At 32.2% G+C, this 61,614-nt stretch overlaps 4 protein-coding genes across 7 annotated transcripts in view; 2 read left to right on the top strand and 2 right to left on the bottom strand.

Moving 5' to 3' along the window:
• Positions 1-4,881, bottom strand: part of LOC134683383 (syntaxin-7-like) — an 11,690-nt gene extending 6,809 nt beyond the window's left edge. Inside the window, exons 1-5 of one of the 2 annotated variants that reach the window (XM_063542663.1) lie at positions 4,734-4,881; positions 2,936-3,018; positions 1,647-1,709; positions 1,311-1,380; positions 118-205 (exon numbers count right to left, since the gene is read on the bottom strand). In XM_063542663.1, the coding sequence (XP_063398733.1) occupies positions 118-205; positions 1,311-1,380; positions 1,647-1,709; positions 2,936-3,008 (294 nt within the window). In that variant the 5' untranslated portion in view covers positions 3,009-3,018; positions 4,734-4,881. Of the gene's footprint in view, positions 1-117; positions 206-1,310; positions 1,381-1,646; positions 1,710-2,487; positions 2,606-2,935; positions 3,019-4,733 lie in introns of those variants that run through there. The other variant, XM_063542662.1, reaches the window with a different exon arrangement.
• A 150-nt stretch (positions 4,882-5,031) lies between these two features.
• On the top strand, positions 5,032-15,325 carry LOC134683385 (lipopolysaccharide-induced tumor necrosis factor-alpha factor homolog). The gene is made up of 4 exons (XM_063542664.1): positions 5,032-5,135; positions 9,997-10,114; positions 12,155-12,341; positions 13,557-15,325. The coding sequence occupies exons 2-4, from the start codon at positions 10,012-10,014 to the stop codon at positions 13,666-13,668; spliced, it is 402 nt and encodes a 133-aa protein (XP_063398734.1). The 5' UTR covers positions 5,032-5,135; positions 9,997-10,011; the 3' UTR covers positions 13,669-15,325.
• Positions 15,326-18,524: 3,199 nt separating this feature from the next.
• LOC134683386 (F-box only protein 47-like) lies at positions 18,525-38,263 on the bottom strand. 3 transcript variants are annotated; one of them, XM_063542667.1, is made up of 10 exons: positions 38,013-38,263; positions 32,081-32,284; positions 29,911-30,084; positions 28,089-28,165; positions 25,859-26,045; positions 24,759-24,929; positions 21,916-22,074; positions 21,136-21,278; positions 20,483-20,642; positions 18,525-19,452 (listed from the first exon to the last, which is right to left on the bottom strand). In XM_063542667.1, the coding sequence occupies exons 1-10, from the start codon at positions 38,032-38,034 to the stop codon at positions 19,352-19,354; spliced, it is 1,398 nt and encodes a 465-aa protein (XP_063398737.1). In that variant the 5' UTR covers positions 38,035-38,263; the 3' UTR covers positions 18,525-19,351. The 3 variants fall into 3 exon arrangements, with proteins under 3 accessions (XP_063398737.1, XP_063398736.1, XP_063398735.1); XM_063542666.1 differs by having other exon boundaries at positions 18,525-19,449; positions 38,004-38,087; XM_063542665.1 differs by having other exon boundaries at positions 38,004-38,086.
• An 80-nt stretch (positions 38,264-38,343) lies between these two features.
• Positions 38,344-50,295, top strand: LOC134683387 (elongator complex protein 4-like). The gene is made up of 10 exons (XM_063542669.1): positions 38,344-38,624; positions 40,401-40,436; positions 41,099-41,220; positions 42,051-42,164; positions 42,577-42,692; positions 43,476-43,597; positions 45,373-45,530; positions 46,271-46,370; positions 47,193-47,299; positions 49,885-50,295. Exons 1-10 carry the CDS (start codon positions 38,498-38,500, stop codon positions 49,999-50,001), a joined length of 1,119 nt encoding a protein of 372 aa, XP_063398739.1. The 5' UTR covers positions 38,344-38,497; the 3' UTR covers positions 50,002-50,295.
• Positions 50,296-61,614: the final 11,319 nt, after the last annotated feature.

Raw genomic sequence — 61,614 nt, forward strand, 5'->3', positions numbered from 1 at the left:
TCCTCGTTTTTCCCTATTGAGTTTACACCACTTTTTGAGATAATCTCTTTTCTTCCAAGCATAATTTGCACTCATTGCTCAGTTTGTAAATTAAATATTGAATGAAATAATTATTACCCTATCAAGACCTTTAATGCCAGCCACTTTTTTCATTAACTTTGTTGTGTCGACTACAATTCTGTTTGTACTCTGTGACGTGTCATGGCTAGATAAGAAAATAATATATTAACAGTCAATTATCAAATGTTATAAGTAAAAAGAATGGGATAATTTTCAGCACATGTATGCCTAATATTTATTTAGAAATTTAATAAGCATACATATTAATTTCAAAGGAAAGTAATAAATATTTCAGACCAGGGAAATATTTGAAACTTTCTTAAAAGTCTAAGACTTTGTTGAATATCCTGCTAGAGTGGGGCGCCCATATTCGCCGGGGACACAATTTCGCCATTTTATGATTTAGAGGTGTAAAAACTTCAAAGGATGGCTGAAATGGAAGACACATACTGGTAAATGATATTATATAACAAATATGATTATTTTTTAAAACTGAGACAAAATTGAACCTACTGAATAGGACCGAAAAACAAACAATTTCGGCCAATTTCCTGAAAAAAAACACGAATTCAAAGCAGTATTTCTAAGTAGTTCTTAGACTGAATGCCCTAAATTTCAGTTCTTAACACCTTTGAAATGTCTGCTATTCATCTAGAATGAAATTGATTTGATTAATGTTGTTTAAAGCTGCGGTTATTTGGTTTTAAATAGATGTGAAAAAAATCAGGAAATTTCAAACACCCTTTAACCGATCTTTTCAGATGATTAGATTCAAACAAACACGTTTTCAAGCTTAAGAATATTTTGCATTTGAAGTTATCTTCATATAGAAATATCAGTATACTTCAAAAACATTAAGGCTTGAACATAAACTGTAGAAAACATGAAAAGATGTGGCGAAAATGAGCATCCCACTCTACATGTAATATCAACCTTATTTAATTAATATGTATTCAAAGTCTGTTTATAAAAATTTGTAATTCACCATGAATCCAACGATAACAATAAATCCACAGTATGTTTACAAATTATCCTCCTATCTTAAAGAAATAAGTATTCTGGATTGATTGTTTTTTGTTGAATACCAACTTTTGTGGATTTTGTGAATACCTAGGAACCACGAATTTCAATGTTCAACGAAATAAAAATTTGTCATAGTTTTTTATGCCTACTTTGCAAAAAATTCAAGTGTACATGAAAATAATGTTGTTCCTCAATCCACAAAAATGACTGAATCCAAATTAACTTACATTCTATCTCTTATCTGCGGACTATCCCTCTCTGTATTTATAATTTTCATTGCACGATCCAATGCATTTGCTACAAGTAAAAAAAATAGAAAATAATAGCTCCTTCATGAGAACACAACATAAAGTACACAAAATTGAATTCAGGATCAACCTAATTTCCTTAATGCTAAATCAAATACTGGTAAATAAAAAGTTTTTGAAATCACTGTTTCTATAAAATATTGATTGAAACTTTATAAGCATAAAACACCAATCACATTGGCAATTGTGACTGCTGCTTTAAAATGGTGTAGTATGGTAATAAAATTACATCATACAAATGTATATCATACTAACCTCCATTATTTATTGTACTGATGTTTCCACTAATCTCTCTACACAGGTCACTAAATCTTCCCTCTATAACAGATGAAATATGTGTAAATTATCCACATCTATATAATTGGCAAATATAATTTTTAACAAAAATAAAACATAATGTAAAATAAGAAAATCTTCTTTGATCTATAAAATTGAAGTTACAACTGTCCAGTCAATCTCCATACAAGTAAGGATATTTTATTTTAACTGGAGTAGAAACAGACATGCACATGCAAAATTGTGAATTAAATTGATACATGTACAATTATACATGTATATGAGGACAACATATGAAACTATCATCTTGTCTACTTGATGTATTAAATCATATTTTTCACTATCAATGTTAAACTCTCTGCATTAAAAATTCTTCTGCACTTATTTCTATTATACATTATAACCATTTTCACATGTTTTGGAAAAGAAAAAGAGAATAATTCACAATGGAAATATTGACTCAAATTTTAGGAGAAAAGTATTGCAATTTACTGGCCTTAGTGTTTGAATGCTTATCAGTACATCATTTTCCAGCATGTAAAAGTTAAATTCGCAAAAGAAATTTTTGATGTCAATGGCTGTTGCATATTGTTTTAATTTTTCTATTTTTTCTGCTCAATCATAGAAATAAAAGTTTTACAGATTCATGTTTCAAAGAAACCCCTTACAAATAAGGAGACCTTAAGATGATGCCCAGGCTTCAGCAAGGAGAAAACAACTGATGTACAATGGAGATCAATGCATTTGGTTATTGGCTAACAGACAGCAACCATCCTAAGACAACACGACAAGAACATGAACACAAATTATGACAGGTTACCTTGCTTTCCATCTTTATATGGTGCATAGCCTGGATCATCTCGATATTCTCTTGTAGAACTTACCTTGCTTTCCATCTTTATATGGTGCATAGCCTGGATCATCTCGATATTCTCTTGTAGAACTTACCTTGCTTTCCATCTTTATATGGTGCATAGCCTGGATCATCTCGATATTCTCTTGTAGAACTTACCTTGCTTTCCATCTTTATATGGTGCATAGCCTGGATCATCTCGATATTCTCTTGTAGAACTTACCTTGCTTTCCATCTTTATATGGTGCATAGCCTGGATCATCTCGATATTCTCTTGTAGAACTTACCTTGCTTTCCATCTTTATATGGTGCATAGCCTGGATCATCTCGATATTCTCTTGTAGAACTTACCTTGCTTTCCATCTTTATATGGTGCATAGCCTGGATCATCTCGATATTCTCTTGTAGAACTTACCTTGCTTTCCATCTTTATATGGTGCATAGCCTGGATCATCTCGATATTCTCTTGTAGCTCCATAGTTAGACATGATGTTTTATCTATAAAATAAAGTTAATTCATAATTCTATACATGAAATTGAATCAAACAAGAGATCCCAATAAAATGTTTGTATGCTTCTGATTGAGATGTTTCCTACAAAAATAAATATACAATGTATGATGAGGTTGATAAAAAAAAATGTGTGTTTATGTCACTTGTTGGCTTATTTCAGGTGACACTAGAAAACTTGAATCAACTATCTGGTTGACCATTATGGAATATCAGTTACACACATGCGACCTACATGTTCCAAACGCAAATATCGTAACCGCAATCCTGTCCTCTTTTCTCAAATGTTATCTACTGAATTAGACTTATCTCCCAGTTTGTACTTATATGAGCATCAAGATGGGGGCGCCCCATTAAAAGTAGTATTTGCTTACCCTTCCCAAGCACTCAGGTTTTTTTAAGGGGTTAAAGTTTTTATCGCATAGGGTATAGTTTTTTTTGTTGTGTTTTTAAATTTTTTATAATTTGTTTTGCTTTAAATCTTTTCTTGTTTTTTACCATGGCATTGACATTTTATTTTAACTTTTGAGTTAAAATGTCCCTTTGACATGTTTGGTTTCTTTTGTCTTTTTTTCTGACAAAATAAATTTGCAATTTTTATATTGACCAGGATCAAATGGTCCTGGTTAAGTGACAGGCTAATGTGGTATAAGCACCTAATTTTCAAATCTGTACAATACATACATTGACATAGCAAATCGCCAAATAGAGATTTATAATTCACACATGTGTTAAATGACATTCATGAATTAGTTTTACAAACATTTGTTTCTTTATAAAAAAATCATGTAGTATATTTTGTATTTAAATAGACAATAGACAATAGACCATTAAAATGCATGGTTATGGCATACAGTATTAAGACAATAAACTGACAATAGTTAAATTGATTATAAATTATATATAAGAGTGATAGTGGTATTCATTTCAAAGAAATAATCGACTACAAATATGTGTGTATCAACAGTTAACACATTATTAATGTTCATAAACAAACAAAAAAGAACACAAACAAAAATTAGGTTGCATATTTTAAGAAACACAAGTTAAACAGATGTAAAGTAAAATTCACTGAAATTGACAATTGGCATCTTTTCAGGAGAAAATCTTACAAATAATATTGACCATAAGATATATACTGAAATGTTTATGACTTTTGAGTATTTTTTGTCGCAGGATATTTCATGAAATGAGCAACAGATTTTTGTTAACATGAACAGGTGTCTGTCATGAGCATAGTTATACTTAGTACAAATAATTATTACATTGTGCAAGGCTATTTAAAATTTTCTCTGGGATGCCTTTTTTAAAAAAATACTAAGCCTTGTAAGACGTCATAATTATTTGGACTACATTTTTTTTGTAAGTTACTTTAATAAATAATAAGAGTTCTATAGCTGCAGAACTGTTACTAAGCTCTTAGCCTAGGTCCTAATGATATTTTTTTACTATTAGCGGATTCTCAAAAAATATCATAAGAACTGGAGAGCTACGGTTATGCAGCTATGTTAGAGTGTAATCACCTAAAAGAATTGGCAGCTATTTAAAAAGAGATGGGATATAAATATGAAGATAATTTTGGGTAATGATTATCATGACTATGTTGTGAATCATCTCAAATAATAACAATATCATTTGATGCATTAGAAAATAAAACAGATGTTTAACATTGTTAACATGTGTCAAATATCAGTATAAGATTACCGGGAAATATATACTTCTTCCTGAAAATCGTCTCCCAAAATCTGAGTAACTATTTTTTGTTATCACATGACAAATGGGTAGAGTTATGTCCCATGGCAAAAATACTGAACTGCAAATCACACGAAATTCCATAATTACAACTAAAAAACTGTGAATTGTCCTGCACATTATTAAAAAAAATAAAGAAAAAATAGAATATTTATGATTTTAAAATAGAACATCAGATAAGTAATGATTTTTCGCTAATAACTAAATAAGAAGTTTACTTGCATTAATATTGATATCTTTTCCTTCCCACGCTACGTTGTGGTTATTGGATGTTTACAAACCGAACGGTATCGTGTGATTCTTCGTCAAAACTTTGAAAAGTTGAATTTATTTTAAGACATTACACACTGACAGGTAATTGACATTCTTTAAGAATATTTAAGAAGATTTATATATACACAAAAACGCACAAAAATTGTAAGTGTTGTTAGTTGCAGGTAAAACTGCAAGAAGATTTTCTGACAGGGAAATAACAAATTTCATCGACATCGATAATATTGATGAAATTTGCTCGACATATGAACTTTTTAATTCAACCAATCACATTCCAAATATTTGTTCCTTAGGGTTGACACATTTGTCTTGCGATATATTCTAAAGGGGGATTACGATCCCAGATACTGCTTACTGTTTTCTCAGATTCCTGCATCCCGCTTACACTTATGTACGTAAGCAATAAACATATTTACACTTTTGGTATTTAGCTGTATTCTGCCTCCGAATGACCTTATATCACCTCCGAATAACCTTTTGACGTCAAGCAACAATCACTTTTTAGTTGTGACGTCATATGTTTTGAATTATGAAGTCAAAGTTTACGGGTCCCTGTGTGATGTTATGTAATGGCAGACAAATTTGCATACAAGTGTAAATACGTCTATTCTCATTTGTTGTCATTTCCTGGGTCCCGCAAGACCTCATTTCCCGTTTTCACGACACAATGATTGGACTTTTTGTCACGCTTACAAAAAATAGGCAATCCCGCGTCACGCTGAGAGTACCCCAATGAGACCCACTCTGAAGAAGCGCATATTTTATTCTCATATATCGTGTAGTCATCTGTTCTCAATACACCTTATCGCTATTTGTCTGCAATTACCAGGCAGGGGTGGATCCAGGATTTGCAGTTAGGGGGGCGCACATTTTTATAAATCGCCCAGCAGAGCGAGGTGAAAAATTTTTGGAGTTTTTTTAAGGTAAAATCATTGAAATATTCTTCTAAAGGGGTGAAATGTAGATATCTCGAACTATAATGTGGTAAAATAAGTGAAAAAATTAAAGTTTCAAGCTGAAACCGCCTTAGTCCACACATGACAACAATCTAGACGGGCGGACAGACGGACGCAAAGTGAGACGAGACAGATCACAATTGCTCACCTAACCAAAATATTTTTCAAACGAAAAATTTCTACTTTTACCAGCAATTTTTAATTGTCCTTTCATACTATCTGGTTTTTTTTACTTTTTGACTACTGGAGGTCGTGCCAGACTTTACTGTGTTCGCCACAAACAACTTACATTAGAATGGGATGCATGCATTTACGCAGTTATATTTATTTTCTTGGGATCTCAAGCATACAGTAAAACTGTACATAATTCGGCTAAATATTTAGGTTGCAAGTGAGAAATAAATATAGACACAGAGATACAAATTAATAAACTAACCTTTCTCTTGAAACAGTTTTTCTATCTTTCATTACAGATATTATAAAAGAATATCACCTGCCAACTGTTTTCTTGACCGTGTCAGCATGAAATTGTGAAAGTGAGTAAGGGATGTTTTGGAACTTCGATTATCAAACAAATTGATTATAAAAACCGCAAATACAATGTAACATTTGTTTTTACTTTAACTGCTTAAAACCTATTATATTTGTCATCAAACGCAGCTCTGCGTTTGACACCTTCCTTTGAAATTATTTATAGAACTTTAATAAAGCGTAGAGGGTCAGTTGATTAGTTATCACGTTGATTCTGTTAAACTGACTGTTTTATATACCTTTGATACTTTGAATGTTAAAAAAGATTGAATTGTCTCTTCTGATTCTTAAATATGTTGAAGTCAACCCATGCTTTGCTAATTTTAGGGGGGCGCACGCCCGCCACGCCCCCGCCTAAATCTGCCCCTGATTACTGGATATCACACAGGTTCCTGTAAAATTTTGACGTCATAAAACAAAATATCTGACGCCACAATGGAAAAGTGATTGTTGTTTGCATCAAAAGTTCAAGCAGCCAGGTCAGTTGGGATTAGCGATAAGGTGTATAGTAATCAGTTCTCAATTGCAATGTGCGTGGTTAAAATAAAAGTAGTTCGTGAATCGCACATGTTTTCTACTTGTCGGTATTTCAAGGACATATTTATAAAAACTCCCATCAAGCAATTAAGCATTAATTAATTTCAACTTTTCAAGTTTTTAAGGCAGTAAAAATAATATTTTCTGATTTAAGCCTACTGTTCCTTATTCTCAAAAAACACATTGATAGCTATAGTAAAAAAATAAATGTCAGAACAGTAAATAGAAATAGTAAATTATTCCCCCCCTCCCCCTTAAACAGGTCAAGTCTACATACATTATACACAATTGTAAGATGTGGTGTGACGTGGCTATGGAAAAAATTTATGGAACGCAGTTTGGGCCATATCTTATCAACTATAAAATTTAATTTAATTCAGTTAATCGGAAAGTAATGCCCTTAAATTTTGTTACTGTGACCATGGTGACAGAAAAATGTTAATAACAGCTGTGACAACATTTTATAACTTACAACATGTACATTGATGTACAAGAATTGGTTCAATATCTTTCACTAAAGGATCTTAAAGATTAGTTTGTCCTTTTATACCATGATGTCTGCAAGTATTTTTAAAACATTGTAAAGGATCAAAAGATATGTATTCTGTACTGACAAGAAATGATGTTATTCCTACTGGACATCTTAAGTGGGTTAAAATTTTAATTTAGGTGAAGAGAATGTGAACTGGAAATGAAAGCTGTAAAAATAAAGAGATAGCTGAATTTGACAATGTATGGAATGTTTTTGAAAAACTTTTATTGAATACCAGCCAATGTCTTTTTTTTGTTACAATTACTTATGACGGAGGGTATAATGTTTTTGATCTGTCAGTCCGTCCTTCAGTCCTATTTCTTGTCATCGCATCTCCTCTCAAACCACACATCAGAATTTTATGAAACCTTTTTAGATAAAAAAAGACATATTATGTAGTTGTGCATATCCATAGGAAATTACGATTCATTTTTTTTCTAGGAGTTACGATCCTTTGAACTTTTTTACTTTCATGTACTACTGCAACAGCTTGTCATCGCAACTACTCTGAAACTACACAACAGAATTTCATGAAACCTTTTCAGATAATAAGGACGTAATATGTAGATGTGCATGTCAACAGGAAATTACGATTCATTTTTTTCTAGGAGTTGTAAACACCCCTTTAATAGAACTTATTTGCTTTAAGGTATTACTTAAACAGTTTGTCATATCAACTCCTCTCAAACCACACAACAGAATTTCATGAAACTTTGCAGATGATAAGAACATACTACAGAGATGTGCATATCGACAGAAAATTGTGATTTATTTTTTTCTAGGAGTTACACTGCTTTGAACTAATTTGCTTCAATGTACTTCTGCAACAGTTATTCATCTTGTAGATAAGAAGAACATACAATGCAGATGTGCATATTGACAGGAAATTATTATTCAATATTTTTTCTTATACAATTTTTTTTTGTTTCACTTATTTAGTTTCTCCAATGACAATGTGGGAACGTCGGGTATGTGAGCATGCTCTCTAAGGTTCTTTAATTATAATCTATTTTAAAGAAAGTATTATTGTCATGTTAACGTGATTTGTCAAAACCAGTCAATTTTTTATCGTCTTAAGACAGTATACATGTACATTTTCTTGTCATTCACCAAAATTAACCATTAACGTCATTTGGCAAGAATGTCTATGTACAGTTATTATACCCCACGCAACAGGTTGCGGAGGGTATAATGTTTTTGACCCGTCTGTCTGTCAGTCTGTCAGTCCGTCAGTCCTGTTTCTTGTCATCGCAACTCCTCTCAAACCACACAACAGAATTTCACGAAACCTTTTCAGATAATAAGGACATACTATGTAGATGTGCACATCAACGGGAAATTGAGATTCATTTTTTTTCTAGGAGTTACGCCCCTTTGAACTTATTTACTTTAATGTACTACTGCAACAGTTTGTCATCGCAATTCCTCTCAAACCACACAACAGAATTTCACGAAACCTTTTCAGATAATAAGGACATACTATGTAGTTGTGCATATCGACTGCGATTCAATTTTTTTTCTAGGAGTTACGCCCCTTTGAACTTATTTGCCTCAATATACTGTTGACTCCTCTTGCTTGGTATTTAAATTCCCCAAAAATACTGAACAGTAGTTTGTCATCGCAGCTCCTTTGAATCATTTGATTGTGTTCATTTTACTTGCGAAGTGAGATTTTTGTTTCTCCAGTGACAATATGAAGATGTGGGGTATGTGAGCGTGCTCTCAAAGGTTCTTTAATTTGTGATGAAGGTACCTCCATTACAACCCTCATTCATGTGGCGATGTTTTCTTTACGATCTGGACTATAATTTGGACTAATCTCACACATTTATTTGTTTCATGTTAACTTGACAGGACTCACAACGCTGCAGCAATTTCTTCTGTTTAGACTTTGAGAGAGAACTTTTAGAGGAAATTTGGAATGAAATCTTCATTGACGACTAAGGATTTTTGCATTCAAGATTTTTAATTTCTGTCAGCTCTTGCGCCCATAAGCTGAATGTATCAAAGTTTTAAGGTGTGGCAGCTTTTATGATAATCTGATTATTACAAGTTGATAATGGTATAGCATACAAATTTGCATTAATTCATGGAATGGGTTTTCCTCATTGTTTTATATTGCTATACAGTAATACTGCATTTGTACAACATTCATGTAACAAATTATAATTATTTATATTTTACAAGATTCTATATCTTATAAAATATCACTGTTTTCCTCAAATCATATCATCCCATAATTATGAAATTTGTAACCCTGTCTATTCAAATACAATGTAGCACTATTGTAAAAAAATAGCACTTGTGAATGACAAAATGTTAGGGTATTGGAAGAATACAGTTTCTAAATATAAAGTTATAATATATATATATCTTCTGATTTTAGTGTAACAGTTTGAAGATGTCATACAACAAGTTAAATGAAAACCATCCCCCGTCTTACCAAGCAACAGCTCCACCTCAAGAGCCTCCTCCAAAGTATGAGTCAGCATATCCACCACAGGGTAAGAATCTTGTTAAAATAGTCCCCTCCTCTCCAAAGTATGAGTCAGCATATCCACCACAGGGTAAGAATCTTGTTAAAGTAGTCCCCTCCCCACCAAAGTATGAGTCAGCATACCCACCACAAGGTAAGAATCTTGTTAAAGTAGTCCCCTCCCCACCAAAGTATGAGTCAGCATACCCACCACAGGGTAAGAATCTTGTTAAAGTATTCCCCTCCCCACCAAAGTATGAGTCAGCATACCCACCACAGGGTAAGAATCTTGTTAAAGTAGTCCCCTCCCCTCCAAAGTATGAGTCAGCATATCCAACACAGGGTAAGAATCTTGTTAAAGTAGTCCCCTCCCCTCCAAAGTATGAGTCAGCATATCCACCACAGGGTAAGAATCTTGTTAAAGTAGTCCCCTCCCCACCAAAGTATGAGTCAGCATACCAACCACAGGGTAAGAATCTTGTTAAAGTAGTCCCCTCCCCTCCAAAGTATGAGTCAGCATATCCACCACAGGGTAAGAATCTTGTTAAAGTAGTCCCCTCCCCACCAAAGTATGAGTCAGCATACCAACCACAGGGTAAGAATCTTGTTAAAGTAGTCCCCTCCCCACCAAAGTATGAGTCAGCATACCCACCACAGGGTAAGAATCTTGTTAAAGTATTCCCCTCCCCACCAAAGTATGAGTCAGCATACCCACCACAGGGTAAGAATCTTGTTAAAGTAGTCCCCTCCCCTCCAAAGTATGAGTCAGCATATCCACCACAGGGTAAGAATCTTGTTAAAGTAGTCCCCTCCCCACCAAAGTATGAGTCAGCATACCCACCACAGGGTAAGAATCTTGTTAAAGTAGTCCCCTCCCCTCCAAAGTATGAGTCAGCATATCCACCACAGGGTAAGAATCTTGTTAAAGTAGTTCCCTCCCCTCCAAAGTATGAGTCAGCATATCCACCACAGGGTAAGAATCTTATTAAAGTAGTCCCCTCCCCTCCAAAGTATGAGTCAGCATATCCACCACAGGGTAAGAATCCTACATTCCGTTTACAAGGTAAAAACAATCCTTAAGAAACATTCACTAGGGTACATGAAGGCCTGATAATCCAGAGGTAACAACATTTATCTATCAGGAGCAGGACCCTACAACGTAATCACAATCTTCTCTGAAGAATTCATCAAACTTAAGGTACATGTAGGTCTGACAATCCGGAGGTAACAACATTCCTCTATCTTGAGCAGGAACATGACCTAGGTAATAACACTCTTCTCTGGAATGCAACGTTTGTTATAAAATTCTTTTTATTTGCTTAGTTGATTCAACATTTTTCTGTCTTGATGCAGTTTTGGACTCACCAGCTAAATCTGCTCTTATAATATATGATGAAATCATTTAAATGTTTTTCTGCCCATGACATTGAGCAAGAACAATCCAAATTAGAGGTAGTCTGTTGTTATTTATGTATTATTGTCATTTTGTTTATTTTCTTTGGTTACATCTTCTGACATCAGACTCGGACTTCTCTTGAACTGAATTTTAATGTGCGTATTGTTATGCGTTTATTTTTCTACATTGGTTAGAGGTATAGGGGGAGGGTTGAGATCTCACAAACATGTTTAACCCCGCCGCATTTTTGCGCCTGTCCCAAGTCAGGAGCCTCTGGCCTTTGTTAGTCTTGTATTATTTTTATATTAGTTTCTTGTGTACAATTTGGAAATTAGTATGGCGTTCATTATCACTGAACTAGTATATATTTGTTTAGGGGCCAGCTGAAGGACGCCTCCGGGTGTGGGAATTTCTCGCTACATTGAAGACCTGTTGGTGACCTTCTGCTGTTGTTTTTTATTTTGGTCGGGTTGTTGTCTCTTTGACACATTCCCCATTTCCATTCTCAATTTTATTTACTTAAAAGTTTGGTAATTTACAGGTATCTTTTTTAATTAGTCTTTTAACACAATTTTAACAGATCTTAGCAAAATTAAATAAAATATATAAGCAATATTGATACGCATTGATGTTTCTACAGTAACTGTATTTTTGTATTATATTTTTTGTCAGGTGACTATGGACAGCCACACACTACAACAGTAATAACCAACCAACCGGTGATTGTGGTCCAAAGTGGATTTGGACCATACTCAAAAGTCCTGACCTGTCCTAACTGTAGATCCTCAGTCTCCACCAGTGTGAGTCACGAGGCGGGCGTACTAACATGGTTGGCATCAGGACTCATTTGTTTATTTGGGTAAGATATTCAAATTGAAGGAAGAATTTTGGTGGCCTAGTAGTGTATTTTAAAAAAGAAATAAGATGTGGTACGATTGCCAATGAGACAACTTCATCTACTGTATCACTAGACTGTCAACAGTGAGATTGTTAGGTCATATGGAGCAGGATCTGCTACCCTTCCAGGGCACCTGGGATCACATCCAGTTTTTGGTGGGGTTATATGGCTTGGTTTTTGGTTTTCTATGTTGTGTCCTGTGTAATGTTGTTTGTCCTTTGTCTTATTCTTTTTTAGCCATGGCGTTGTCATTTTTTTTTGGATCTATGAGTTTGACTGTCCCTCTGGTATCTTTTGCCCTTCTTTTTGGTCCTAACCTGCACTTCACAGATACATTCCACTTCAATATTACTTGTCAGACTGGATTTACCAGATTTCCAGCTAAAGTTGTTGGTTCTCCCTGTAAAGGATCTCCAGGTTAATAACCGGCCTTTGAAATATGAAAATGGAACTTGAAGTGGTGTTTAAAACCAAACATCAATTAAGCCAAAATATGAAATGATTAGAACTTTACTAATAACTTATAAATATGTCTTGTCTTCTGCAATGTATATTTTAAAATGTATTGCCGTGAAGTAATATATTGAATTAAGATGTGTGTTGATTGCCCATAAGACAACTATTCACATGAAAACGAAGAAGCAAGTTTGAGACATGGCTATCAATAATGAGCAGATCACTATTGTATAGTATGCTATAAAAACAGTATGAAGAAAGTTTAATAATCTAAGGGAAAAAACAAATACATGTAATTGCAACACAATAGAAAATAAATTAACAGGATAGATAGCTAACAGCAAGCACTAAATTACAGGCTCCTGACTTTGGACAGGCTGTTTCAGAATACAGCAGAGTGTAACATTTTTGCAGGTTTTGAAACCTCCCCATACAAATTAAAATGGTGTAACTTACATGTACTTGGATTTTACACAATTTATCAGATTAAATCAGCACTTTTGACTTTTTGCTGACTGTCGATTTTGTATTGGTTTCGGAAGGTCAAATAAGTGTAAGAACGGCATATTTTATGAAAGTAGACTGAATAGAGCTTCATTGACTGCAAACAAACTGTTGAACAGGAAGAACATTATATTACCTTTTTGATATAATTACTAATTCAGTTGAAAATTGTATTTGATAATGATTGATCTTCAATTTATAATTGTGTCTTTTCAGTTGTTGGTTTGGTTGCTGCTTGATCCCTTTCTGTGTCGACGACCTTCAGGATTGTAAACACATTTGTCCAAGCTGTGGCCATTACTTGGGAATATACAGAAGAATAAGTTAATTAAGGAAATCCATTAATCAGGGGAGATAATGCATATGCAAGGGGAGACAATTAACTAAAATCAGATATAATTTATATATTTATAATATATTTTTGTATGTAAATAGTTAGTTTATTACATAAATAGGAAACAGGTGCTTGAATATATTATACCGGTAATTGTAAAAAACAATCAATATTTTTATTATGCAAATTATTAAAGACTCTTTGCAGCTATTTTTTGTGAATCTCTAATACAATAAAAATTATGCTTCTTTCAAAGGTTTATAGAATAGTTGTGGTTATGTTTGGGAGATTTGGAAATTCCATGTGTATAGAATATTAATATGTGGTTTATATGTATATATATATTTTCACATTATTAAGGTGGTATGGGTGTCTTCCTCCATCTTGGATTGTAAAAAACAGAGAACCAAAGGTCAAGATTTTTTATCAAGTCAGCAAAATTTGATGCAGGAATGCAGATATTTAATGTGAATTTTCAGTTGAAAGAACCAATTTATAAGAATATAACTTATAAATATTTTTTTTTTTGCAAATGTTGATTAATTTTGGTTGTTTTTTTTTTTTTTTTTTAAATTGGCATTTTAAGGGGAGGTAACTCAAACCAGTGTATTTTCTGAAGGAATCTACAAGGAATTTTCCTCTTTTGTATTTTAGCCGGGAAAAACATATGGTGACCCTATCTTTTCTTTTGTTATTCTCAAAGCATTGTCTGAAAGCCATCTTTTCCTTAAGTATTTAACAATTCTATCATTTTATTTTAGACTCCCATACCACCTTTTATATAATTATATAGATTTATTTGTTTGTATTATTTATTGTTGTGTTATGCTGTTAAATTTTTATCATATTATTTTCATTTGTAATGAACATGATTTGTACTAAAAGATTTAAATTGTTAAAACCATGATAAGTCAGAAATGTTTTTCATAATGAGTCTGCAGAGCAAACAACAATCAATCAATCAATCAATTTGAAACAAAAAATACTGAAGGGAACATTTTATTTGTCTCAAATCCAGTATAAAGGGGGATAAAGTTTAAAATTATTATTCCTTTTGTCTTTAAAGATTCTTAAGATGACATTAAGGCATGAATTTGTAATCCTCATATGAACTAAACTGAGTAGATAATGTTACCTTATTTACCTTATTTTGTATGAAGTTCTTATAAACCCTGCAGTTCAATTGTAAATTTCTGTATTTATTCTGATTTTACACACTTTTACACAAACTACTTCCCTTTGTCAATTATAGACAAAATTAGCTTCAGCCCACACAAAGCATTATTAGTTTAAAGTGATTTAAGGAATTACTGTAATATTTTTTATCATTATGAAGAAATAACATCAAAAATGTGGTGCACACTGAATAACATGTTTAATGGGTTATTTTAAAGTGTGCACCACATTTTTGTGTTATTTTTAATAGACAGAAAAAATATTACAGTCATTCCTTATAATTTATTCTAAATTCCAGTTTAAGCCGGAGTAAATCATGAAAAAAAGTCGATAATTTTTGTAACACTTTCAATTAATATTACCTTATAATGCCTTGATTGTTATGATACTATTGATTGCCTATTGTTAAGTTTTCTTTATAAAGGTTGAAAATGTACTATGCATCTTTTGTTAATAAAAAAATGTTTTCAGTCTATTTACTTCTTTAAAAAAAATAATTGTAAAAACACTGTTGCCAAAGTAGTCCAGAAAACATACATAGAAAACAGCATCAAATGCTTTTGAAATTCCAAATTCTGTTTCAATAGAGGAGCTGAGTGGTCTATGTCATTCATCTACTGTATAACAAGCCTGTCAGACTCCTGGGAAGTGCATTTGGATCTAGTTTAGATACATTATACTCTCTGGCCAACCATTCTTTGCACTTATTCCTTACAACTTATTGGCAAATGACCATACAAACATGCTATTACTGGTCTGCTTAATTCTGCAGGACATATCTTGGAATTATTAAACAACTGCAAAGTTTTTGTGGTTGCATAATGGTATGATGTTGTCGTCATCCTCCAAAGACATTTCATTTACAGACAATAACTTGAGTATAAGAGAATAGATATCTATAAAATTTTACAGCAAGGACAGTTCCGTACCTCAAAAAGAAGATTGTAATGGGTCTTCAATGCAGCAAGAAGCTTGAATGTTTGTGTCCATACTTGCCCCACCTGTTCAGGTTTTGACCTCTGTAAGCTTCAAGCTAAGCGTTTTATTAAACTCTATTTTATCAGTTATCGAAGTTTATGAGAGTTCCTGTAAAACTACCACCTGTAAGGTCAATACTCAAAAATTCAAAAGATGTATCTCCTTCTTGTGATTTGTATAATAAAATGGAGAATGAAAACAGGGAATGTATCAAAGACCACAATTCAACCAAAGAGCAGAAAAAAAGACCAAGGCCACAAATGGGTCTTCAGCACAGCAAGAAAATCCCACACCTGTAGGGCTGCATCTGGCCTAAACAAGAATGTGTACTTTTTCACCCTTTACACAAGCATTCCTTAAAAGTAAAATAACCAACATACTGAACTTGGAGCAAAATTCAAAACAGAAAGTCCCTAAACAAATGGCAAAATTGAAAGCTTAACACATTAAACAAATGTTTAACAACGGTTATATTCCTGACTTGGTACTGACATTTCCTATGTAGAAAATTAAAGAAAACATATAAGAATGAAAAGCTTACTTGACCAGTTAAATTGAGGTTAATTCACTCAATTGATGATGTTCTCTCAATGAATAGTTCAGAGTTAGGTGACAGTTGTTTATATTTGCTATAGAACATGAAATGAAGGATGCTATAGATTCAGTTAAAGTCTTCTTCATATCTGGACCTACTTTCAGAAATTGACAATTAGAGTTAGTTTTGAACATAAATTTTACCCCCAAAAGATTTCAATTCTCCTATTGTGAACTTTCCTTTTCTGTAAAGCAAAAAACAATGCCACAGTGCCTGCAAATTATTATAATATAGTATTTGTTTCCTTTGTAGTGAGATGTAGAGCAGAATTTCCTTACCTCTTGGAGCAACCTGAAATCATACCCTGTCTTTCGTGAGGTTTTTGTTACTCTGTCTATTTTTTCTATGGTTTGCTTTGTGTACTAGTCTTTTGTCTTTGTTTTTTGCTATGATGTTGGCAGTTTGTTTTTAACTTTTCAGTTTAAATTCTCTTTGGTATGTTTTTCTTCTCTTGATGCTTACAAATTTGCTATTGAACTGATGGTTACAAATGATAAAGTTGAAGTCATTTATTCGAAAATTTAAAGAATGCAGTCATGATTTGGTTGACTGTTGTTGAATTGGTGTCGGATGATTCACATACTGTAGCCAAAATCCTGTCTTTTACCTCTAGTTGTGAATGGTAACTGACATTTTGGCTTCTTTAAGTAACACAATAAGTACAATTGGTTTAGCCGGAACAACTTACTCTTTTGGAGCACCTATTGTTTACCCGAAGTTTTTGGTGGGGTTAGTGTAGTAGGTCACCATCAGTTGCCATCTACTAATTATTTTTTAACCATCATTAAAATTGAAAATAAAAATGGGGAATGTGTCAAAGAGACAACAACCGGACCAAAGAGCAAATAACAGCTGAAAGGCCACCAATGGGTCAACGTAAAAGACTGTATGTGAATATTTTTCTGAATCCAATTTTAGGCCAAAAACATATTAACATAACATAAGGTTATGTGGACTATGCAGAAATTTCAATGTGTTTTCAATTTATAACACAAGCGTAAGATAGGCAAAGGGGGAAATTGTGCTCCCATAAAGATGTAACTGGTGTGCCTGTTCCATGTCAGGCTTACTGAATCACTTATTGGTAGATGTTGTTTGTACATCTAATAGTTAAGAGGAGTTAGGACTGTCAAATATTAATGTGGTCTGCTAGCAAGGGCTTTTATAACATGGCAAAATACAAAAAGTACAAATCTTTATTAAACAAAAATAAAAATAATTTTTATGAGCATCACATTATTCAATCAAATAATATCAAGAAATAAAGCAACAAGGTACCAAAAAATATAACACTGCATTATTTACTCAATTAAGAAAGGAAATAAGGCAATATGAATTTGATAAATAGTTTTGTGTGCATTTTTTGCATAAGGTAGCACTCCACAGTTAGGAGTGTAGTTTCGCATTTTGGCCCCTGTGGATTTTTAAAATATGAGAGCTTTTGTGAAATAAAATTCATTTTTGGATAGCTGAGTACTAAAATAGCCTTCGTTTGGGTTTATATTAACATCAAGATTATGTAATGCATGTAATATAGGCTGTTTTCTGTATGGCAGTCCGTATTTGCATGCCCATACCATACATTGGTCCGGCAATTATTGTAATGTTTTTTTCCAACTTTTAGTGGCACGAACTTTGTGATTAGATTTTATGAAAAAATGAGGCGAAAGACACCCATTTTTTATTTGATCATTAGGAAGATCTATGCAAACAGTTTCTAAAAAGGTATCACTCAAAGGCATTGAAATTCTAGTTTGATCCAAATTATGTGACATGTTTACCCCCCTTTTTGCAATATTTTATTGTAAATAAATTCAGAATGTTGCCATGGACACACATAAAAGGAATTATTTTTCACCCTTTTAACTTTGAAAAATCAATTCTATGGAAGATACTGATTACATACATATGCACATGTACAACACAAACAGTAAGGTTAATGTATTAGAAATCCAGGAATAGGAGATGATAAAACATTTTGTGGCTCATTTTTAATTTTATTTTCTAACTGTGGAGTGCTACCTAAACTATCTTTTACAAGTGAAACAATGCAAATCATAGTCTAACTTTAGAAATAGGAAGAAGAGAAGAGTTGAACACATTTTGAAGTTAGAGCTGGTTTAAAAGGGGAAAATGTACCTGTTCAAGTCATCAGGGACGGCTCATTAAAGAAATAAACATAAATATAATATAACTGCTCATTAAAAACAATAACAACTACTGGTATGTTAGCATTAACAATTATATATTAACATTAACAATCCTATTTTAACATTAACAATTCTATATTTACAAAGTCTTATCACAGATATCTTTGACATTATCACATTTAATAAAAATATCAACAGTGTGAACACAAATATCAACTTAATTAAAATACAGACTAGATATCACTCATTTGACTTAGAATGTCCGTAAATAAACCCAATTAAAAAGACATGATGTTCAAAAAGCTTTTTTTCCATTCCGTACTTTAACTTCTGTCCAAAACAAAAGTAACAAACATATAATACTATTAAATTTTTACACATCCAACATAAAGGACCATTCCTTTCACCATTTACTTTCCAATCCTTATTCAGCATCACACTACATTTCATCAATAACTTTTGTCTATTCTTTTTTCCAGCAAACAAAAAAGGCAGTTGTCTTTGATTAAGGGAAAAGCCATTCTATTTCCCATGCCTCTTTTTACACAAACTCTTTAGAGTAGATAATATTCACTAATACTCTTAGTTGTATGTTTAGCACTCTATATATTTCCATTTTCAGTTCAAAATGAATAACACTGCTTGGTTTCCAGTTCAAGATCGATTTCAATGACTAAACCTCTTCTAAATTCCTGTAAAGAAATCTTTCTACAACTTGGCTTGTTAAAGAAACTGTTTCAATTCTTTACCCACTATTTTTGTTTCTTGACCTCCTTTATCACAATGTGATGGAATTTTTGTAAGCTAGCTGAATTATTTTCTTTGTAAATTCTGCCAAGGCCGTCACCATATAGTACATGTCATTACCATGTGTATCTTCTGAAGAAAAAGAAGAAACATCATTACACTGTCAGAACAATGTCCACTCCAATTGTTTCTGTGCATAAAAAGGCAAATTAGTATACTAGTCCCAGGCTTCAATTCTTCCAAAGTCTTTAATAAAAAAAAATCATTATTTCAAAATCCAGTAAAATTAGAAAATTTCTTTTGATTTTGGCACTGTTTTCAACAAATAGAATTTCCATGTTTATATTTTCATCTGGGGCGAGACAGAGTTTAAATGTCCCTGGTTTTCATGTTTATTATCCAAGGTACAAGGGCAATACCTATAAAAATCTTTGTTCTTTTAAAACTTTTTATTAATATCTTAGAGAAATGATGACTTGAAAGCAAATGTAATGTGATTTCAATTATATTAAATCAACATTTTCAAGGGGCATAGCTCATTAAACAGCACTTTTTTCAAAAGTATCAAAGACATTGCCGATATGAAACCTGTAACAGAAGTTTTATAAAATTCTAGCAGTAATTGTACACACCAAAGTGCTAACAATTGCAATTTTCCATATATTTAATGTTTGCAAGGGAAGTAACTCTTTTAAGAATACTATTTTTTTTAAAAGTTGATAGGCCACCATTATAAAACTTGTTAAATATGACTGATATTAACCTTTAGTATAAGTGTATAAAAAAACTTGCAAGAATTGTACCTGTGAGAGTGCTTACAAGACTGTACCGATGGACGCTCTGTATTTCTATGCCCCCCTACAAAAGCATGAGCGGAGGACAATAACTTTTGTTGGCAATGTTTAACAGCAGGAAAGATACAAAATGTAAACAAGGACTCCAGCTGTCTAAGGCTTAAATACAAATTAAACCAAGATTCATCAGCAAAAGGGTTGAATGACTTTACTGTGGTTTTGAAAAAAGTTTTTAATCCGCTGAGTTGAACAGTTTGGTTTATCAAAAGAATTGCAATTGGGTCAGATTTTTAAATGAACTGCAAAAACTTAGCTGGAGTGCAACACTTCAGTGAAGTCACAATTATTCTATTATATGAATCCCATACCTGGATCAGAAAATTCATGCATGTCTAAAATGAGTTCTCTGAACATATCCATCACACTGTTGAAGAACTGTAACCTCTTCTTGCCATTGTCCATGGCATCCAAGATATTTTGAATCATTGTCATAACATATGAAAGACTAAAACTGTTCTTCACACATACCTAGAAAATATTACAAACATACAAGATAAACAAAATTCATCAAATGAAAACTTGGTATTCTTATAAAGCTTCTGATTTTGTTTTGTGGTAGGGGCTACATCAAAATACTTGTGCAATAAAAAGCAAAAACATAGATCTATGACTCAAAAATATATAATTTTCATAAAATGTATCATTATATCTTATGGAATGTTACATATCTTTTTATTTTTTAAAACCTTTAATGACATTAGAATTTTTCAAAATGAGAACATTACTAATAATTCAAAGCCTTCCTTCCATACTGGTATGTTATTTTTTGACAAATATGCATTCTGAACTGAAAACTTGTCACAAAGAATAGGATTACCAGATGAAGCTTGATAACAAATGATATGGCTTGTAATCTTTGAAAAAATTGCAACAGAAATGTGTTATGGACAGAGACAGACAGTAATGTATGTTCCTTTCTTTGTATACAAAATATACATCGGCAGCATTAGCAGGTACCTACCACACAGAAAGATGTTGTTATGCTGGACAGTTCCATTATTCTACCATTAATTGCTTTACTAATCAACATTTTTGACGTTATGACATCACCACACAATATCAGCAAGTGTGCAACATTCTCTGCAAGCCACTCATCAGGTGAACCTGAAAAAGAACAATATCTGTTTTTATTTTAGGAATAAATCATATAAAATATTCATTACAGGAATACTCTGAATGTTTTCATTATTACTGTTACTATCCGTTGAAATTATTCCTATAAATTGTATGGTTCAAATTTCTTGCAGTTTTTATATTTTTATTAACAGATCAAATAAAATATTTTTGCATTATTTTATGATAATTAAATGAGCCAAATGTTTTTCAGTCAGTATTGTTAAAAAAATAACCCCATTATTAATGAAGTATTGCAATCAATGAATATTACTACAATTACAATAAATTATATTAAAAAGTAATAAATTATCTCCCTTTGTCATATTTTTGCAATTTATTGTAATAATTATATGGAGTTAATGACAATTTGTGTTTCTTGATTTTTTGGCCTTTTTCAGTTGATATTTCAGATGTATTACTGAAAAGCAATTATCTAATTGAATGTATCAAATCTTACTGATTGTTTCCTCAAACGAGAAATTAAGTTTTCTCTACATAATTGATTTCAATGTATTTTAACTAAAAAACAAGGTCAAAGACCCCAGTTTTTATATTGAAATATGAAAGTTTGTCTCCATACATTTAGACACACCAACTTTGAAGCTACCTTAACACATAGACTCACTTGTGAGTTCATCAAGAACACTGATTATATTGTCTTCTGACCATTCTTTTGGGTAACAATGTAAGATCTGTAAGGCATTAGCTAGCTCTCCAAAATGTTTGGCTGACTGTTCTGAATCAATGGGTGTATTCTCACACAACTCATACCATAAAATTTCCTCTGAAATTAAAATATATCATCAATTAAAATTCATTTAAGGTGTAATACCACCAAATCATGGTACGTCACATCCGGTTGCATACGAAAGTAGGTCTAAAAAAATATTCCCTTGAATTTGACCGTTGTAGGTAATTAATCCTACATTTTATTGCAGTAAAACTATTTCTGTGTCATAAACATATGTCTTGGGTATTTCAAAACACCATTAATTTTTATTTGTGATTTCTATAGAAAATTTTGTAATCTTGAGGTTACATGGTGACTAAACCTTGTACACAGATAAAATAAGGGGAGAAATTTGATTGGTTAACTTCCAATGATGGTTATTTTCTTATATGCAATGAAATGTTATGTGAAACTTTTTCTATAAACTGGCCTTGAAGGTATAAAACTTTGCTCAGTGCTCGGAGCACAAAAATCATGCTCGAAACATGAAATCCAGCAATTTGATTGGTTGATTTTCGAGTCCGAGTACAAAAATCATGCTCGAAAGTTTTATGACCGTGAGGCCTGGACAGGATAAAACTTTACTCATGCCAAGTATTTCTTTATTTGAAACAAAGATAAATTCTGCACATTTTTTTGAAAAGTGCAAATTTAACAAAGACTAATAGGGGAAAATTAATGGTGGTATTACACCTAATATGGGAAGCTGTACATGCACCTATGGCCTTGTGAGTAATCTCATGTGTTAAAATTTCTTGCTATTTAAGTGAAATAATACAAAAAAGGAAATATTCTGAGTGGATTGAGTCTTCAAAACACATTTTATGAGAAAATTGTCCTGAAATAGGACTGTACCATGAATATTCAGTAGACAGAACAAGCCATACTAAGTGCATATATTTATTTTTTTGGATGGGGGTGGGCTTTTTCTCCTTATTTCTTATATTTTGCTATGATATAACATTTTCCTAGGTAATACTTAAATAAATATAAAGTTATAAGTAGATGAAATTACTTTTAATGTTGTAACGACAAGTTATTCACTTAAAGAGAAGCCTTCTATGTCCCTCTTTGGAACGTGACGTAAATTTAATTTTTACGTAAGGACTTATTGAAACCTCCTTGGAGACAGTACACTTTTATATGGATTGTTCATTCTGCTAAAATGCTTCAATTACTAGTTTCTTATAACATTTCTACCATAAATGAGTGAAAGTTACCCCAATATTTTTATTTATTGGCCTGAAAAGTTGAAATTTTGAGGAAATGAGAGGTATAAATTCACCCAAAGAGACCTTTATAAAGAAGACAAAGAGGTTTATTAGTGGTATTTTATCTTCCTAAAATCATCTTGTGTATCATTTCCAACTGTTTGCAGGCAGAAAAGATAGATATTTGATCATTTATTGGTCCACACTCTATTCTATCTTGATGCAGCTTGGTTTTGATTTGTCAAAGAAATTTTGCTCGAATCGCTGTAAATGTCGTCTTTCATTATACTAGATTTTTCTCAAACTATTGAACTGATTATGACAAAACTTGACAGAAATGCTTGAAATAACCAGTATTACAAAGGGAAAAAGTCACATTCAGATTATTGAACAAAAAGGTCTTCTTTAGGTGTAATACCACCAAATCATGGTACGTCACATCCGGTTGCATACGAAAGTAGGTCTAAAAAAATATTCCCTTGAATTTGACCGTTGTAGGCAATTAATCCTACATTTTATTGCAGTAAAACTATTTCTGTGTCATAAACATATGTCTTGGGTATTTCAAAACACCATTAATTTCTATAGAAAATTTTGTAATCTTGAGGTTACATGGTGACTAAACCTTGTACACAGATAGAATAAGGGGAGAAATTTGATTGGTTAACTTCCAATGATGGTTATTTTCTTATATGCAATGAAATGTTATGTATAACTTTTTCTATAGAACTGGACAGGATAAAACTTTACTCATGCCAAGTATTTCTTTATTTGAAACAAAGATAAATTCTGCACATTTTTTTGAAAAGTGCAAATTTAACAAAGACTAATAGGGGAAAATCAATGATGGTATTACACCTTAAGGACTACAGATTCATGCTTTTAATTAGTTTGTCTTATATACAAGTTTTAACTGCATTGTAGTATGTTTTCTTTAACAACAGATAATTTTTATCATTTTACTTTATAAATCAACTTTTTGTTACTTTTAAAATTAGCAAACATTTCCACCTATGAAATCAACTTTGATGTAGAACACTTACAGATGAAGAACATTTATATGAATTAAACAAAAAGTTTAACAGAATCACTAACTGACATTCCTCAAGTTTTTATAACCATCCATCCCCAAAAGGAGGAAACAAAACTTCAAATTGAAAGTCTATGTTATTGTGGATTCATTTATTTTCGTGGCTACCAATTTTCATGGATTAGGGAAAACTTGCATGTTCGTGGATATTTAATTTCGTGGTTTTGATGAAGTCTTCATACAACTTACAAGCCTTTAGAAAATTTGTCATTCGTTGAATATTTAATTTCGTGGTTTAACAGTAACCACAAAATCAATGAAAATTGGTAGCCATTGAATAAAGATTTCTATTCTTTATACCAGGCTCAGTTTTGAAGAATATTTATAAAATATTTATGTTCAAAATACTTTCCAAAGGGTTTTATATAAAGTCCCATTAGGAGTCAAAACACTAGTTTTAGTCTATGCAGAGTAATGCCATATAAACTTTGACTAACCTTCTAATGTTGGGCCATACAGGATATACAATAATCTAGACTGGTGAACCATTGGCCAGGGCTTCAAGATTCTTGTCAACCAGAAAGCTCTTTCATTTATAGACTGACAGTGGTCTAAAAATATTCTCCTGAAGTAACATCTGATTTCATACTCACATCTGCTATGTAAACCTGAAAAGAAACACACACATTTTAAATTCAATCTACATATAAAATCATCTTGGTGATGTAGATCAAGTGGCTTTATTGTTTGGTTAAAAATTTAAAAAATAATCTAATGAAATTCTAAATTCAGAAATAATTCTAATTTTAATGTACTTTTTCTCAAACAATTAAAACATAATTAAAACATCACCAGCAATGAATGCAGCATACTTGTCAAAATTCTTTATATATATATATATATATATATCATTAAATTCTAGTTTTTAGTTTAATTTGTTATATCTTAGACATGCATGTTATTGCATTGCAATGTCATTCTTACTTTTACTCGATACAATTAGTTACAGATGCTCAAAATGATAATTTCAATTTTTCGGTCATGAAATGTAGACCATTTATCTTTGGTTGTTCTTTGAGGCTGGGAATAATTATTTTGATACTGGATATTGATATCAACAGTATTGCTAGAAAACTAATTTATCAATATTGTTTTTTTTTTTTTATTATAATAAGAGTGCTATGCACAAGTCCAGTTTAAATAGATACAGACAACAACAATCAGATCTGCAGAAATTGTTAGCCAAAATGACTGAAGGTTAGATCAAAAACTATATATTGCTGCTTTTTTTTAGTATAGCGTAAAACTTAAGAAAGAAGATGTTTCAAATTAAATTGACTGTACCCCTTTCAGATTTTTCCATTTAAAACTATAACCCAAGTAACGAACTTTATAAAAAGAGTAAACTCTCAATAGAAGCAATTTTGGAGATAAGCATTTTAAAATTATATGACCAAGAATATTATACTTTCTACCCACCCATAGAGACAAATTAAATATGCCTTCCCAGGGTCTGATGTATGTTTTTATGGAACAGCCCTCACCATGAGATTTTGACTTTTCATGATAACAATGATAAAAATTATATCATAAATACCTGGTTTTGAGTTGACAATCATTTTAACATTTTTGTTGACAGCAGTATGACTGTTAAGGATGTCAAATGTTCTAACACATTCAGAATCATCCCATCCAGCTATAACAGTGTGTAGGAATTTACCAAAACATGTCAATGATATACAGCGGGACATCTTTTCACATTTACAAGCATTTCCACACATCATCTGAAAAAGAAGAAAAGTAAATACTTAAACATGTTAGCAAAACAAAATATCAAGCATTTATACTATTTATGTGTGAATTCATTTTTACCAAACATGCATTTAAATAAATGAACGGAGCTGAAAGCCTGAAAGCAATTTCAGATATATTGAATATTTCTAAGGGTATAACTCATTCATACCTGCCAACTTTTGAAAATGCCCATGGGGGTTTTAGCACGCGACAACAATTTCAAAGGTTACAATTCTTTGCGACGACTATTTTGCACGTGCTGTTTTGTAGTCTAGGAAAAGTGTCATATTTGTAAGATGAGCTTACAACATCCCTTTCCCAAAGAACTATACATCTTATGATCTATCTGGTATTATATGGTCAACACATGTCCAAGAAATTTGATATTTTCTTGGCCTTGTATCTTCTTTATTATTCAAAATAATTGGACCCTTCATTAAGAAAAGCTGTTCCAAATATAATGATGTCAGAATTTCCCATTTTTAAGTTAATAAATCTACATTTTTTTATTTTATTTTTTACAAGAGTGACCCCTTGACTAAGGGTAGTCCCTCATTTAAGGGATTCCTCAAGTTGATGTGGGGGTGGGGGGGGGGGGGGGTGTTCATGTGAAAAATAATTAATAGTACATTAAATTTATACTTTAAATGATTGAATACATAAATAAAATTATGTTTAATTTGTTACAGCAAGTGTACATCATATGTGATGTCAACAAATTAGTGAATAAACTTCTATTTATTATATTCATGGTAGTACTGCATCATTGAAGTTTGTCAATCAGTCATGCTTTTATTCTTATTCTGTGTAAGAACCTCCTTGCAGTTGAAAAATCATTTGCCATGTTCACGTTTTTACAATTCTGACCAACAAACAGAGGAATACAACACAAGTTCAATATCTAGCATGTTAAAATAATCTTGAGAGAAAACGCTTTTGATTGGCTGATTAATTTGATCATGAGAAACACACAATTTGATTGGCTGAACACGATTTTCCTCCATTGGACACAGTTCAAAATCGGGAACAACAATATTTTTCGTGTAGATTTTCACCAAATCGTGTTTTAGAGGGTTTTTCAGGAACACGATCGTGCAATCGTGACAAAGGGTAAAAATCTTGTAGTACACGCCTAAATCGTGAAAGTTGGCAGGTATGCTCATTAAAAATATTTAATCAGCAATAAATTTCAGAATTGTCTGTTACTGATATTAACTTTGATAAAAATCTGGCAACAGTATGAAAGGGTTTACAATGCAAATTTGATATAATTTATATTTCTAAGGGACATAAATTGTTAAACATAATTGATCAACACTTATTTAACTTGCCTGAGACATAGCTAATACAATTAATGATATTAGTTTCTGGCAAGAATTGTACAAATGTACTTTTTTTCTTTCCGTTATAGGCCTCTCGATCATGATCAATTACAACAATTTACATTTTGAAACAATAATATTACAAAAAATAATTCTATAAACATTAAAAAAATTGCATTATATAAAGATAACAATAGTGTACTGACATGACATTATAACAATATAAGAAGTTGCATATAACAAGGAAATACTCTGCAGAGATTTCATATTTCCCATTTTCTAAGACGGCTCCTTATCATGTCATTTAGTTAAGTAAATATATAAATTTAACAACTTTGGTGGATAGTTGTCTCACTGGCAATCATGCCACATCTCCTTATTTTCATATTGATTGTTTGTTGCTGTGTGAATGCAGAAGATTTGTTCCTGTACTTGTCATGTATGCCCTAATATTTGACATTTATAGGTTTAGCTGTCTACTGATGGTTGTTATTATTTGTTTTTTCTAAAAAAAAAAAAGCTTTTTAGATTAACTTCATTTGAACTTTGGTGGATAGTTGTATCATTGGCTATCATACCACATCTCCTTATTTTTATATGCTATACTATATAATTAATTGTGAATCAAGTTGGTGCACAAGATTTTTATTTTAATGTACCATTAATATACTTATAACAAGTATATGGGAGATAACTCTGTATATTTCTTACCCTTGTTAAATATTCATTAACTATTTTCAGTCTCTCTCTTGTGGCATATAAACAAGTAGTTCTTTTGACCAGAAGTCCTACAATATATAGTAAAATCAGATTATGTTTTAAGTTTTGTTGAAGGGTATATGGTTTCTAATAATTTTTAAAAAAACTGCCTCGGTATTCATGCCCAACTACCTCTCTCAAGTTTTGAAGTTTGTGAGTTCAATCTTCAGCCACATAAAATCTTGAGTTTTATCAACTTAGCACTAAGAATTTAAAAGTAAGACTATGAGTATAGACTGATTGGACTCAGTAATTGTGCCAGTAGATCATGGAGATGCGGTTTTTGTGGACAATATCCTTGTTTGAGACCTGTCTTAGCACAGTCATCCACAATGATGTTGTCTTAAATACATCAGGGTAGAATAAAAATATTTGACAGTAATTTATATGACAAACTCTGTTATTATAGTACTGACCATGATAGATTTTTCCTAAGAATGTGATCATTCTCTTAAATCCATGTTTGTAAAATAGCTATATAGAAAATGCTTCCCTGATACGACTGCAGACAGTTGGGGCTTGACACTGTCTGCATTTGGATTGTGATTAAAATTTTGACAAAATATAGGTTTATTAGTATTACACAAATCAAATGCCAAGATCTTGCAAATCTATTGCACAATACTATGCAATTTTTTTTCTTGGAACTTTTCAAAAATTTGATATTTCGAAAAATTTTGAATAAGAAATTGGAACCCCCTTAAATGTTTTGAATCCTCTCTTGGAGCATTTACCCCCACACTTAATCCCAGCCTTTCCATTGTAGTACCAAATCTTGTAGTACAATTTTAGAAAGATCCATACACTTAAACACAATTTATTGTCTGGAAACTAGAAAAATGCTTGTTTTTGGCCTTTTTTTGGACCCTTATTCCTACATGAATAGGACAATTACCCCCAAACTCATTCCCATTCTTCCTTTTGTGATATTGAGCCTTGTGGTACAATGTCGAAGAGATTCATACACACTTACACACAAGTAATTGTCCAGAAACTACTAAAAATTTAAAAGCTTAGGCCAAAAATAAATATATGTCTGTTTCCTGCTGCCAAGGTAAATAAATCAGGGATTTTTTTTTTTTTAATTTTTCGCACTCCCTGTCCGATTTGCAGTCAGTTAAATGTCATGTTTGGTTAGGGTCCTGTACCCCAAAATGATTTAATCCCTTTAAAAAAGCTTTAATTAAATAATCCTCCCAGTGCCGACATTTTTTAAATCTTAATTGTAGCACATTTGTGCTGGGAGCAGACATTTTATTGTTTGGGCATAGTAAGATACAGATCTGGATCGGACGGGAAACAAATTTTTCCAGACTGGAAACAATTTTTCCCCGGATTTGAATAAAAAAATCTAGGTTCTGGGGGGCTGAGTCAGGGTCGGTCGGGAAACAGGAAACAGACGTATATTTTTTTTTTGCCCCTTTTTGTCCCTTTATTCCTAAACTGTTTTAAACACCATAACCTGCTAATTGAATCCAAAACTTTTACTTACAGTATTCAACATTGTAATACAATTTCAGAGCAATTGGAATCCTTATACACAATTTATTATCCTGAAAGTAGAAAAAGGCTTGTTTTGGGACCCTTATTGTCCCTTATTCCTAAACGGTTGGAGCCATAGAGATCCAATCACTGAAACTAAAGTTATTGTCCAGATACCAATTGTGTCTTCGGACGAAGATGACATTATAGCATTATAGATCCCAAATTTTTTTTTGCAGTATATTTGTAGTATAAAAAGGAGCTTAAAATGGTAAACATATTATATAATTACCCTGTCTGTTAAAAGTCCTGAGAAAATCACCAAGTTTTTCTGTTGGCAGTGGATGAATAGATGCATGCAGCTGTTGTATTACTTTGTTGGACAAACTTGGTGACAAAACTCTGAAACCTTCTACTAAATTCCTCATCGCTTTAGATCCTAATGCTAAGAGGCTTATATCCTCAACTGCAAATATAAACAAAATATAAATAACATTGGTGAAAAATATTCAAATGGTTCTAGTTGTAACTTGTTAAACGTAACAAAGTTGACATAAAAAATAAATTAACACATGTTGAACTTGAAACATATCACTAACAAGTGCACATTTTTGGTTGGGGACCACACAAAGCCCGCCTAAGGTTGAGATGTTCTCGCTGTGTTGAGGCCATTGGAGACCTTGGGCCATTTTTCTGCTATTTGGTCAGGTTGTTGTCTCTTTAATACATTCTCCTTTTTCATTTTCATTGAATTTGAGGATATTCCGGTGGTCTGGATTTTATATTATTGTGTTGCGATGTCAACATAATATATTTATCCCCCCTAAGAGATGTAACTCTGGAAACTTTGTAATAACCAATGCCATATTATCTGTTCCTGTTGGAAGAAATATTTTATCCCTTTATTGTGTTAGAAACAATTACCGAAGAATTCCTCCACTCAGAATTATTTGCTTTATGAAGGAAATTCTAATAGCTGACTAAAAATTTATTAACTTTAGGCGTAAATTGATATAATATTTGTTTTCCCAATCCCGACCTTGCCAAGCCATCTGTGGGTAGGTAGGTAGGGAAATAATTTTATTTTTCCAAAAGCTTGAACAATGTCGTACAATCCAGCAAGCCAGGAAATTGGAAAGGAATAAAATAATATTTGACTTTGTTTTGACAATAAAATTTTATGAGTAGCACTGTTTTTGCAGGGTCGGTCGTGATTGGGGAAACAAACAATAATTTATTTTAGGCCTTAATAGAAAATAACAAACAATTAGTAAGGCCACGGTTTTTTAATTTGTTGGTTTACGGATTTTCTCCATGAAAAAGTCGGGTCGGTCGGTCGGAAAAAAAAAGAAAAAAAAAAAATTTTCAAGACAGAAAACTGATATGCAAAATAAAAATATATTTCACCTTTCTAATAATATGTTTGTCATACTATTTTTTCATCGTTCTTTAATTTTAGTTTAATGAAATATTATTGCTCAGCTGTAAACATCGCATGACATTGTCTAATAATTTCCCGTAAAAAAAGGGGGGTACACTGACAAAGACGAAATTAAATCGTTATTTCACAAACAAGAAAAACAGATTCACGTCAGTTATTTGACTTAGCTTTTAATCAAAACTTGGTGAAAAACAAAAAGCACGAAAACTGATAAAGAAAGAAAAAAGTAAAAACGTCGTACGAAAATAAGTTCCAACACACGTGTCAAAAACGTAATAGACTCGTCCACTGGAAAAACGAGAATATCAGGTTAAATAATCTGTTGTCATGCATTCCCGTTTTTTATCCAAATGGACGATATTTTTTTATTATCTATAAAACAAGAAAATATCAAATGATTTGTTAAAATTCAGTATTTTAACTTGATGTCTTGAACTTCCACCTGTCTACATTTAGACAGGTCTATTTATATGAGAACATGCATCTTACGGACTGGTGACAAATAAGGGAATATTGTGTAATTGGTTTTAAACACAGGTTTCGTTCCGCACAATTATTTGCGCAAACGACATTTCAAGGTCATTAATAATTGATTTGTCTATTTTTAGAAACGTAAACTGAAAGTTTCATTTTTCACAACAGAAAGTCTCATCACTTCTGTTAGTGATTAATGCAAAAGGATATTTTAATTATTTTTCAGGGATAATGCATTTGTTAGGGTCGGCGAGAATAAAAAAAAGCCTGAAAATTCAATTTTATTTTTATTTTGGAAATCGGCAAAATCGGGTCGGCGGATCCGTAAACCAACAAATTAAAAAATCCTGGCCTAAATAAGTAAAAGGTAAATATTTTTTTTCATCTCACATAATATACATGTAAATAACATACAAAACAGCCTTTTCTTTTCTTTTTTCTATTTTTTTCATTTGTTTGACCTTCTGAATGATATAAAAAATAGTATAAAAAATATGTTTCATATAAACATATTATTCATAGTTACAATCAATTCATTTATAAATACCTGTCATATATCTCAATATATAAAATTTAAGTTCCAAAGGAAGCAAATCAAAGTATCCAAGTGCTGCAGACTTCATGCAAACTTTAACATCTGGTGAAGATAACAGGGTGTCTTTTTTAATTTCTGGTGACATTTTATCTTTTCCTTCAAGTCTGTTTGATCTTCTTAGTTTTTTACAGGGTAAGAACTTTTTTATATCCATGTCTGAAAAAAAAGAAGTTTAAAATATCCTTCTCTATAGAATACATTTGGCAGAAGACTGACTAGTAGTGTCTGGCATAACATAACTCATGTTGCGTGGTCTGTTATACCTTAAAATATATCTGCTAATTCATGCATTCTTTGCATGTTTATTTTTTATTTTTTTTCAGGAAACATAATAATATAGTGGATAATGAGCTTCAAGCTGTAGCACAAAAACATGTGAAACAAGAAAGTGTCCTTTATGTACATGGATCATGCAGGCCACTCACACTATCATCTTCTATGTTCAGTGGACCATGAAATTGTTAAAAACTCTAATTTGGCATTACAATTAGAAAGATAATATCATAGGGTGTAGTAAGTTTCAAATAGATTGGACAGAAGAACAAACTGTGTTTAACTGACAAATGGACCCACAGACCAGAAAGTATAATGCTCATAAAAGGTGCATAGTAAAAATTGCAAACAATGTTGCATATACATGTAGCACCAAAATAAACAAGTATAATTTGGTTTCATCTTGTGCCCAGCAAATTGTATCCAAATGGGTAAGAAAATTTTCAATCTGTGAAATTACAAACTATCAAATAGTTTGCATGGTTTGTTGTGAATATTTGTTACCTTTTTACCAAACAGGTCAAAAGTAGGAAACTACATGTCCTAAAAGCCAGAATTGGTTATAAATTTGATACCAAAGTTTATATCAAAGTGTTAAGAGGCGATCAAACTTATGACTTAATGAATTAAATGGTTAAATATACAACTATAAGATGTAAAATATTATTTTGATGTATTTTTTGGACAAATTGTACACATTTCAGAATGAGGCCCTTTGGAAGCCTTGCATTAATTGTCTTCTATAAATTCATGTTTTTGTTAAATACTTTGATTAATGCATTGTGAAGTGAGGTTGGTGAGTATTGTCTGTAGTCTTTAATTTCCACTGACAGACTGTTTTTTTCTGTATTATAAAAATTAACTGATATTTTATTTTTTCGGTACAAAGCTGCAAAGAGCAAGCATATTTCCATTTTGAAATTAACTTTAAATACTACAACTAACCATCTGACAGTCATTTGACTTAAGCCAGACTTTTTTATTATCTGTTTAACGAGAAAAATTGTAAAAAAATAGGGTGGAGGGGACTAAATAAAAAAAAAAAAAAAAAGTGCAAAATTGGTCCAGTCGACACTAAAAATAAAAATAAAACCAATCTAAGTGACCTTTTTTTTTTTAAAGAATTTATCAAAATACAAGTACAATGGAATGAAACAGACCAGTATATTAACCCTTCTATTAATTTGAATATAAAAAACTATGTTTTATTATGCATTTACTCTAATATAGATCCATGGCACCAGGCAAATATTATCAACTTGGCTGCGTATACACTATATATATGTATATACCTGTCACCCAGTCAGGAACCTCTTAGTGTATGTTTAATAAATGTTTTTACTGTATATGATATTTGTTTTATATATATTAATCAGGCTTTTTATAGCCTACTTTTAATATGGTGAGAGCCAAAGTTCTATGTTGAAAGCCACACAATAACAATAATTGCTTTAGACAACTAGAATGAAAAATGACGAGTCCAGAACCAATCCTATATATACTAATACATTCTCTTTGTATTTTCTTTCTATTCTTATTCTGTTTTTTTCAATTTGACTTTTTCTTCTATATACATGTAGATAAATTTTGGATTTTTTTGGGGTGTTTCGGTTAAAGTATAACTACCATGACTTTTCCTCATCAGGTATCCTGAGCCTCTTCAATATGATAATATTTAGTCTAGAAGGAAAGTTCCCAGCATCTATGCGCATAGAATTTAATATCCTGGATATTGGGATACTAAAATAACAAAGACCGACTCGACGTTAAAAATACTTATTTTCACTTATCCACAACTTTAAAGAATTATAATTATTAAACGGCTTTTAAAAGGAATTTATTTGTGTATAAACTGGACCAAGTCACTCACAAACATTTCATAGTGAGTAAATTGGTCCAGTTTATACACCAATAAAATCCTTTAAAAAGGCGTTTAATATTCTATATTAAACCTGTTTATTTACTTTTGACCTTGTGATTTATTCAACACAGAAATAAAATACTGGGCAATCTGACTTTATTCACAAATTATCAAACACAAAACCAATAAAAAAATTGTGTGCCAACATGTAGCAGGGATAATACCTAGCAGGGGCCCAGTCGCCCATGGCCTCTAGATTTTGAGCTGGGCTACTAAAATTTTGATAAAATTTAGTTCAAAATACAGACATCATTAAGGAATAATTTGGTCTGGGCTACCAGCTTGAGTTTCCCAAGTTTTATCCCTGTACAGTAGGGTGCAAACGTGTAATGTAGGGTGTGAAAGTAAAAGGGGGTGAACGTGAATCAAAAAAGTGTTTTTTCAAATGATTTTGTCCCATCCATACACAAAATTCAAAAAGCATTATTGATTTTAATTGATATCCTTGATACTATTTTAATATGCATACTACGATACTACTTCAAAGGAAAAATATAAACCCAAACTCTTCCATAACGTTGACCGACATGCATGTCAGGTTCAACATTTGCCTCGTTGGTTATAATGCGGCTGATGCCAACATCTTCCGGTAACTCATTGGACAACATGTCCCCAATTGTCTCATCTCTATCATTTAACAAATTTGAGTGAACACGAACTTCTCTCTAGTGATCACACTTCAAGTTTAATGTAAAAAAAACGGTCCCTTCCAGAAAGTCGCCGTTTTGTTTGACCTTGGGACAAGAGATAAATTAAAAATTGCAGACCCGTACTCAAACCTTTTTGTTTTGTTTTGAGGATTTCGTAACAGTCGGTGGAAAAAATAAAAATAAAAGTAGGAATCACTACTTTTATTTTTATTCTGAAATAGGAAATGTAGAGTCGGCGGATCTCGTTAAACAGATAATAAAAAAAATCTGGCCTTAAGGAGGCTCACGGGTATAAAAAAATTCAGCAAAAATTAAACATTTGTTTTTTCATTACAAATTTCATTTATGACACTATTTGTTATTACTTTATAATATGGTACAAAAATCACCCAGACAAAACGATTTGGTTTGGCCACAGATAACTTTAAAAATGTTTATATCATTGAAAAAGCTCTAAATTATCTCCCTTTGGTGCAAAAATGTTATTTTTTTATGTTTAAATTGAAATCCCGTACAGAAGTTGCTAACAGTAGCACATGAGTTTCACATGTGAAGCACATGAGATGCACTTAAGAATTGTATGCAAATCAGATTGCTCACAAAAATTGTGCAGTTTAAAATTGGTAGTTTATATGTGCACAAAAAAATCTAAAATAATTCTCATATGTGCAATTCAAACCTCAGGTGAGCTTTTATCATCTATGTTAGTTTTGTACTTTGAAAATTTTGTCCATTCTTCTAACCATTTAAAACTTACATAGATAATTGTTCATATGAGCTTTTTCAAAATGACATGCCCAGTCATGTACTTCCTGTAAATTCAAACTCAAAGCATCATTTTGGAGGGAGATGGAGATGAAACAATTTAAGCCAAATTTTGTGCTATTTAAACTTATGGAATTGTTGGAATCTGATAAAAACCAGTGTGACTGTGGTTAATCATTTGTAAGTTATCATTTCTATTTCATTTTATTTTCAATTATTTAAGATCTTCATTTAAATTTAAAAAGATATCCTTTTAATCTATTATAAGATTCAATTTAATCATCATCATCTGGAACTAATTTTCACGTGTGCAACTTGTTAGCAGCTGCTCATATGAGCAATCTGATAAAAATGCACATGTGAAACAAAAGCTCATGTAAGCATTTGCATGTGAGGTTTTTAACATGCAAATCAGGTGTAGTTTCACGTCACGTGTGCAACTTTTTTGCTCACAAAATGCTCACCTCATTTGCATGTTAAAACCTCATGTGCAATCATGTTAGTTTCTAACGTGAGCATCTTATGTGCAACATTGTTAGCATATTTTGGGAAGAGATATCTCTTTTCACTCATTGGTGACCTATATTGTTTATTATTGTTTTCAAACAAGCTGTACATTAGCTAAATAATTGTTAATTTAAGCGATTTCTGGAATAATTATTTAGTTCTTTTTTTATTTCGATATTACCAATATTTCTCCTATTAGTTCAACAGAAAAAAATGGACATTAACAAATTTAAAATGGATGCTTCTTTATTTTATATTTATATTAGGTATAAGATAAAGTTTAATCATAGAAAAAAATAGCAAAATTTTATATTAGACAAAAAAGTTGATTTAGACCCCGAGCCCCCTTAATGACCTTGAAGTTGAAGTTAACTTTGCCTGCAAAAAGACCTCTGCATTAGTTTAGAAAATTTTGGAATGTAAAACTCTAGTATTAGTGAAAGGGTACAAAAATGTGTTACCAAAATAAAAAATCGTAAATACTTAATTATAATAACTTTATTATCACCACACATGGTATCATTTGCTATACACCTTATCGCTATTTTTCCGCTATTACTGGATATCACACAGGTTCCCGTAAAATTTTGACCTCATAAAACAAAATATCTGACGGCACAATGGAAAAGTGATTGTTGTATGCGTCAAAAGGTCAAGTGGCCGGGTCGACTGACCGAGTAGGCTAATAGCGATAAGGTGTATTGTTTCTAAGTATAGCAGCAGAATATGACGTCATGCTGGCATGCAGCATACCGGAAGTAAAAATAAAATAAGGTCGAAAACGTAAGATGGTCGAAAACACAATACGAGACGATAAATGTTAAGCTTGGTTTTAGACTTTCAGTACAAATTTGAATACTATGGATTTCGCTATTATTATACAGATTTTGTCAAACATGAATTCAAATTTTCAGCAAATTAAAAAGCATCAATGCCTGCAGACTTTTGAAAAACCTGGAAATCAAATATTCATGAAAATGCCAGTTTTCTTTGTTTCCACAGAAATTATCACTGTGCTTAGCCAAAAGGCCTTGCTATTTCTTAAAACAAATTGCATAAATTTAACCAAATTTACAGTTTTTCATAAAAAGTAATAAAGGATCATGAAATTCCCTGCAACTTTGTGTTAGTGACGTCCCAGCTTACTCTGAGGTCCAATGGATGTTTTGCCAGACAGGCCGTGTGACGGCCCCAGCTTGTCTGGCAAAACAGCCGTCGGAGGTCAGAGTAATCTCAGACTACTTTGTGTCTGAGTTAAAAGCTGTGTACAGTTAAAGAGAGCTTTATCATATGCTTAGTCCTATAACATATGACTTCGCATCCTTATTCAATTTTTAACGTTTTTATACTGATATTTTCATTTTTTTTTTTGAAGGCACATTGATAGTAAATTTTTTTTATCAGAACAGCAAATAGAAATAGGAAATAATGCCCCCGAGGTCATATGTTATAGGACTATCATATGCTTTCCAACAAATTTGAAGATATGATGGTGTCTTTGTGTTGAGGATAACACATGCAAAATCAACATGTCCAACCTTCAATGGCTTAAATCAGTTAGCGCCTGCCTCATTTCAATGAGGAAAGTTGCTACACAAAAATTGTCAAAATGTTTTCCCCAAGGTATCCGGTCGTTCCGTCCCCAAACCGATCCCGAATAAATAATATTGATGAATGTAACATAAAGTTCTAATCAACAAGCAATAAAGAAATGAACAAATTAAAGAAATCACAAGAAAATTGCTGTCAACAGTCTTACACGTCTTACTTCTGATGGAATCCAAATTCATTGTCGAGTCTCAAAAAGTGTCGTCTGGTGACAGTCGCGCGCATCGTCTGCTTTGCCTCTGCTGATCATTCTCTTTTCAAAGTACTTAAAAGTGATATGTCAGTGCGCTTTTCTTCAAAATTCTGTTAACAACGAAAGGATAAAGAATGAAGACATTTCAATAATCTATCCAAATTAATGTCTAAAGCAATCTAAAAGACTTAAACTATGAAAACGGGCACCTTGTTGACAAATGAACAAATCTACCTCTCCACTAAAGAGTTCCAATTTCGTCCTCGAGTGTTTTCTTTATTTTGACCGAAAAACCCCGAGTAGCAATCAAGGGGACTTAATTTGAATTGGATGATTTCATAAAAATTTACACATGGTTATACAGTTTAGATACAGTTACAGATAACTTGACAAATTGAAAAACAGTCTTGCATAAACTATTTTTTGGTTTTCCATATGTTTCTGTCAAAATCATGACATCAACAAGTTTTCAAAAGAAATCTAAAGCAAAAATACTTCAAATCCCTGGAGCAAAACCATCTTTGTACAACAACCAGTTGCTAATTTCAACAGGCATTCCTTCTTTAGATAGCATAATAGGTTAGATAATAAATAAAATGAAATGAGATAATATATTAAGATCGAAAAATTATAGAAATATTATGGTTATGTTTCTCAGTGTCTGAAATTATATTACCATTTGTGCATGCAAGCTAGTTTAGAGTGACTGATCGAGACATGACAGCCACACTTCTACAACGTCCAAAGGATGCATCGCCCATACTGCCATATCGTCCATACCCTTAAAAAATGTATTGTCCATAGATACTTTATTTTGTAACTGGAGATCAGGAGTCTATATTTGAAACCCAGGACCCCTACTCCACAAGGCAGCGCCCAAACCAACTGAGCTATGGTACCTCAAGCCACACAGGTCCTTAGCATTGAGACCCATAGGAGACATATAGACATATGCTGTTTTGTTAGGTTTAATTTGTTTTCCAAGTGAATAACATATAAAAACAAATGATAATTATTTTCTCAATTCACCCCAAAATAAATCATTTATGTACTCTTGGCTCCTTGTTTTCTAATGACATCCTAATAATACCAACCAAAAAAAAAATAATACATATATCTTAGATATTTCCAATAAAATTATTTCTGTATTAATAAAGACGACTATTTAAGGAGACTGTCAGGTGTGGTGACCATCAAATTTATTAAGACAAATATCATCAATACTTTTCACCACAAATGGCATCTGTTCATTTAAATAACATACAATCTACAAAAGAGTATTGCATAATTAAAATATTAACAATACATACATACAATGACATATAATGCATACACTGTTATACTGAAGATTAATCTTCATATACACAAATACATGGTGTACACCCTTGTTGATAACTTTTCTGCACGACTTTAAATAAAAACAGTACTTCTTACTCTATTAATGTTATCACTATTAGCATGCTACCTGTATTTGAAATTCCATAGGCCTGTGGTACATAAATATATATATATATAGCATAATACAATTTACAGGTTAACCCTTTCCTCCATAGTGGCGCCTTTTGACGCCACCCCCTTTACTCCATAATGACGCCTTTTGACGCCTGTGTAGTACCTCAGTTAAAACGCTTTGACTACAAAGTGTCTGCAGTAGACTAAATAAAATTTGTATCCAATATGAAAAGGAATATCATAGGAATATCTGACTTAAATTTATTTGATGAAATATTTGTTTTTCGCAATGCATTAATACTTGAAATCATATTTTCAGAATTTCATTAAAAAATCCTATGCGAATCAAGTATGCAAAAAATAAAATTCAATGGAGGAAAGGGTTAAAATAACCATATACATATATATCACAATACTTTAAAATTTATTAAAAAAAACAACTATGGACTTCACATAGCATGCATGGTGTGGACAATGTTGTCCCATGGACAATATTTCTTTTTAGGGTAAGGCTTAAACATCCCATGGACGTCACATGCTACTTTGGCCTCTGTGGCTAAATGGTTTATGTTGAACTACTGTATCACTTACTACTCAACACTGAGGTTGTGAGTCTCGATCCTGTAGATGGCAGGTGCATTCAACTTCAATCTTAAATGTTTAAGTATCATTATTTAAGTAAGCATTAACCATGTTAACCAGTTATGTTTTTTTGTATGTAAAGAAGAAATTATAAATTGTCCAGATTTAATGTCAGAGGAATATTATATATACATGTATGCGCTTCGGTTGGTTTGTTCGTCTAATTATAGTTTTGGTGAATCATTGTAAATTAGGAATGACTTGAAATTGAATAAATGTATAATGTTTATAATTAAATATCAAATTTTATTTTGTTTTCAGGTGGAGGAGTCGCAGTAGGAACAGTCTTTTTACTTGGTACAGATATTTTTTTTCAATTAAGTACTTTTAACATCACTCATACTGTTTACAGAGCTCTTTAAAATTGTGGCTCTAAAAGCTTGCCATGTATAGGATACAGATACTGTATTCCAAATAATTTTCACAAGTGATCCATTTTTTATGCTTTCATGTGTAGACACAAATATAAATTGTTGCAAACACTTAAGTCTTAAATATTTCCTCATTTATCTTCATCATGTAAATTTAATAATGAGGTAATTAAATTGCTCTGCAATGGGAGAGATAAAAGTATCTGCGAAAATAACTTGGTTTACAGTACTTAGTCAAAATGCATTAATGTAAGGTTTCTTGTCAACTGTAAAACACAAAATATAAATATTTTCAGGAGCATTTATCTTTCTTATTTTCTTACTTCTTAGAACTTCCATCCAACTTCATTTTTTTGATAAGGAAATTTCAGCTATATAGATGCATGCTGCATGGAATGAACACTTGGGATGTTCAATTAGATATTGATGCATATCTTTTCAATCTGTCAATTTTCCCTAAAAATGTTCAACACCTCCTGTTGTAATAAAACTGGTATATTTTCCATACTTTGTCTTCACTTTAGATAACATATACCATCATCTGAAAAAATCAAAAATAATTATGGTCTTTACATTTTCTTTTACCAGAGGAAGATGCATATGGTAACTATGGCAGGTTAATGTTAAAGTATTTCTGTTCTGAAGCTGTGATGACAGGACATAGTTTACATTTAACAAGTGCAGATAGAGACCCTCAACAAATCCTGAAGGTAAGTATTTATGAAGATAGAGAAAAGTACTTAATAATTTAGGTAAATTTTTATTTAATATTGAAAAAAATTGAAATATGTAAATGTAGTTGTATTCCTTATTCATCATATGATTTATTGTCATTCTCCGCCACACATGTATTGTGTATAATTATTGTTATTTATATTACACTGCAGCATTTAAAATTTATTTTAAAAATGTATGTTCTATAACATTTATAATCTGTATTGTTTCTGCATAAAGTAGTATTATTATAAATTATATATTTTGACTTGATTTCAGTTTATAAATTGTGTTAATTTTTTTAACCTAAGTTTATGAGAAAAATATCTGGGATATAATGAAATCTGAACTAAAAGATAGGAAAAGAATAGATAACCTTTCAAGTTAATCTATTGATATTAAGACAGAATTAGGTCAACCACATATAAAAACAGACAGACAGATATGTCATGGCAATTAGATAACAAACAATAAACACAGAAATTTAATAACTAATACTATGCCTTAAACCATAGAATCTTTAGTTAATAAGTCAAAGGTGTGTTTCAAGTTGCCTTCACACTTTTGACAATTTGCTACATTTCATTCCAATTTCAATTGTATTTTAACGTAAATCCTCCATATTTTGAAAATACAATTATAAATAGTTTAAAAACAGATTTTACAGGGATATGGTTACATTTTGATATTGCATGTTCAGAATTTGTTGTACATCAATGTAGTTTTACATAGTTAAAGGCTTTTGTTTTTGTCTTCTTGGTAGTCAGTTTGTAAGACTATATCCTAAAGCCAACTAATTAATTTTATTGATAATATTTTTTGTAAGGAGTTACCAGCTCCTATCATTGATGATCCGGGACCAGCACCAGATGACATCACCAACCAATCAGATGAACATATGAAAATAGCATGGAGATATCAACATCTTCCAAAATACCAGGTATTTTCAAAGTGGCAGACCTTGGGCTTTTAAATTTAAATTTTGATTAAAAAAAAATAAAATAAACAATAATAAAATTTGTAGTGTTGTGCTGAGAGGGCATAAAGTTTTACCCTTGTTTTTTCTATCCATTTGTATGTTTCAAAATACCTACCATTTCAAGTTCAAATTGGGGTCTCATATATTTGCTGTTCTCTAGTTATGTTCCTTTATAAATGAAAAAAAATTGCTAACTTTGCTGTTTCCACACTATAACTTTAGTTTGCATCAACCAGTTATTAAACTTTAACACCATGCTTCTAAATAACGCATGTCACAACTGATTTCAAATGTACTGGTAGATATTTAAAGGGTGAATAAAAATTAGATGAAGTCACATACAGGCCTGGCACAATACTTTTGTTTATTTCAGTCAAACCCAACTTCTATAAAGTTTGGACATTATTATGATTTAACAAAGACCATGGACCCTGAGTTGACCAACAGCATAGATCATTCTACAATATCTGAAGCAGATTTATGTACATGGTATGATAAAAAGCATCAACCATAATTTCATCATACATTAAAAAAAACACAAACAAAAACTGCTGTCTGAAAGGTCTACATTGTTAAATTGTGTAGTGTGACATTAAGTGACATATGAAAGTATTGAGTTCAATTATTTTTCGTGGGTACCAATTTTCATGATATTTTGACAATTCTGGATATTTTTTTTCTATATTCATTGATATTTGAAAATTTGTGTGGCTATGGAAATGTGTATTTGGTTGAACATTTAAATTTGTGGTTCACTTGAACAAACCAAATCCAGGAAAATTGATATCACATAAATTTTAAAGAACCCACAGTAAATGAATGTTATCCTACTTTGCATTATGCCCACACACTGAGCCAGATTTAAAGGTGCTAGTCCTAAAGGTCTGCAGGAAGTCACTAATATTGAGATTTTTTTTAACTCAATGGGGCTGGAATTGTATTCATTACATACACTTGATTTACTAGTCAGGACAACTACCAACTTCAGGAATTTTCTTGGTTTTATCTCCTCAAATGGTATTGCTCTTATTAGATTTCAGCAAAAGCAGTCCCTTTTGTTTTTAAAACCATAGGTACTTTACAAATATATAAGCTATAAAAAATATTTCTATTTTCTAATAATTCCTAGTTTAAACAAGTAATTACAATAACTTTTCTTGAAGGGTAATTAAAACTACATACTTATCTTAAATTTCTTAACATTGAATCATACATGTATTGTAAACTGTAAAATTTCTATTGACTTTTTATTAGAAGAATGTTTTATTTCAGTTCTTCATCAACTTCTATGAATGAAAAATATGCCCTGCTGCTGGAGAAAATCAAGAAAAAGATAGATGATGGCAAATTTTCCACAACTACGCAACATGATAAAAGAAATATTCTCAGAATTGGTAAATTTTAAGCTTTCAGTTTTCATTATTTTTTATCAAGTTATAACAACAACACTTGCTGAAACAGTTCAACCCCTTCAAAAAATCTGAACAGAAATCAATGTATATAGATTCTGATCATGAAAATATGCACCATTAATTTTAATACCGTACTTATTTGACCGACTTTGGGATTGTCTGATACCTAAACATAGAATTCTGTCTTTCTACTCGTACTAGTTAGAGATGGCAGATTACACATGTGAATTGTTTTCTATCAGATTTTTAGGTAAAGATTGCATGAAATGCAATCAAAACCTTATGACACTGACTTGATAGTTAAATTTTCACAGGCTGATCACTACCTTTTGATACACAAAATATAGTGCATTGACCATAACATTCTATACATACTATCTATGAACATTCCCCTCTAGAAGTTTTTGTCGAGCCTTCAACTTTAGTCGAAAAAGAGAGACTAAGTGTTCCTAAATTCCGTCGGCATCTTTGGCAGCGTCAACAAATATTCACTCTGTGGTTAAAGTTTTTGAAAATTTAATTACTTTCTTAAACTATACTGGATTTCTACCAAACTTGAAAAAAAGCTTGTTTATGATCATAAGATAGTATCCAGAAGTAAAGTTAGCAAAAATAAAATTCCATTTTTTTCTGTTTTTTACTTATAAATGGACTTAGTTTTTCTGCGGGGAAACATTACATTCACTCTGTGGTTAAAGTTTTTAAAATTTTAATAACTTTCTTAAACTATTCTGGGTTTGTACCAAACTTGGACAGAAGCTTGTTTATGATCATAAGATAGTATCCAGAAGTAAATTTTGTAAAAAAATTAATCCATTTTTTCCATATTATACTTTTAAATGGACTTAGGGTTTTTGCCAGGAAACAACACATTCACTCTGTGGTTAAATTTTTTTTTAAATTTAATAACTTTCTAATACTATTTAAAATTTGTACCAAACTTGGACAGAAGCTTGTTTATGATCAAAAGCTTGTATCTAGAAAGGAAATTTTGTCAATATTTGGTACCTGTGTATCTGTATTTTACTTATAAATGGACTTTTTTTCCAGTTAATTTTACATACAGTCTGCAGTTAAAGTTTTTCAGTCATTTATTCGATTCATAAACTATCCTGAAATTTTCACCAAACTTGGACAGAAGCTTCTTACAATCAAAAGATAGTATCAAGAGGAATATTTTTATTGATTGTTTTCCTCATTTTTGTTGAGCCTGGGGGTTACAGAAAAAGTAGGCGAGACACTGGGTTCCGCGGAACCCTTACAAATTTTTTGATTTATATGCTGAGATATTCAATATCTGTTCAAAAAATATGAATTACTGTAAATTCAGAAATTATTGCGTGTATTTATTATTGCGATTATGTCGTTTTAGGCTCAAATGCGATTTTAATTTTTACGATTTTGAGAAAAATCCTGTTAAATTCATATAAAATATTTAAAAATGCGAGTTTAAATTATTGCGTTTACAACTCAGTCGCATTTTTCGCAATAATAAAAACCTCGCAATAATTTCTGAATTTACAGTATGTCATTGTTAACATCATCTTTATAAAATGTGGAGTTAACTTTCTTTGTCTAGAATAGCTGTTAAATCAACAACAACCACTGCAATATTTAATTTTACTTTCCACTGATAAGTTGAAGAAATCTTTACTTTACCATTCAGTGCTTTTAAGCACTTTGATTTTTGTTATACCAGTACATAGTGATGCTTTTTGTCAGCCAATTGCTAATCTGGTGATTTTTTTCTGTTCCAGGTATTCATTCCCTTGGTTCACCACAGTGGGGAGAGAATGGAGGGACTAAGGGTGAAAACTTTGACTCCTCACTTCCCAGATTTCTATATGGATGTCGAGCTTTACTAAGATCTGCCTTTGCTGTAATGATGATAACCGTTCCATCACATTTATTTCAGGTAAGCTATAAAGTTATTTGTACTAGAAAAATTGTCATCCTTTTAAAAATAAGTTTAAGACTTGAAAAAATGGCAATATAGAATAGTAAATAGGGGCAAAAGATATCAAAGTGACGGCAAAACTCATAAGTGATAGAGAAACTAACAAGTCTTGGCATAAAATGAAAAAGTAAAAGACAAACAACTGTCTTCAAAACAATACAAAGAAAATTATAGATTAGACTGAGCAAAACAAACCACACTAAAAATATTTTATTTTATTAGACTTGATATAGCCATCATGGTCAAATAGAAAAATGTTGGGGAAAAAAACAAGTATACAAAACACAACATCAAAAATTAAAGATTTAGAAATAGGAACCCCACCAAAAACTAGGATTAAACTTGAGTGTTTTGAATAGGGAAACAGTTCCTACTCCACCAGTGACAGATGTTTTTTTGTAAGTAAAATTATGTCATAGATTAAGCTAGAAAAAAAGATTTTTTTGTGACCAATCAAGGTCAACAATTCATGATGATGTTCTATAAACTCTTGAAGGGAGAACTTTAACTGTACTTTAAGCATTCCTTAGTTCCTAAACTTGGTTGTAATTAACAATTTTATATCAAGGAAATTCTAGTAGAAAACACAAGTCCAGGCCTTGCAATCATTCAACTTTCGAGCACAATATTAAATTTACTAAAAACAAATGAAAAATAAATGAATCAACAGAAAATAAATGAATACTTTGTTTTTACAGCCTGCATATGTTGGTAGACTAAGAAAATTATGTGATACAGTAATACAACTGGAAAGTTTTGCTGGTTCAGAAAAAAATCCTGCTTGTAAAGAATATCATGGTAAGTTGTTCTCAACGATTGCTTATTGTAAAGTTGGAAGTTTTGAAGTAGCAGGATAAATAATAAATGTAGCAACAAGTTACTACCATAGTAGAGGGGCATTATGTTTTCTGGTCTGTTCGTCTGTCTGTCCGTCCACCCGTCTGTTCGTCTGTCTGTCCGTCCGCCCATCTGTTCGTTCGTCCGTCTGTCCAGCTTCAGGTTAAAGTTTTTGGTCAAGGTAGTTTTTGCTGAAGTTACATTCCAATCAACTTGAAACTTAGTACACATGTTCCTTATGATATGATCTTTCTAATTTTAAAGCCAAATTAAACTTTTGACCCCAATTTCACAGTCCACTGAACATAGAAAATAAAAGTGCATGTTTCAGGTTAAAGTTTTTGGTCAAGGTATTTTTTTATGAAGTTACAGTCCAATCAACTTGAAACTTAGTTCACATGTTCCCTATGATATTATCTTTCTAATTTTAATGCCTAATTATATTTTTTATCCACTTTCATGGTCCATTGAACATGGAAAATGATAGTGCGAGTGGGGCATCCGTGTACTTTGGACACATTCTTGTTTAAAAATGATGCAAAATCCTGCATTTTTTTGGATCCTGAACTCTAATTTAGTTCTATGCAAACAACACTTTTTAATGATGATAGTTAAATGAGCAGTTGGATGGTCATATTTTCTATAAAATTGATCACATAAATATCATTATCACTATATCAAGACTTTCATCTAACAATTTATTGAAGCATCTCCTCATATCTATAAACTAATTCCTATATCACATGGGAGGAATCTCACATCATATTTGTTTGTTTGTTTCAGGTTTGTTGAAAATTCACCAGTTACCACGACTCAACTCATTATTATCCCATATGCCAGACACATTAGATTTAGGATTTAAACTCAGACGGAAAAAATTCACCATAGAGGTATTACATTAAAGATATATAAAGACACAGCAGTCACCTTTCTATGCATTTTATCTGTGATTTTTTAGCTCACCTGTCCCGAAGGGACAAGTGAGCTTATGCCATCACTTGGCGTCCGTCGTCGTCTGTCTTCTGTCGTCCGTCGTCTGTCGTCGTCCGTCGTCATCGTAAACTATTTCAAGAATCTTCTCCTCTGAAACTACTGGGCCAAATACTTTCAAAATTTAAATGAATGTTCCTTAGGGTATCTTATTTATAAATTGTATCTGAAGTTTTGATCTATCAACAAACATGGTCGCCATTGCTAAAAATAGAACATAGGGGTCAAATGCAGTTTTTGGCTTATAACTCAAAAACCAAAGCATTTAGAGCAAATCTGACGTTGGGTTATATTGTTTATCAGGTCAAGATCTATCTGCCCTGAAATTTTCAGATGAATCAGACAACCTGTTGTTGGGTTGCTGCCCCTGAATTGATAATTTTAAGGAAATTTTGCTGTTTTTGGTTATTATCTTGAATATTATTATAGATAGAGATAAACTGTAAACAGCAATAATGTTCAGCAAAGTAAGATTTACAAATAAGTCAACTTGACGGAAATGGTCAGTTGACCCCTTTAGGAGTTATTGCCCTTTATAGTCAATTTTTAACCATTCTTCGTAAATCTTAGAAATCTTTTACAAAATTCTTCTCATCTGAAACTACTGGGCCAAATAATTCCAAACTTTAACTGAATGTTCCTTAGGGTATCTAGTTTGTAAATTGTATCTGAAGTTATGATCTATCAACAAACATGGTCGCCATTGCTAAAAATAGAACATAGGGGTCAAATGCAGTTTTTGGCTTATAACTCAAAAACCAAAGCATTTAGAGCAAATCTGACGTTGGGTTATATTGTTTATCAGGTCAAGATCTATCTGCCCTGAAATTTTCAGATGAATCAGACAACCTGTTGTTGGGTTGCTGCCCCTGAATTGATAATTTTAAGGAAATTTTGCTGTTTTTGGTTATTATCTTGAATATTATTATAGATAGAGATAAACTGTAAACAGCAATAATGTTCAGCAAAGTAAGATTTACAAATAAGTCAACATGACGGAAATGGTCAGTTGACCCCTTTAGGAGTTATTGCCCTTTATAGTCAATTTTTAACCATTCTTCGTAAATCTTAGAAATCTTTTACAAAATTCTTCTCATCTGAAACTACTGGGCCAAATAATTCCAAACTTTAACTGAATGTTCCTTAGGGTATCTAGTTTGTAAATTGTATCTGAAGTTATGATCTATCAACAAACATGGTCGCCATTGCTAAAAATAGAACATAGGGGTCAAATGCAGTTTTTGGCTTATAACTCAAAAACCAAAGCATTTAGAGCAAATCTGACAGGGTAATATTGTTTATCAGGTCAAGATCTATCTGCCCTGAAATTTTCAGATGAATCAGACAACCTGTTGTTGGGTTGCTGCCCCTGAATTGATAATTTTAAGGAAATTTTGCTGTTTTTGTTTATTATCTTGAATATAATTATAGATAGAAATAAACTGTAAACAGCAATAATGTTCAGCAAAGTAAGATCTTCAATTAAGTCAATTTGACCAAAATTGTCAATTGACCCCTTAAGGAGTTATTGCCCTTTAAAGACTTTTTTCACAATTTGTTCATCATGTTGAAAATCTTCTCCTTTGAAACTGCTGTATCAATTTCAGCCAATCTTAGGCTAAATGAGTTTCAGAGTATCTAGTATAAATTTTATATTTTATTTCCTTGTATGTCAAGAAACATAGCTACTATGGCTTAAATAGAACATAGGAGAAAATGATTATTTTTTTTGGCTTTTGAAGAAAATAGGACGATCCAAAAAACATTTAAATAAATTGATAAGCCAAAATAATCATTGATGAGAGATTTAACCAAAAGAATTAAGGTGAGCGATTCAGGCTCTTGAGAGCCTCTTGTTTATAATTTAAAAAACCTGGAAATTTCAGTGGTGTTGCGACAATGCAAGGGATCATAAACTCACATGCACAAAAAAAACAAGCAAAAACAATGGAAAGTCAGCAGAAAAAAAAGAAATATTAGTATATAACTTTTCTTATTCAAAATATATCATGTTCACTAACATCTTTTGCTTAATCTAAGTATACATGTATTGGGTATGCTGCTATTGGAAATAATTGAGTAAACTGTTACATGTAGAAAATACAGAGAAATGAAAGTCTGTGTGTAAATTCAGATTTTCACTCTGAGAAGTTGTATCAACCATTTAAAAAGTAAGAATTCTGTCAATTCATGATTATTTGTTGGATACCAATTTTAGTTAGTTTGAAGGTAAAGGTGAACCACAAATTTTGATTTTCAATGATGTAAAGATTTTCAAAATCCACAAAATCAAATAACATTGAAAATATCAATTTTCTCCAATCCATGAAAATTGGGACCTACGAAAAAAAATCAAATCCACAGTATGTGAAAGGGTCCATTTTCAAACTGAGCAATTTCACATATATAAAGACAAGTGATTTAGTAATTGTTGATGGATTTTAATATGAATATTATTATTGATTAATTTCTTTTCTTTTAAAAGAAACTTCACCTCCCTCCAGAGCTATCAGAAACAGCCAGTAGACCTCAAGAAGATCCAGTGTACAAAAAATCTCCAGCAGGATGTGGTTCCACTGGCAAAAGTAAAATAGACTTCTGATTTAACTCTCCACAGGACTGGTGCTATATCCACATGGATAAACTTGAATCAGCTTAAAAGACAAAATTTGTGATATGATTTCTCATCTGGAATGACATTTTTAATTATTATAGAAAATCTATCAACTCTGGATTGACCATTTACCGGTCCTTGGTTTTAGTGCTAGAAATGGTGGTTATTGGATGGTATTGTGTTCCATCATTTGTTAAGATAGTAAAAGACATCATGATTGAAACTGTTTAATTTATTAAAAACAAAGCAGTACAAAATTAAATCGTTTATTTATTGAAAGGACAGATTGTTGAGATTTTATTTATTTATTCCCAGGGGCTTAGCTACCCGGAGGCACGACAGCTCGTGCATCCACGTCGTTTTCACAAAAAAAAAAAAAAAAAAAAAAAATGAAGAGAGACAGAGAAATGAGTTGTCAATCGGAATCGGACAGCGTGATGCATGTATTATCTAAGACTATTATGATTATAATATTTTTTTAACGTTGGAGACTGTTGGTGTCCCGGATATTAGTTTAACAACCTATAGTTACAAGTGTTTTAATGAAGCTGTTCTGAGTCATGCAGAAAAAGATCGTGGCTCCATATACACTCACACGCAGTTGCGTGTACATTGATTCGGAATGCAAAAAAGAAATGGCAAAATCAAAATTTATAAATTGAATGTTAAAGGAAACAACTATGTTGTCACCTTTTTAAATAATGAAATATCATTAAATAACGTCATTTGGTTTCAAAATAAAAAAAAATTACAAGATCAAAAGGTAACTTGTATCTTTTACAAGATTTGAATTTATAATACTCAAAGACATGTAGTTTTGGAGAATATTTCACAGTGTACACTTCATCAGTTTGGAATGAGATGTAATCGGCATTAGAATTATTTAATCCCTTCGATATCGTTGAAAATATGCCGAGGGGAAGTGGTAGACAGACTACCGGAGCCAATCATCCTGCAACCACGCCAAAACAGTATTGGAAATTCTTATTATTTTTTGTGTTTTTAGACCATATGATAAGGGAACTGGAAAGTGGAGTCGCTTCAAGTGTTATCTTCTTTGCGCTGTATCTGCTTCATCATGTTGTCACAAACGAGCAAATCTCAATATTGTCTGAGACATACGAAACTGACCTGGCATGTAATTTTGACGAATTCAATTGGGAAGGTCGCTCGATGCCAGACACGTACGCTGGTTTATAACATCTCGCGAGTGCTACCATGCCATGATGGAGATCTTTCAGTCACGGTACTACATATGTAATTGAAAACAAATATACGATCAACAATGAACAACGACAGTTACATAGCATTACTGCATATTCATCGGGATTTCAGTGTGAATATTGACAAAGTAAAAGAGAAGTTTCTTTCTTCCCAGACCCAAAGAGCAGATTTTGGACAATTTTGAGTAAATTCTTATCAAAAATATTAGTTGTTTATTTATTACTCTATTCAGAAGATTTATTAATAGTTTTACATTCATAAATTTTTATCTACATATACATGTAGCTCCTCCTTTAGCCGTCCTATGACCAAAAACCGAAAAAAAACATTTTTCTGCAAAATAGGGTCCCAAAAATTTGTCACCTCAAATTTGTCGCCTCGCTCCGCTCGGCGGTAGTTGCTTCCACGTCATTTCTTTCTAGCTACGCCCCTGATTCCCTTCCACAAACAAACATGACATTAACAGGGGCTGATTTAGCGTGGAGCTACATGTATGGTTAATACATATTTTTACAAGTCCTTAATCTAATCACCTAATGTTGCCTTGGTGCTCCCTTTTGAAATTCCTGGATCCACACCTAATAAAGCAATTAATAATCTGGTTTTGTATAAAAGTTGTAAAAGTTTTTGGAAATAAATGAGTTGATTCTTTATATCTTTGAGGGAAAAACAAATTGCTTAGAGAAAAGTGAAAAAAAGAGGTTGTTCCTAATTAGATTGAGTAAACGTTTAAGTTGAAAGAATTGTCCAGAGAATCCCTCCCCCTCAAGATTTTAATTGGATAAGCAGCACATGTCAATCTTCCAATACAAAAAAGGAATTTTGTTGCTTTTTAAGGATGTTCGCTACTCTGTCTAAAAATAACAAGCTTTTTAAATGACTATTATAAATTGAAAGAATATGAATAAAGAAACTAGATAAGCAGAAAAAAACGGGGGTTCCGTGTGCTTGTTTTCAAGATATTAGCCGTTGAAAATTTAGCGGGAAATAAATCTCTCTAGATTTTTCTTTTACTTAACATTGGCCCCTTTTTTGTTTAAAAACTATGAAAAAATAACAAGGATTTCCTAAGATTTTGAAATATAACTTTTTAAATAATATGTAATAAAAATATGAAAAGAAAAGTAGCGGTAAGTGGCCATTTTTTTTAATGTTAATACATGGATAAAACCAGAGGATTCCAAAAATCTGGCAAAAATTCAAAAAAGTAGAGGAGCAAACATCCTTAATTGATTGATTATGGTTTGCTTAATGTCCAGTGCTACATCACCAAATCAATATGTACTTCCTTGAGTTTATGAAATTATTTAGATAAGCAGATTTGTCAATTTCAACCATATTAAAGCTAATAGTAGGAAAAGTGTTGATCATAAGTAACGAATGTATCTCCAAATCAAAAAGTGCAGAAATTTCAAATACACTGAAAATGTGTGGACTTGGCAGAAATGATCCTATCATACCTATTGAGCAAGTTTAAAATCCACCCAAAGTATAAAAAACACGCAAGAATTTACTTACTATGCCTTACTGGAAACAGGTTCAGGAGTTAAAAAGTTTAGCAAGTTGATTGTGTTCATTAGAAAAGCATTTTAGCTCGTTATTACACAGCAAGATTGTTAACAAATAGTATGTGTTAAAACATCTACTGGCTAACAACTTCCATTTAATCCGATGATTTTGATATTGAAATATTTCAAAGGCATCTGCAGGCAAAATATCCAGAAAAGTCTTTAAAAATTAGTGCTATATTTGAAAGTCAACAATCAGAGTAAAAGTTTCAAAACACTTTACTAATCTTCAACTCCCAACATAGGGAGGGGTTACTTCAAAACAATATGTCTATTGGTACACTTATTGCATTTTGCTGCACATTGTCTCCTTCCCTGGATTTCGACAGGATCTTATAGCCCCTCAATTGTGAATGTCCTGTATGCATCTTTGTAATTATGCTTTTCACAAAACAAGTTAGTACTACATGTATAAGGTATGATATAGAAATCTTAAGAAGAGCAAACTCCTATTATCACCATTTTTAGAAATATTGGATTGGAAGAATGGTTTCTTTGAGTAGGTGGATAGATATATACCCACTGAAATGTAGTCCCCAATGTCTATGTAAATATGCATAATTAACTCGACAGCAGTTTTCTTTAATTATGTGGTTCATAAGTTATTGTTATTGTCTTGGATAGTTTGGTAATGATCAGCTGAGCCTTTGCCATTAAATTGACATTTGTTTATCAGTCCTCTGTCGTTCATTTTACTTAAGCTTTTAGTTTCCTCTCAAATTACTCATTAGTAATCTTTTGACATATCCTTGCTTTTGCTTCAATAAATATAGGGGCTAGGTTAGAAATGTAAATGGCAGAAATGGTATGCAAGATAAGATGCATCCACCCTGAAATTTAAAAAAAATAACTTATCATTTTAGACTTATTGCCTCTAAAATGTGTTTTTCTTAGTTTTTATCTGTTGTTCAGTGTTTTATTGAAAATTATAGGAGCTAGATTAACAAGTGTACATTGCAAAATTCATCAGCATTACAAGATGTATCTACCCTGAAATTTGAAGAAAATCTATCAACATGTTGTTTTAAAGTAATTGCCCTTAAAACATATTTTCTTCTTCATTTGTTTGGCTGTTCACCAAAACACAATTTTGTCATTAATCTATCTGTGTCTTTTGTTTGGATATGTGCATAGACCAAGGTGAGTGACACAGGCTCTTAAGAGCCTCTAGTTTTATATAGTTTTGACTGTCATCTAAAAAGTAATGGAGTACGGTAAAACCTGTAAATTTCACAAATGAACAGCAGCATCAAGAGTAACTATAGTATGCATATTAAACAACTATTTGTTTTACCAGGTGAGCAATACAGGCACAGTCCATCTTGTTTCAATAAGTTAATTAATGGTAAAATTCCAGTTTAATTGAAAACAGTCATGATGAAGTACAAAAAACAGATTTTCAGTTTTTTGGCTAAAAGTGGGTGGTATACTTTTGGTACTCTGGCTTTCTCATCCAATTCTAACGGACAGCCATGATATAGCTAAGCGTGCTTAAATCAGAAATTAAAGACAAACAACAATGTGTCCAGGGGTGGTTCCATGGATTGGAACCCCCCTTTTTTGGAAGATCAATGCATTTGAATGGGAACATATAGTTGGAACCCTTTCTTTGTCCTGGGTTGGGACCCCTCCCCCCTTTAAAATTGCTGGATCCGCCCCTAGTGCCCATAGTACATAGAAGCCTCACTCACACTATCATTGTATGTGCAGTGAACCGTGAAATTTGGATCAAAACTCTAATTGGGCATTAGAATAAGAACGATAATATCATAGGGAACATGTGTACAAAGTTTCAAGTTGATTGGACTTCATCTTCATCAAAAACTACCTTGACCAAAAACTTTAACCTGAGGCGGGGCAGACGGAAGAAAGAACAAACGGACGGACAGACGTACGCACAGACCTGAAAACATAATGCCCATAAATGAGGTATAAAAATAAATCAATTGGAGTTTTAATTGGAAGTCCATCATTTGTGTAAGTTTTGCTTACTTTACTTTTGACCAATCAACGATAATACTGGACTGATGTTTGGCCATCCTATATCATTCTTACTAAGGAAACTTATTTCTGTTGAAATGTGTTGAAAGGATTCATTTTGACAGGTGTTATTGAGTGTCCCTGTAAAGCTATTCTTAGTATCAAGCATATATATTTTGCCTGCTATGGCTATGCCAATGCCTTCATTTTCACCCTTTTATTATGAGGTATGTTACAGAGCTTCGCCAATACCTTCGTTGAAAATCAAGAGAACTAATTTACCTTGCTTGTATACTTGCAGGATAAATTTCAACTATGTTAGATGCGTTATCTAAGTTCTTCCTTCCATGAATTGATAGCTTCAAGTTGTCCAAGGCGTTTACTGTACAATTTTGCGTGACCTGCAAGCTTGGAGATTGGTTCAATATATCTTCCAGACCGTGTGCCGTCAATGTATTTTATTATTTTTGAAAGCACAACTTCAAGGGGTAGCCTTCAAGGATAAAAGATTCCTTGCTTTCTTTCTGTATCTGTTATCCTGTCCATTTGCTATGTTGTCAAGTTTTATCACTCATTAAACAAGATATTAGTGTTTTGACTTCCCCAGCGTGACTTACTTTGGCTAAGAGAACATTGTCTTGTAGTACAGGTGCACAGTCATTTACTTCTCTACATTGGCTAGAGGTATAGGGGGAGGGTTGAGATCTCACAAACATGTTTAACCCTGCCGCATTTTTGTCCCAAGTAAGGAGCCTCTGGCCTTTGTTAGTCTTGTATTATTTTAATATTGGTTTCTTGTGTACAATTTGGAAATTAGTATGGCGTTCATTATCACTGAACTAGTATATATTTGTTTAGGGGTCAGCTGAAGGACGCCTCCGGGTGCGGGAATTTTTCGATACATTGAAGACCTGTTGGTGACCTTCTACTGTTGTTTTTTCTTCTTTGGTCGGGTTGTTGTCTCTTTGACACATTCCCCATTTCCATTCTCAATTGTATGTCCTTCATATATAATGTTGATGCATCATTGAGATCTTCAGGATAGTGGTTAATGTACTATACAAATTCTTGATATATCTAAAAAAGGAAAGAAAAATAATACCTTAATTTTATAAATGACATTAAATCAAGTATTTCATATTTCGAGCCTCTATAGGTGGTCGAGTCATAGTTTTTTATCGGAATTTTTTTTTTACTATCAATGTTCAGTGAAACCCAAACATTGATAGTAAATAAAAATATCTGATTTAAAACGTTGAATGAAAATGATATGAAACTACAAAATCTTTAATATTATAGGACTATCGAGTGGACTAGCGGGACGGGCGTGCGCACTTGCCGGCGATTTGTTGCCACTATATCTCAGCTGTAGCATGACGAGGGAAGAACAAAATAAATTACAGATCTAACATTGTTGGGCTAATTTTAAGACGAAGTATATATACATATCACTCTTTTCCCCTAAAAATCAATTTAAAGATAGGCATATGTCTCCCGTGTTGCACATAACACAGGGGCTTGGGCATGTGATACAGATATTTTTTTTCATATTTTGTTGTTGTTGATTAAACAACCATCGATTCAAGTATCCGATCATATCTGTTTCAGAAGAGAAGGTAACAACATTTTACCAAAACATATTTTTTAACAAGATGGCCCAATAATGACCAAATTTGGTTAACTTTTGCTCCGATGATTTTAGTAAAATTAAAGGAAGGACATCAAGTGATGAGAAAAGCTCACCTCGCCCAGAGACATGTATACTCTGCCTCGCCCAGCTAATAAGATGAGATTATTTTTTTTAAAATGCAAGTTCACAAGAAAGTCCTAATGGTAATGTGTCACCCTATCCCAGACTCAATATTTCGACTCCAAACACTAGCATTCATAGCGTAAGAACCAGTATATACCAATTTTTATAGAGTCTAGTTCCACTTTGCTGTGCTTCAAACACTGACAGGAGTACTGAGGCTGTTTTTAAAAAGTTTAAAAGAGGCTTGGATATAAAATGATGTATGGCATTATAGAATGGGTTAGTGACCTTGCTTGTGATCTACACCCTACATAAATTCCAGCATTCTAAGACTGATGAAACGTATATGAAGGGTTAGATCTCACAAACATGTTTAACCCCGCCGCATTTTTGCGCCTGTCTCAAGTCAGGAGCCTCTGGCCTTTGTTAGTCTTGTATTATTTTAATTTTAGTTTCTTGTGTACAATTTGGAAATTAGTATGGCGTTCATTATCACTGAACTAGTATATATAATTTGTTTAGGGGCCAGTTGGAGGACGCCTCCGAGTGCGGGAATTTCTCAGTCGCTACCGATTGAAGACCTGTTGGTGACCTTCTTTATTTATTACTTGGTCGGGTTGTTGTCTCTTTGACACATTCCCCATTTCCATTCCCAATTTTATGATAATAAACTTACTACAAACATGACAGCAAAGATACAGAAGAAACGTTAGACCAAGAAATTTATATATGTTGTCAGTTTGTTTTAGATTTACGAGTTTACCTGTCCCTTTGGTATCTTTCGTCCCTCTTTTATAAATATAAGACTGGAAAGCAAATTTTCTCAGAAATAAAAGAAACATTAATAGTGTAATTGTGCTTATCACTGCATCTTTAACTGTAAGATGATGCTGTTACAATTGATGTAAAGCTGCAACCCTATCAAGTTACTGAGAAGTGCTACAATGTTTATATATAAGCAGCACATAATCAGTAACAAAAAAGGCTGTTAACTTATTAATTTTTGACAGCAGTACTTTTAGAAGTTAAAATGTTTACTCGAGATTTTTGAAGAAAATAAGAACTACACAAGAGAAAAAAGAAAACTGCACTTCCATTAGACCAGTACATCAAGCCCTAATAAAGAAATTAACATTCTCTTCCTAACTTCTTTACATACAACTCTCAATATTACCCTCATCTACAATAGAAAAGTAAAAGTCCAAAAGTAAAAATTGTCAAAATTTTTAAAAATGCCAAATGGTACCAAAGTACCTGTCTGCTAATGTACTAGCCAGCTGGCCTGTGGGTTATCTGGACTTTAAGGTGCTAGTTCACCGAAACAAATGGCCGCAGGGACCATCAGTCTCTTCCTTTCGGAGTACCAATTTTAGAGTCTCTGATTTGACTAAAGCATGGCTTATACAGCCAATATGAAAAAACCTGACCCATTTAACAAATTAAAAAAACCCATCCCCAATTAAAATTTAAAAGAAAAGTTAAAAACACCCCCAATTAAAATTTTGACAAAAAGTTAAAAGCATCCACAGTTAAAATATGGATAAAAACATAAAAACATACCACGACTCGGTCGCAGTCTGACCAAGTTACCCTTGGTCACGACGGTCCAACTGAGTGATCGATCTCACTCAGTTCATGCATGGGACAAAGAAAAGGTTTAGACCACGACTCGGTCGCAGTCTGACCAAGTCACCCTTGGTCTGACAGCCAGGGTCCAACTGAGTGATCTATCTCCCTCAGTTCATATCAGTACTAGCAGATACTTGACATGTATGGTACTCAGACCACGACTCGGTCGCAGTCTGACCAAGTTACCCTTGGTCACGACGGTCCAACTGAGTGATCGATTTCACTCAGTTCATGCATGGGGCAAAGAAAAGGTTTAGACCACGACTCGGTCGCAGTCTGACCAAGTCACCCTTGGTCTGACAGCCTAGGGTCCAACTGAGTGATCTATCTCCCTCAGTTCATATCAGTACTAGCAGATACTTGATATGTATGGTGGGGACGTTACTATACCTAAATGGGAGGTATAGTATCTGTGAACCCTAAACACAGATGGCGACTTAACTTCCCATACATGTAATCAAGTATCCAATGCTATTACTGATAAGTTATATTATGTTTATAAAATAACTAATGAAAAACCTACCACAATAAGATAAAAACATTGCATCAAAGTTTCATGTGGCAAGAAGTGAAATATATTCTTTAAGTTCAAATGTACTAAGTTGTCCAGTTTTAGTTGGTTTCCTTGAAGGTTTTCAAAAGGCTCAAAGAAGATATCACCTTTTGGGTAAATACAATGTGACAGTAACTCAACAATAGAGAAAAACAAAAAAAAAAAGCTAAGAAAATGTCAAAGTACTAGTCTTTCCCAATAAACAAGTAATGGTATCTTATTAGCCTTACAAGTCTATGCATGAAAAATGTCACATTTATGTCATACATATGCTAGTCTGATTACCTCCACATAGCTTTGAAATAACCATCAATTGTTGATTATTGTCTAATGACAATGTACCTTCATTTTAAAAGAGGGACAAAAGATACCAAAGGGACAGTCAAACTCGTAAATCTAAAACAAACTGACAACGCCATGGCTAAAAATGAAAAAGACAAACATTTTAAAGGTATGCTGTGCACAAAACATAACAGGTCATGATATGTTCTTGATCCGAGGTGACTCAAGGGTCAGATGACAAACAGTGTTATTACTATATACAAGTAGTACAAATTAGTATTACATGATGTAGGTTTTAAAAACTACAGGCCACTTTAAGCAAGTTGTAAGAGGTTCCAAGAACTTTGGTACTGGCATGAAAATACGGATTTTTTTGTGTTATAAAAAATCATTATAAATTAAGGAATGTATCTCCCTCGTGCAAAGCTCTGATTCCTTTCACGAATTTGGCTATACTTTTTGGACCTTTTGGATTATAGCTCTTCATCTTTTATATAAGCTTTGGATTTCAAATATTTTGGCCACGAGCATCACTGAAGAGACATGTATTGTCGAAATGCGCATCTGGTGCAACAAAATTGGTACCGTTGATTTTATTCCAATATACCAAAACATGATACAATTTCAAATGCAGAAACCATTATGGCCTGATCTATGTAAAAACAAAACAAGCAAAAAAACACAATTCGAAATGATTACAATTGAATTAAAAGAGAACCTCAAAATCGACAGGAATCACCATACCCCAAAACATAATTTAGCAGATGGAGAGTTGTCTCATTGGCATCCATACCCCCATCTTCTTATATCTATAGAATCACCATACCCTTAAATATTATTCTGAAGGGATAAATATAACCTGACATTATTACAAGCAAATATCAGCTTTTAGTCTTGTGTAGTCTGACCCAGCCAGGGTTTTAAACTCAAAACTCTTCTTCTCAAAATAACTGAAAGAAGATTGTTTCTAAAAAGCGGAATAATAAAGAAACATAAAAAAGTTCAAATAAATGTTATTTATTAAAATGAGAAATGATTTATGTTACTAAGCAATCACCTTATATAATACTGCTACTTAAGACAAAGGAATATGGCAATATTGAAAAAATACACCCTGCTTTAAAAACAAATCATACATTGTAGGGAAGAATCATAGGTTTTTTAATTGTTACAGAAATTTCAACTTTACAATCGTAATGAACTAGCAAACAGGGAAATGTTATTCTACTTGATAATAGTAAATAGTAAAAGAAATAATATGTTACATTTTTCATTTTTTGTGACTTCTAAACATACAAGTACACAAAATGTAAAACAATACTAGCATTCTATAAAATATACCATTCCTTCTAATGCATTATGAAATACTTAATGACATTTCTTTTAAACTATTACAAAAGAATTCACTTACTAAAATCAAGAGGAGCAATGTTCAATTTCATGGACAGGGTGTTAAATATTATTTTAAAGCTAAGAAAAAATTTACTAAGTCACAGGATTTACCCTAGAATTTAAAACCAAGTTAAATCTTCTTTTCTACAAAAACAAGAGTTGTCTCCTATTTGTATTAGCCTTATCATGAAATGCTGTTACCAAAAGTACATAGAAATATTGGAGATAACTCATTAAACTAAAAATGAAGACATAATAGTGAAGAAGTGGCGTTTGATATCGGATAATATTGAGATTGGGAGAACTTTTGTAGACGATGAAGACGTAAATATAATATGAAATTCCAATGTCAGACCAAACCACTTAATGCATTATCTAAACCTATGTTTACAAGCTGATTTTATTTACAGAGCTCTATATAATACTGTCATCTTACTTTTTTTTGCAGAGCTCTAAATAATACTGTCATCTTACTTTTTTGCACCTTAAGCTTATATAGCATATCTAACAAAAAATATATAAAAATTATATATAAAACTAATACATTCTAATTTATTGCAGGCCTTTCATGCAGTGAACAAAACTAGCTCATATGAAGATATAAACAAGTGTATTCCCTCCCCTTAACCCTAAAGCTCAGCCTGCTAGTTTCCATTTCTCACAACTTAAGCTCAGTTTGTTAAATCTTCTATTTGCATTAGCCTTATGTTATATATCAGTATGTATGGTCAGATTATGTTTCTGTTAGTGAGAGAGAGTTGTTCCCCTTTTGTCAGTATTTTGTATCTATGTTTGTGATGTCATCTTTGTCTGATTAAAATGTAGAAATGGAAGCTGATGTGTTTTTATATGTCCGTATGTAATCGCCTCCATCCATGCTACCAGAGCTATTCCCCTAGTCTGTAATACTTATCAGGAAATATCAAAATATCAAAAGTACCAACAAATATGGGAGATAACTCATTTTAAACCAATGGCAGCTGATTGTTTTCTCACAAGTCATATCAAAGTCTTACATTGAACACCTAGTATACATGTATTAACTAAGATCATTTAGGGGGGAACTGTAGGCCTATGAAATTCGAATGTAATATACATATCTGGTTTAAAAGAATAAATCTTTACAACTGGCTCTCCCCCTCTTTCTATCTCTCTCTTTAAACAAATTATATTACTACATATTTTTTTGGTCAATAAGTGCTTCAAATTTCCTCAGATCA

This window comes from Mytilus trossulus, chromosome 9 (genome assembly GCF_036588685.1).
Source record: "Mytilus trossulus isolate FHL-02 chromosome 9, PNRI_Mtr1.1.1.hap1, whole genome shotgun sequence".
In the NCBI taxonomy this organism is placed as follows: domain Eukaryota; kingdom Metazoa; phylum Mollusca; class Bivalvia; order Mytilida; family Mytilidae; genus Mytilus; species Mytilus trossulus.

Bases quoted from the DNA above. Each gene is read 5' to 3' on its own strand.
- LOC134683387 (XM_063542669.1), top strand. From the start codon at position 38,498: ATGACATCAACAAGTTTTCAAAAGAAATCTAAAGCAAAAATACTTCAA. The intron at 38,625-40,400 runs GTTAGATAATAA...TTTTGTTTTCAG, and splicing joins TTCTTTAGATAGCATAATAG to GTGGAGGAGTCGCAGTAGGA. The intron at 47,300-49,884 runs GTATTACATTAA...TTCTTTTAAAAG, and splicing joins GGAAAAAATTCACCATAGAG to AAACTTCACCTCCCTCCAGA.
- LOC134683386 (XM_063542665.1), bottom strand. From the start codon at position 38,034: ATGAATTTGGATTCCATCAGAAGTAAGACGT. The intron at 30,085-32,080 runs GTATTTATAAAT...TTATATTTGCAG, and splicing joins TATATTGAGATATATGACAG to TTGAGGATATAAGCCTCTTA. The intron at 24,930-25,858 runs GTATTTATGATA...GTTTCTTTTCAG, and splicing joins GATTGTCAACTCAAAACCAG to GTTTACATAGCAGATGTGAG.
- LOC134683385 (XM_063542664.1), top strand. From the start codon at position 10,012: ATGTCATACAACAAGTTAAATGAAAACCATCCCCCGTCTTACCAAGCA. The intron at 10,115-12,154 runs GTAAGAATCTTG...ATTTTTTGTCAG, and splicing joins GTCAGCATATCCACCACAGG to GTGACTATGGACAGCCACAC. The intron at 12,342-13,556 runs GTAAGATATTCA...GTGTCTTTTCAG, and splicing joins GGACTCATTTGTTTATTTGG to TTGTTGGTTTGGTTGCTGCT.